Raw genomic sequence first — 61,409 nt, forward strand, 5'->3', positions numbered from 1 at the left:
CCTTGCAGGTCCCTTCCATCTCCGGATATTTGATGATGGGCCAGAGGTGCGCGCGTGTTCCCGAGCCGCGGGAGGTGCTCGGGAGGCTCCATCCGACGGGTCCCATTTTCCCGGCTGCGGCTTGTTTCTGAACTGTGAACTCCCCCAGCTGGCCATAGCTCGATATCGCCACCAGCCACTGCAGCCCGCCCGAGATGTCCCTGCGAGGGTTCCCCCAAAGCCGCGGAGCCGGGGATGAGCGCTCGGCCGGGCCGGGGCAAGGGGCTGGGCCAGGGGCTGCCCCGTGGGGCTGCTGCGGCCATCGGAGGGGAACAGGTGCAGGCTGCAGGTGGCTCGGACCACTGCCAGCACAAGGTATCCAAGAGCAGGAAGCAGAGAGGTGGGAATGGCCTCGCATCAGCAAAGAAAAAGATGCAGGTGAGCATGTCCCCAAGGTATGGGAATAAATGGTGAGATGCTGCACGTTTCAGTGAGCACAAAGAAGGGGAAAGGCTGGAGCACCTGGTGACCCCCAAGAGGGAGGAAGCAGAGAGAAACAGGCATGTATGTTCACCCATGGGAGGTGGATGATGAGCTGGGAGATGGGTAGACACCTTTGGGTAGACCATGAGGTGTCTCACTGGGATACTCAAGACCATGCCCAACTGACCAGTGCTTCTTGTGGTGCTGTAGCAAGCAGAGGTGTGCTTACTACACCACATGGGGGTGGGTGACAGATGCCAGCAGCAGAGCCACCCCCTGTCTGTGCCAACTGTGGGTCCTTGCTGGCTCCTTCACCCACCCTCAGGGAGCCCTAGCTGCCTCCCCACCCTTCACCGACCCCACAAAAAGGCCAGGCCCAGGCAATTGTGTACAAAACCTGAAATAGTTTTACTTTGCTTTCTTTTTTTTTTTTTTCCTTTTTTTTCTTTTTTTTAAACTTTGCTCTAGGTTTACTTAAGATTTTGTGAAGTTGATACAAGAGCATTTGATATGAATCGGTAAATAAAACACCGTCATAGATAGAGATAGCCACGATAAACTTTGTTAGAAATGTACATGTCGCGAAAAAATAATAATACTACTAATAATAATCATAATCATAATAAAAAAAGCCGGCGCAACGCCCGGGCCGGCGCGGCACTGTTGGCCCTGGTGGTGGCCCCGGTGGTGGCCCTGGTGGCCCTGGCACACGGCGGCAGGTGGCTCTGGTTCCCCACAGGCGCCGCGCCCCAGTAATGTGTGTATATAAACAAAGCCCATAAGAAATGTACAAATATAAAAAGCTACAAACATTAATAAATTACATCGTCACAAAACACGGAACACTCCACAAGGTGCTAGTAAAATAACTGTCTCCCTCCTCGTACAAGAAGTTACGCAAAGAGCTGGTACCGGCGGGCAGCGCCCGGAGAGACCCTCCCCGTATAAAAACCCGGCGGTGGTTATTCCAAAAGCTATGTACAAGCTACATTCTAGGAAAAGGGGCCTGGCATGCGGCAGCGTGGAGCAGCAGCGGTGCCTGAGAAACGCGCCCGCCACCTCCTCGCCCGACGCCTTGAGTCCTGCAGTCCCCTCCCGCCACGTGGCCTTGTCCCGCTCCGGCACTGCCGCCACAGCGGCTCGGCCACCCGCCCTGCGCGCTCGCCGGGCGATGAGGGGCCCAAGGCCGGAGCCGGCGCCGCAGCCAGGGGCCCGGTGCGCTCCTCCGTGGCCAAGATTAGGATTAACTTTTTGCGGCTAGTCGCTCTCAGCACTCTGAGAAAAGACATCTATATTAAAAAATATTTATAGCAGGATTCTGTACAGTCTGACCGCTGAAAGTTAAAGGGATTATCGTAGTAGTGGCCCAGAACTGGGTGGCAGTGTCCCTGAGGCCACTAGAGCAGTAGCTTCCCATTCCGGTGGATCTTCAGGATCTTGCCGAGCCGCTGCTTGGCCGTGGCCATCCCCTTCTTCGTACGCTTCCCTGGAAGGACAGCAGGTGTGGGGTGAGGACCCACGCCCACCCCACACCACCCCACAGACAGACCCTCCAGCTGCCTCCTGCCTCCACGGCCCTGCTGCCAGACCTGCCCAGCACCTTCAAGGACCCCCACCGGCACCCCTCAGGAATGGGGCTGCTCGCCACAGGACAGGGCTTGGCTGGAAGCACTGCCCCTGGAGAGCCAGCCCTGCTGAGCTGGGGCACAGTGCACACCCACTCTCGTGGACACATCCACACCTGCTCCAGGGAGGTGCAGCTCTGTTGAGCACCCTCCTGCCCCCACACCTCTCCTGGGCACCCTCCTGACCCCACTGCTCTGCCAGGCACCCTTCTGCCCCTGCAGTGCCAGCCCTGCTGCCCTGTGCCCTCACCTGCCCTGGCTCACTGCTGTTTTCCCACAGGATGACAATCAAACCCAGCCCCACAATTGCCATTCTGCTCCTCAGGGAGAGGCTGCACACACACAGAGACACAGACACAGACACAGGCACAGGCCCTATAGCTTTTCGCAGCTCCAGGCTCCTGGGCACCTCTCTGTCTTGGACCTGTTTCCCACCATTTCACCACAAAAGCACAATTCCAGGCAAATACATTCTTTCTACTCCAGCTCTGCAGAGAGTCACAGGTACCACCAGCTTCTGGCAGTACCCCAGCCCCTACCACAGGCTACACACATCCTGCCCTATGGTCATCCAAGCTGCCAGGGTACTGTGCACTACCTCTAATCTGCTCCACTCAAATACACGGAATTCGGAAACATCTGCCACATTGCCTCACTTGTTACTGGGGCCTTTCCCAGTGGGATCACACACAATTTTCATGCTAATGCAGTGTCTGTCCCACACACCTGCCTCAGTTACACTTCCTGAGCCAAGTTTGAGTGGAGAGTAGGAGGTCCCAGTCCAGACTCTGGCCCAGCCTCAGCTTTCTCACGCTTTCCCTACAATAGACAGCAGGCAATATCTTCTTCTCTCCTGCCTTTGGTTGTAGTTCTGTTATTTCCAAGGTGAGATATTCCTCTGCTCCCTTGTGGCAACCCTACAGAGAGATCTGCGGTGTGCCCTACTCTACATGTCCTGGGAGGACTGTCCTCAGTTACAGTCAGCACAGAGCTGGCATACAGCCACCACCAACACCACAGTGTCTGCCCCAGCCCTGGGCAGAACAGCCTTCATGGATGCATCCTCCCCTGGCCAAGGCTCCACCGGCCAGGCTGTCTGGGATGTGACCCTGTGGGTGCTCCTCCCGAGCTGGGGCTGGGTTGGGCAGCGCTCCTGCCAGCGACACCTCGCACCCTGCAACCACTAGTCCAGCAGAAAAACACCTACTTGGCCCCACAGTGCCAGGACAGTCAAGGCCACAGGCCCTATCCCTGACCAGATCTGAATTGCATCCACACGCCTGCACCTATGCATGCCCACACCACACACTGCAGTGGAGGCCCTGCGGAAGGCTCGGGTTCCGTGGCCCTTCACCCTTCCCCACTCCTGCACCACAAGCCAGGCGTTTCCTGGTACCTTTGGCGAAGGCATTGTTCTGCGAGGATGATGAGGGTCTCCTCTGTGTGAGGAAAACACCGGGTGCCATCGGCTGCGATCCCCTGTTAGGCTGGGTGACCCCAAAGGTGCTGGCCCCTGCGGTGTACTCGTGATCTGTGAGGCTGCTGGCCTGTGACTCCAGCTTCGGCTCGGGGGAGCTGCCTTCCTGAGCCGCTTTGCTTGCGTTGGGGGCTGACAGCTTCTTTTTGGTATTTTTTTTCTTCTTGCCTTTTTGTTCCTCCTTTAAAATGACAAAGATGAAGCTCAGATTAATCCCCAGAAGACCTTTAGCTAGGGCAAGGGCCAGCGGCGTTGCTTAGGGTCCTGATACAATGGCACGCCAGGAGTTGGCCATGGACAAGCGCTCGGGGGCTGCTCCAACACGTCTGGCTCACAGCTGCACACACACGTTTGCCTCTCGTGCCTCTACATCCTTGCTCTGTGCAGGGCCTCCTCGTTCCTTACCACTGTGGAGAGCAGGAGCCAGCCGGGGCCGCACCGACACCGCCCTGGCACAGCAGCGTGGGCAAATCTTTCCATCTTCCATAAAAACTGGCACCTCCTATCTTCGGGGATCTTCACACCCTTGCACAACAGCATGAAGGATATTAAACATCCCACTGATTCAGCCTCTGCTTCCTGCTAGGACACACACATCATCCCCTGACCTGTAACTGCACTTGGACATGCACACTGGGATGGCAGGTCTGCTACTGTTCTGTGTCCCTTGTCTACTTTCAGCTCCTTCTTCTTCAAATATTGCCACCATCCTTAAAGCTCTTCTACTCAATAGTCCACATCGCAGAAGCCCAAGGCCACCATAACCTGCATCTCCACCAGCTTGCTGAGGCGCCTCACCAACCTCGTTCCAGCAGACCTTGTCACCATAGCATCTCACCATGTCACCTTTATGGGGCTTCTCTGACCCCTTCAGAGACCAGAAACTTACCAAACATCCAAACTGCCCCAGTTCCTTTCCTAAACTGACTCTTTGCTCACAGCCCACCAATCCTTTGGAAGCAAACCCTGACACTTCCCAGCAGCCAATCTGCACAGACAGGCAATCACACCAGTCAGGTTCTCAAGTACACATCAAATACATTCCCTTGAGGCAGCCTTCTCCTGTTCTACCCCAGTAGCTATTCTCACCCCCTCATTCTTCCCTGTGCTTTTCTCTGTCCCTTGCTATCCTGTGACGTGCTCAGGTGTGTTGTGACACCACTGGGCTTAGATCCCATTTATTTCCCTGAGACTGCAGAGCCTCATGTCACTGGCAGGACCAAACACTATGCAGGACTGGCACAGCACTAGGCTTGGGCACAGCTCTGCTGCTGAGGACAGGGCTCTCCTTTCCTGACAGCTCCTACTCTCCAGGCAGCCTCTCACCTGCTGTGACAGCTTGGCAGCGGCAGCGGCGAGTCCAGTTTCGATGGAGGCGACTCTCGTGCCTTCTCGCACCGGTCTGTCCTGCCGGGGCACCGAGGGACCAACTCGTGCTGCAAGGAGAGCAGAGGCAGGTGAGGGGCAGGAATGTGCTTGTGGGAGCAGCACAGCCACCACAGTGCAGCATGCTCTGCCCTGCTCAGCCAGGAGAGATGGAGACAACCTCTGTCCTTCCCTTGCCCAGGTACGAGTGAAGGCACAAGAGCCAACAGCCTCTGGGCACAGCGGCATGGGCAGAAGCTGCCGATAGAGATGTCATAGAGCTGAGCAGCTCCACAGCACCTGAAGCCAAAGCCATGCGGGTTTGTGCCCACATCCTGGATTATGAGTGTTATTTCCAAAGTGACAATGCTCACCTGCAGCCGGGGGAGGACATGCAGGGCCACAAGATTATGAGGTCATGCATGGGCTGCTTGTCACACACAGAGGGTGCCCTGCTCATGGGCTACAGGGCTCAAAGGAGTCCAGGGGTCCTCTTGCCTGTCACTGCCCCCAGTGAGCTCCAACAGACCCAGGGCAGACCAAACCCTTCCAGATCATGAGCTTCAGCTGAGCCTGAAGGAGACTATTCCTGCTCTCTCTCACTATTCCCACAGTCAATTCCCATAGTCAACACCTGAAATCCACAGCAACTCAGCTGTCCAGAGCTTGATTCACTGTTACACCACTGCTAAGGTGGCAACCAAATGATCTATTACTAAGACTGTGAGGAAAAATAAACCAGCCAAGGAATTGCTTTCTCCTGCCAGCTGATTGCAGGAGGAAGGCTAAAACTTCTTGGCAGGAATCCCAGTACCTGGATCACCTCCCACTGCCCTGGAAAGAGTTAATCCTTCATGTGATAAAGGAATCACTAATTGTGTGTTGCAGTTGCCACAATCCTTGAAAAATTTAGAGATTTGCATGAATTAGCCTGAGTCTGGGTAGGACAGACCACATCGACTTACCCGTGGGACTGTAAGGGGCATCATCTGAACTTTTCCTTTTCTTTGATCGGGACTTGAATACTGGATTATCTTCGTCTGATTCGAGGGAAGGGTAAACTACAGTAGGAAACAAAGGCAAGAGTTTCAGTTTAGGAAACAGCTCTACCCTGCACAGAGGACCCTTGCTCTGTCCAGGTGCAGTGACCACAAGCATCACAGCTGGATGATCCCCAAAGTGCCACTGAGCACTTCTGTCACAGCTGTGACATTCAGAGGACTTTCCTCTGTTCTCATCCATACATTACCATTGGGAGCTGCTGTCTTTAAACTGTGACTGGCTCTCTGTATTCCTCTTTAATCACAGAATATCCTGAGCTGCAAGGGAGCCACAAGAATCATCGAGCATGACTTGGTTGCCCAGTAAAGCTGTGGCTGCTCCATCTCTGCAAGTGTCCAAGGCCAAGCTGGACAGGGCTTGGAGCAACTTGATCTAGTGAATGTGTCCCTGCCCATGGCAGAGGATGGAACTAGATGGCCCTTGAAGGTCCCTTCCAACCTAAACCACTCTCTGATTCCATGACCATTATGGCAGAACTGATGTAACTGCTGTAAACTATCTTTGTGCACATTTCTGCTGCAAATGCCTGCCTTCTCTGCCAAAACTCAAAACAGCATTAGATCCCTTTTCCATGTACAAGTTCAACTTCTCACTCCTCTCAGCTGGAGGTTTAATTGCTACTGTGCAGACAAGGACATTTCTGTCACAAGTAGCAGTACCTGACCCACATTTCTAGGACAGTCCCCCGTTTCTGGGTTGACTGCTGCAGTTTTGGGGGTCTCCATGTTTCTAGAGAGTTTCTCTCAAAAAACAGTTTCTGCTTCTCATAAAAGAAGTTTTGTGCCACGCCTCAAATCCAGCCTGCCTGGATGGCTGTGTGACCGTGGGCCCTGCAGCCAGTCTGCTGTCACATGTCTTTGCTCCCTTTGGTGTGCAGGTCCCTGTTCCATGCACTGCTCCTGCGCACGCCCAGCCGATCCCAGGGTGACAGAGCAGGCAGAAGCAGCCACAAGCAAAGGGACATTCACCAGCAGGCACACATGCGTCCATGCAGCCTCAGGCACACCCTCACTCTGCTTCCCTCCTACTTACCATAATCCGAGTCCTTAAAACAGGCATCCAAGTGGTCCTGGTCCTCATCATAGTCCTCGATGTCGATGCTGTTCTTTGTGCTCTTCTTCAGCAGCCGTTTCCCAGCATTTTTGTTGCCACCACCACCAGTTTTCTTCAAGTTTTGTGTGGAGAAGGAGTTGTTCTTCGCCTGATTGGTGCCCCACGACGTCTGCAGGCAGGACTCTGAGGCCTGGAGGTTTGCCATGGAGAGCATGCCCTGGATGGCTTCCTGTGTGCTGGGGGAGGCAGGTGGCTGGCTGTGGGGCACAGGGAGAGATGCCAGAGCACTTAGTGATTCCAGAAACACCAACCCCTCACAGGCAGCTCGCTCCTGCCAGGCAGCTGTGCTAGGAGAGACCCCCTAATTCCTCTGAGCAGCTGCACATACCAATAGGGCCAGTGCGGAATTTTATGGGACAGGAATGCCACAAAGAGCACCTCAGATGTGGGGGTGATGGTCCAGGAGCCAGGGAGATGTGGGCAGGTCCCTGGGGCTGTCAGCATTCTGGGCACAGCTCAGAAAACTTCCCAAACCCCACAGCAGAATCCCTGACACAGCAGTGTCTCTATACCAACTATTATCATCATCCTCCTCCGCCTTCTCTCATCATCATCTTTAAATATCTATCTATCTATCTATCTATCTATCTATCTATCTATCTATCTATCATAATGTTGTTTTCCTGTACTACCAAATCATCCTCCTCATCATCATCATATTTCAATATTATTATTTATAATTTACACTATCAGCTCCTGTAAAAGGAGAGCTTATGGATCAGCACTGGTGGGGGATGTTGCGCAGCGCTCTGCTCAAAACTGCCTGGAAGTTTTTGGTCCCAATTCACATCATGGGCTGTCACCACTCCAGGAGCTGCTGGAAATTAATTCTGAGACTGGCAGAACACATCAGTCAGTATTTCCAGAAGGTTGAAGTTTGGGCAAGTAGTGAAATGCAAAATAAACCTTGTGGCAATAATACTTATTACACTTGTTATGCATTTGTTGTGCAATAGAAGCCACAAACATACAAGAAATTAACAGCACCGTGTCACTTTCTCCTACTTGAGCTTAATCTGGGCTCTAAACAGAGTAAGGTACAAGACCATAAAAGAAGTTTCTGGTCACTAATGGCATTTAGTCATAATCCCGAAAGTGAGTTAAGACTAATTCAGAATTTAACAAACAGAAGAACATCAAAAAACTTATTTAGGAATGAGCCATTTAAATCCCTCCAATATCATGCCTTCTCCTCTGCCTTCTCCCCAGCAAAGAAATATTTTGCATCATCTACAAGGAATTACCATATTTTCTTCCAGCCTTTTCCCCTGAATTGTTTTTCCAAACACTGGACTCTCAAAACACTGCAAACAGACCATCAAATACTGACCACTAAATGGGCAAATCAGAAAGGAACTGCCTTAAGCAACACAAACTTCAACAAATAAATGGTAGGATATGATCAAAACCAGTGGTTCTGAGGCTCAAACACCAACCTGAAGAGGGGGAAATATCTCAGAGTTGCACATGGAGCAGAGTGTTTCTCATTAGGGCATGTGCCTGGTGTGTTTCCATCAGGAGTATTTCAGCTTTCTAATCCAAAAAAAAATTCAAGAAGACTCAGGAAGCAATTTTGAAGCTCTGTAAGAGCCATATCCCCTTTCTGTAGCTTCAGCAATGATTTAAAAAAAAAAACATTTATGAAAGCAAACTATCAGTGAGTTACAATTACGGCTAATAAAATCATTTTTTTAAAAGAGTATTGGAGCAGGAACAAAGCAGCCAAAGTGCTTCTGCCCCTGCTGTGTCCCCACAGCCATCTCCAGACACACTGGAGGTGGCACTGGGGGATAGCTCAGACCTGCCTCCAGCCCAGCAGCCTTGTTGTCCTGTCCTGGGGTAAGAGCTGCTGCTGTGGCTGCACAGGGAGGGGGACACTCTAACAGATACACTGGCAGTGCTTTGTGCCTTCACCTTGCTTGTGGCAGCCCTGGTGTGGCAGCAGGCCCAGTGCACTGCCCGTCCCCCGTGCTGGCACTGCTGCAGCCCGACCTGGAATCCTGTGGTCAGTTTTGGGTTCCTCATGACAAGATGGACATTGAGGGGCTGGGGCATGTCCAGAGAAGGGAGCAGGCCTGGAGAAGGGGCTGGAGCTCCAGGAGCGGATAAGGACATGGGAAAGGGGCTCAGTCTGGGAAAAGGAGGCTCAGGGGGACTGTGGTACCCAGGTTTGCCATTCTGTTCCTGGCATGTCCCAGGACAGGTGGAGCAGGCAAACAGCTGTGCTGGGGACAGGACCAAGCATTGATGGACTCAGGTTTTACCTCCTCAGTGAGCAGGGCACAGGAATGATCCCAGCACCCTCCATAGTGCAGGATATTGTGTAGGGAGCCGGTGCCTTGCTCTTCACCACCAACTCTACAACTGTCATCCCTCTCACCCTCTCTAGGCATATCATCTCCTTCCTTCCATCAGGAATTACTGAGTCTCCTACCTATATCTTCATATTTAGAAACTGAATTTATAATATTCCAGCAGAGTGAAATATTGATTTCACTTACTTACTGACATTTCACCTACTGATTGGGCAGTGGCTCTGGAGAACTCAGAGTTGTATAAAACTAAAGAACTCCAACAATTTAAAGTACAAACCCAGTGTTTTCTTCCATTTTTGAGTCAGACCTGGTCACAAGTAATTTTGCTCCTTTCAAAATCAGGTGATAACCAGCCCTCCAAGCTTTTTGCATATTTCATTTCAGTTCTTTCAGCCTGTTCCCCCACTCACAGCAGCCTTTCTGCAGGAGCTCTGTCCTTCCCTCTCTCCCTGTCTTGCTGATACACACAGTTGAGCTGCAGCTCTCTAGTGCACTCTAGGTAGTGCCATCAGGGCCTCTGGGGTGACCAGCTGCTAGTGACAGCTCAGTATTTTACAGAATAAGGCTTGCCATGGTTCGGATTCAGCCACTATCACAAAAAGCCCTGACCTGCTTCCCAGTGACTGGGAATCCAGCACTGGTCTGACAGGGATGCAGGCACTGACTGCTTGTGTGGGAGGAGATCCATAGGGCTGCTCCACAGCATCCACAATATACACATACAGAGCTATAAATACACACATTCTCTACTCTTCATCTGCCCTGCAAGCAGAGAAAGGTGGGAATTGTTCCTGAGAGTCAGACATGAACATACTGGCCTCATGCTGTGACACAGTGTGTGTTTGCATATCATGTTTCTTCTGATTTATTTTCAAAAAGACCACGTTATGGCCCTTTGAAAAGCCAAGTGTAATTATGATATGAAACACAGTAATTACATTTACCAGGGGCTTTTTCCAATCAAGATGCAGCATACACTGCCAAAACCCCGTGTTTATCCCAGACCCAGCATTGATATGACACATTCCCACTAAACCACCCCACACAGAGCAGTAACTCAGCCGAGTCTGGGGTGGGACTTTGATTTCAGAAACTACAGAGCCTTTAAACACCCTGGGTACAGCACCCAGGCTGAGGGGGAAAAGGCCTGAGTTTAAACTCTGTTCTGGTTTAACCCCTTGCCAGACAGCAAAACACACCCCGAGCAAGGCAGACAATTGTCAAGGACCATTTCAAAGCATGCAGTGAGCAGTGTTATCCACAGAATGGCCAGCAGTGTCCACAGGACCAAGGAGGATTTCTTTAAGTTCTTATAATAGTTGATAATTTTTCTTTTTTTATACCAAACTTCCAGCATGGAAGTTTTATTAACCCAGCAACTTTGTTACAGTGTCAGACACAGCTAACTACTTTTTGATCCGTCTAATCACCTGCCAAAATATAACTGTAACATCAACATAAACACTCATCCTATTACGGACCATAATGCAGAATGGAAAAGGAATTCACAGGGATGGCCAAGCAGACAAGTATTAATGTGATTATTTCTTTCCACCACTCACTGTTTGGATTGTTGAAGGACCTGGTGCTGTACCTTACTGGCCATAGGGCAAAACATCCAAAACTTTCCACGTTTCACATAAGACACCACTAAGCCCAGGCAGACATTTCCATTTCAGGTACAGAAGTGCCCATGAAAGAGTGTGCTTTTTTTCCCCAAGCCTTATTTTATGGTGGGAAGAAGAGTGATAACCACAGATGGGAGGTAGAGAGGGTGGGTGGGGCAGGGAGAGCAGTTTCCTATATCATTCTTTCAAGCACTTGGCATTTGTGACACCTTAGAGTTCCTTATGGGAGAAATGCTGGCTGTTTAGATAACTTTATTACAATCTCATTACATTAAAAACCTTAATTCCCACCCTCAAGCTGCAGTCACTGAACTCTCTCCTTCTTTTGAATTATTCATCTATCTATGACAGCATTATTGCTAAAACTGATCTTCAGCATCTACAGATGTGAAGTACTCTATTTGTTCAAATTACCAAAATCTTTCCTCCCTCTCCCTCCAGATCACAGGATAAAGGAAAATTTTGCTTACTGGAGAAAAAGCAGTTACCAAGCTGCAAAATTCCTTCTCACTCACACACAACCACAAAAATGCAATTTTGTTCACAGGTAAGAGGGAAAAGCATCCCCTGGTGCATACCTGTTGGTGTTATACTCTAAACCCCCAACTTCCTTGCTTGCCTGCAAAAGATCAAGAATTCCTGCTGCACTTCCACTCTCTTTCTTTACTTTGGAATTGCGTCCTGGCTTTGCCTCTGTGTCAATGTGAAGCAAATCTTCATCTGACGAGTCCTCGCTCTGCGAAAACAAGGAAAGGGCTAAAAAAGATGGAAACTCACTGAGCTGGTCCCCAAGAACAGCACAGTGATTTCTGCAGCCTGCTGCTCCTCCAAAGACTGAGGACTAGCCTTTGGAATTTGCTCTTAAAAAAACCCAAAAAAGCCACCAAAACCAAAAACAAAACCAAGTACATAGTAAAAATCCATTTCCTTGTAGCCTGGAGGATGGTAAGTTTTTCTTTTCCCATCCAAAGCTTTGAGATGTGATCCTGTTCATGGGATCAATTCCCTTTAACAGTGGTGTTTCCATCCCCACAGCAGTAGACTGGGAGGATCAGGCAGAGGAATGGGACAGACATGTACAACAGTGTCATGTGAGACTCTGGAAGGGAGCTGCCTACATTTGGCCCTCTCTCTGGGGCTGAGATTTCTAGACACTGTAGTCAGGTGCCTAAGAAAACAAGTTCTTCCCCTTTCCTGCCCTGCTTTCAGGCTGCTACAGCACCAGTCGTTATTGCTTGGGGTGCCAGTCTGGTGTCCAGGGACTCCCTCCTCCCTGCTCTTGCACAGGGAGACACCTCAGACCTCATGTACTGGCTCAGACAGAGGTCTGTACTTCCTCCTGAATGTCCCAGACACAAACCAGGGTGAAAAGATCTCCTTAGTACTGAAGGCGAAACACTCTGGTCATCTTTGGTTCTGTCTTAGCAAACTATTTTACCATTTCTGACTTATTCTAATAATAATTTGTAATTTGATTTCCAGCACTGAGCTTCAGACACAGGGCACACTCACACCTGGGCTGTCCCATCCTGCAGGTGAGTTCCACCCAGGCTCCCTGACACTGCAGGGGCTAGGCTGGGTTCACCTGAGTTACAAGTATTCTAGATCTCAGCCCATAATGGGCAGGGAGGCTCTGCCAAGTGGCACAAAACAAACCTTTGAGTTACTACATCACAGGAAGAGAAACACAGAATGGTTTGGGTTGGAAAGGTCCTTAAAGAACCTCATGGTCTAGGAGTGTCTCCTTGTGAAGGTACAATAACCTCATACCTTGTATGGTACCGACTCCACCTTTGGCTTCTTAACAGGAGTGTGATGCAGGGCTTCCTTTTTATCTGATAAAACTGTATAAATAAAAAGAAACAAAAAGTCATGGTTTCTTTCCCTTCGAAAACCAGCCATCCTATTCTACTCACATTTGACTGACAGGTAGGACATGGCTTTCTTTATTCTAAATCACATAGATTTTAAAGATTATATTGATTGTTTTGGACAATCACCACCTAAGACTTTGTTGAGCAGATAAAGATAAACCAGGCAATATCCTTACATGGCAGTTCTCTTTTTGCAGTGTTTTTCTTTCTTCTGATTGGAAACTCATCAATTTTTAGTTCACCATCATCTGACACATATTCATATTCATCCCGTACAGGTTTGGCTTTTTCCTCTTTAAAATTCTGCAGTGACCCAAACACACTGGTATTCAGATGAGTTTTGACTCCCTTTGAACTGAAAAAAAATATATTTACAAATCAGTAACAACACTCTGAGTAGAAAACAGCTTGTGACTTGACAGACAATTAGTATCTATCTCTATGCAGAAATACCAGTCAAACTGAATTCCTTCAGGGGTGCCAAAGTAACTAGAATAATTTTACAAATACATTTTTGAACCTACGATTTATATCTCAAAATAGGACTCTGCCTAGAGCACTAGAAGAAGTTTTAATGATAGGGTATTTTCTACATTGACCAGAAAGGCAGGTTTTCATCATCTTGTATAAAAAATATAAATAATGACCTTTCAATTTACTTTTTTAGTTGATGTACGTTGTCATATTTTTACTTACCCAAGCAACTTCTTATTAGAGAAAGAGAATGTGAATTTGCTGTCTTTATTTCCTGATAAAGGCATCTTTTCTGATTTGTGTTCCTCTTCCATTTTTAGAAGTGAATCAGGTTTACTGTTCTGAAAGGCAAAAGACCAAAACAAAATAAATAAATCATTCAAATGAGTCCTTTATGTTTTAGCTTCCCAGGTACCCTCAGAATCTAAGTCTGTTAAATTTTCCCTTATTAAAAATCCTATCAAATTTTCTCTGCAGACAAAATGTTCTATTCTATTTCACTCACCCTGCATTAGCCGTCAAGAAGGACAAGCTTTTAATCCCTAGGGCATAATTCAGATTTCATTAACTCTAATTTTATGCCATTTAAAGATTAGTTATTGATTATTAGCTATTAGTTAGTTGTTGATTTATCATTAGTTATTGATTTCAGACTTAAACTACTAGGACTCTGTCAGAGCAAGGATCACAAAAGGGAACAACACTGAACCACCTCACTGATGTCTGGTGAAAAGGCACATGCTTTTGAAGAATCCATCCACCCCCTCTTCCTTTATCAGGGATTGATTGTTTCCTGCTTTATTTTCTTTTCTTTGGGAACGGAAAATTGGTGCCTCGTTCTCTCCACTTAGGCAGAGCCACAAAAAAATCCCCTACCCTTGGCTTATCATTATGTGGCAGAATCTAGCAGGAAACATCACCTTGTATTTCCATTTGGCTTCTGTTTTGCTTTTACTTTGCTCTCGAACTTCAAATTTCTCCACCTCATTCTGCTTGCTCACAGATTCCTTATTGGGAACACTTAAAACATTCTTTGCAGCCTGGGAAAAAAGTCAGGATAAAGTTCTCTGAATGAAGATGGAGTGTTGGCATGTCAGAAACACAGGCTTTATCTGGGAAATAACATGACATATTTTTGAAAACTCTCATTTATTCTTTTTGAATCCCAAATTGAGGTTTAATCAAATATTGCTCCTTCAGAGCATGCAGAACAGCAGCTGCACTTTTCCTTGATACACCAATACTCTCCTCTCCCTGTCTGTCACCCCATGACAGGTTTCACAAACTGCACACAAACTCTTAGAACTTCAGAAACATTTTAGGAAAGATTTATGGATATTTCTTCACAAACAGTGTACAACCATTCTTCTATCAGTGCCTTGATGGATCCTGGTACCCACTGAAATCAGTAGCAAAATTCATGCTGAATTACAAGACACCAGAATTAAAGGACATCAAAAAGAAACTTGACAAGTTTCTACGTGGGTAAAAGTGGAAGAAAACTACTGTTATGTTTTCAGTCAGTCATTCTAGAGTAACATTTCGAGCAAACGAGATACTTTAGAAAAACAAGTTCTTTCATCACTGACACCTTTTGATATCAGTGGGTTTCTGGGAGGCTCCACATAAATGAATAACCAGCAAAGAGTCAAATCAAACCCACCAGCTGGGTAAGAGAAGGGCAATGAGCAATTATAAACCATTCCTTTGCTTCTGCAGAGCCAGGCTTTCACAATGTGCTGCACATATTACTTTTTGCATGAAACCTACAGAGGGATTTTATCTCTCTGAGGGTGGGAGAAGAGGGAGAGGTTAAAACAGAACCCACCTTCCCCTTCTTTGGCGTCTCGATCTTGGTCAGAGCCTCCTTCGTGTGTGCCTCCAGCAGGTCGAGGTTGGGGATGGCTGGTGGTGGGCTCTCCTTCACCTTCTTTCCTTTCTTTTTGCCTTCTCCTTTCACTTTCGGTGTTTTAGGAGGTTTGGAGGGTTTGGGAGTCTTCGGGGTTTTGGATGGCTTGAGTTGTTTGGCAGTTTTCACAGTTTTGGGAGTCTTTTTTTTAGGAAGCTTTTCTAGAGGTGGGGGCAGAGGGGTGACTTGGACAGGTGATGGAGCCTCCTCCTTCTCCACAGGACAGATCTCCTCGGCTGTGGGGTTGGCACTCGTGTCTGCTTTGCTGGCCTTTGAAGCGTTCTATGGTTTGGCACAAAGCACAAGGTGTTCAGACACGCCTGTCCTGCTTTTGATATTCCCTCCGTTAGATGGGGAAACAACCCCAAAGATGCCCAAAGATGTGGTACAGGGGATCTGTAGCATAGGTCAGTCTGACCGAGGAATGAAGATCCCACCAAGGCCACAATAACGCTCTGCTCATCAATCCTCACCCCCAGTTCCCACCCCCACATTCCTCAAGCCTGGCCTGCAGTAACTCCAGAGGCTTGGTAGGGAATGTAACCCTCACTGGGTTGTACCATCACACAGCCTGTCCACAGAGGATAGATAAAATGAACAGCCTTCTGCTAAAAATGCTGATCAGCTCGAGCAAAAACCCTTTCCATTTAATTCTGATGTGATAAATATAGCAGAATCACATTTCATACCCTCGGGAAAAATTAGCAGTAAAATAGCTACCCAATTAAAATTAACACCGACTAATTAAAAAGAAATTATTTTCTGCTTAACTTGCTGTTCTGACAATCAGAAAACTTAAATACTGAATCAAAGAGGATCAAACGAATGACTGGTTTCAGTTTTGAGGTCTCTGGATGTAGTTAGGAACAGGGTGGAATGCAGCACAATGTGGTGCTGAAGCACAATGAAGGAGCTGAGCCAGCTGTGGTCACCTTTTGCTGTCACGCGTGTCCACCCAGCAGGATTTGGTACCACACTCAATGGGTGATACCTCCATGCATTTTATAGCCTGGACTCCCAATACAGTAAATATAATAAAAACAGCACAAACCTCACTTAATCTTATTTCTTTGGCAAGGTCCTTGATAAGTTGTGCTGGTTTGAAGTTTTCTGGTAGCTCATCTTCATGCTCTGCTAAAGCCTAAAACACAACAAAGCCAAATTGCTGTTTCTGTGCATATTTTCTTAAAAAATAAATAAAAAAAAAAAACTCTTGAAGTGACTTGTCTGTATTTTTTCCTATGTATTTAAATCAATCTTGACTGCATCTTTTTTCAGATATTATTTCATTTTCTCAACTGCAACATCACTTTGCTCACCCCCCATTCTCCCAATTCTTTCTCTTTCACATCTTAGAATTGGATGTTTTGAAATGGAGATGTTCTTTGTTCCAGAATTTCCTCTCTGCTCCAGCAACTGACAAACGCATAATATTCATTCAGGCTGCCTCTCCTACCTGTTTTTTAGTCCATGACCTGAAAGCACCATTGAGAATCTTTGCTCCCTGAAGGAGATGAGCAGGAGGTTGTTGTCCAGCTTTATGCAAACCTAACCAGAGAAAAAAAAGAGTGTCATTCGACCACTGACAGCTACAGTTGTTTACAGAAAGCATTTAATTTGAAAATTGTAACTGGGAAAGCTGAAGTTAACTCTTTGAGAGTTGATACCCACAAATGAATCCCTACTACAACTTGATGGTAATAAGCAGTGCTTTTACGGTGTCCCAAATCCAGCTGAGCCTTCCCACCCTGTGCCCCTGTCAGTCATGGCTGCAGAAATTCAGGGTAACTGTCCTCAGATCCCAAAGCTGAGCCATCAGGGTGGGCGAGGAAATGCAGTTTTACCTTTGAATTTCTCTAGCAGATGCTTCCCCATATACCAACATGCCGTTTCAAAGTTGGGAAACTGGGTCAGACTGACAATTTTCAATCTCCTTTCTACTTCATATGCCCTGCAAGACAAAGCCACAGGAAACTCAGCATGACAGAGCACGAGTGTGTCACAGAAGTGCCAGAGTCACTTTGCAGTGGGTCTCTTCTCTGTCCTGCTGCTACGCAGGCTGGCCTCACGCCAAAAGCAAAACATGACAGCATTACTGAAATACTGAGATACAGATGTATGATGGTTTTATTGCACTATTTGCCCAGAATCAGTAAAGAACTCATTGCATTGTCTTACACTGGGCAAAGAGCCCAGCTGAGCAGGTGGGGGCTGATCCATCAGCGTGTAGCAGGTGCCAGGGTAAAACTCCAGGCAGTGTGTAACCTTTCTGCCTTCAGGATGTGGCCACATCAATCCAGGCATCTCAGGCATCCTCTCGTGCATTATCAACAGGTGTAAGGACAGCTCAGGATAAGTCAGCACGAGGGAATGTGGTCAGAGGGGACAAAGGTGGGTGCACCAGCCAAAACTGCCCAAGAGTCACACCAGCAATACTGTCAGTGATCCATTATTACTCATTTATTTAAAAATGAGCTCTACATAACATTAGATTTTAAAGACAGATTACCTCATCTGCATTTCCACGCTTAGACTGTGTAGAAAATGTCCTGCAAAGGCCAGGCAGTCTACTGGTGTTAGAGTTGCATAAATCCAGCCTAAAAGAGAGAGGAGAGTCCTCAAGACAAGAACTCGAAGGCCATTAGCACAGACTTTAATCCCAAATGATGTCTACACTTCACTGAGCACCTTGCTCCACAGGTACCCACACAGCCCAGCCCCAGAACTACAAATACTTTTAACAAAGCTGCCTCTCGTCCCTTCTTTGTTTTGCTGCATAATGGCAGCTGCTTTCCTGTCTCCGCAAAGACCTGAAACAGACCCTGACATGCTTTGTCACAGTGTCAGAATCAGGTGTTATCCAAACATATATTTTCATACAAAAATCTACGCAAGTTAGTGAATCTCTATAAATTGCTCTGTGTTTGTTCCACCATCTGCTCCACAGATAGTCATAAGAGAAACACCTACTTTCCACTGCTTATACCCAAGGTAAAATTCAAGTGTGTAAACCTTTGGTGCAAGAATCTACTCACACACAGAGATCTGTAGTTCCTGAGTGTCACAGGGGATTAATGTCTGTGACAAGGATTTGGGGGTGTCATGGTCAGAATGCATGGTCAAATTCACTCAATGCAAATTGTTTGTTAGATGTCAGAAAGCACCAGTGACATGGTGGATACAGAAAGAGAACCCACGAGTTACTACAACCCAGCTAGCCCACGAGTGGAACACTCTCCCTACTAGTGTAACTTTTAAAAGGCTGCTAAAATATTAATAGAAAGGAGTAAAAGCTCTGATTTGTTTTGTTTGTAAGCACATGAAATAAAACTTCTACTGAGAATTAGACTCCATAGTTTGCCAGAGAGAGTTGTCAAATCCCACTCCTCTGGCATTTTGGATGTGCTGCTACTCTAAAGCATGAGGAAAGCTTTCCTCCCCCACCTGCTCACCTGATGGGATGAAGAGTGTCTGGCCTTGTTTAACGGTGCATTTGTAACATTTATCTACTTGGTCTGCAAAAAACATCTCACTGTGATTTGCTGCTGACTGCCAGCGTTCATACAGAGAAATATTTGCAGAGGCTGGTTTGATGAGATAAAAGATCTTTTCTCCCTGAATTAGAAATATAAAATTAGCAATGAGCAGCCAAATCAAACAACACTGCACTGGTGCACACACACAAAGACACACACACACACACACAGAGAGTTATCTAAATATACATGTATGTGTATTTTGGCAGTATTTAAATAAAATTAATTAGTCAACTTCTTACAGAAGGGCTGAAATAATTAAATCACACCCAAACACATCTGCTCAGATTTGTGGGAGTGATGGTACAAAAAGGTTTACAGTGCCAAGTTCCATCACACTGCAAAAATAGAGCATGATATCTTTAAGGCCTACAGTGATGTATGTGCAGAAGGCACTAAACAAATATTAAAATCCTAACAGAGAGAAAATACACAGAGGGCTTCCATGCTCCAAGTACTTTCTCACTCAGGAGACCCTGGCATCTCTGGGAGGGCACTCAAAGCAGCTAAAGCCCAGATACAGCAGGACAATGACAAAAAAACCTGAGAGCTGAATTTTGGAGAGAATTCTATCATGGTCTTTGTGGATAAAATTGAGTTTGTTACTAGATACACCCAAAAGCCAGGCTCCCTCACCTTCAGCACGTGGTACCAGGCAGAAGCCCCCCCAGAGTCTATGTGGAAGTCAGTGTAGCTGTCCTTCACGCAGATCAGGCAGTACTTGGTCACTTTGGGTTTAGCCAGCAGAGCATCGTCAGGCCAATAATTTTCCACCCAGGACAGCTTCTTAACAATATCAGGAGGCTCTACAAAGCTGGACATCCTTACAGAGAGAGTGGAGAACAGACAGGCAGCTTTTAAAACAGAGCACCAGGACCCTGGTACAGCAAGAAGCAAGTATGAGAAATACTTGCATGGCAAACTGGAGCAGCTCCTCTTGTGGCAGTGGAACTGCTCTTCATTCAGAAAATTAGGGATAACTGTTTACAGACAGAGATATAAGGTTTTTTAAGTGTGATGACTTAACAACAATCCTTTGCCTTCTTTCAGCAGTATCATCTATGATCAAATATGTGCTGGTTGTAGTTTTCCAGCCCCTGCTACGCAGGCTCAGGGACCAACCTTGCTGTGATCACCGTCACCTTCCCAGCCCCTCCAGAACAGAAATTGAAATGTGTGCATTTGGACAGAAATCCACTGGTTAGCAAGTCAAGCTTAATATTAATAATCCAAATAACAACATCAATGCTCATGGATAAATAACTCCTGATCTGATGGTGAGAATCGGCAATCTTATTTAGATTGAGTAAATAACATTAAAAGCTCAAAAGAAGGAAGAAGTCTATTTTGGGTTGACAATGTGAATATAATTAAAATATAAGATATATAATACATATTTCTATAATTTATATGAATTAATATATATGTACATTAAGAACATAATCTTGCAGGATATGTATCTAAATCTATACAAAATATTATCTTCACTCACACTGAACATATGTTCCCATTGATTTATTTATATCATTCATGTATTATGTTTTTGTCAAATACATAACATATACTATAATCACAGTTAAGACAATGCATGGCATGACAACCAGATCTTAAATGTTTCATCCTAGAATGTGCTAATTTTTTTATTCAGATAGTCCAACATTTGGGCTGATAGTGCAGGAGGTGAAGACTCACTGCTAGGCACTCTAAAATACCACATCAGTAAGAATATCTGCACTTCAAGCCAGTATTATATGCTCCCACATATCATTGTGCTCAGTGTCAAGCCCTGATGACAATAACTCCATTTCCATGGCAGGGAAGATGGAGTTGTGCATTCAATTAAACTGTCACTGTCTATGCTAAGAAATAAAATATTTGCTACTTATGTCTCGATTAGTGAAGTATGAACGACAGCTGCAGCAGTCCTTCAGGAAAAAAGACATCCCATTATTTGGGGATAATGGCAGAAAGCTGAAAAAATCTCTGCTGAGAATCCCGGTGGTCTCAAACCTGCAGTGAGCAGAGCTGCTCTCTGCAGTGATGGGGGTGAGCCACTAAATCCCAGCCACAGGGATTAGGGGAATGCCTGGGAAAAATGAGCTTGTCATTATCCACCAGTCTTCTTTTTTCAGCCTTTGTGCTGAAGCAGAATGTTTTCCAAAACAACCATTCTTTGTTTTTCTGCTGACATTCATTATCATCTGTGTAGTGTTGTTTGTGTGTAAAAGGATCTTCTCCTTTTCCTGGTGCTTCCCTTCTGGAAGCATCAGCTACCCCAAAGGATCCAGGGCTTGTGAAAATAACCTGCACAGCTTTTGGTGTTCAGTATCTCAGAGATGCCCCTGCCCACTGCTGGAAGGAAAGCCCTGCTCAGTTATGGCAGCACAGCTCCAGAGAGCACCAGGCAATGCCCTCAGCATTTGCGTCAGCTAATCATGGAATCACAGAGTGGTTTGGGCTGGAAGGGACTTTAAAAACTATCTCATTCCCATCTAGTCCTGGGCAGGGACACTTTTCACTGTCCCAGGCTGCTCCAGGCCCCAGTGTCCAGCTCGGCTGTGGACCCTTCCAGAGATCCAGGAGCAGCCACAGCTTCTCTGAACACGCTGTGCCACGGCCTACCCACCCTCCCAGGGAGGAATTTCTTCCCAGTATCTGATCCCTCTGATCTGCACCATCACCTCCAGCCTGCCACTGGGAAGTCAGCATGACCCTGACCCTGAGCTGCTGTCAGACAGATCACAGGTTACCTGGCACAAGCACTGAAACCAGAACTAGAACACATGCTGTAGGATTAAAGAATTATAACAAAATTACAAAGGTACTCTCCTCAAAGCACACCCAGTGACATGTTACCCTACACCTAAAGTCAGAGCATCCAGAAGCTGCTAAACAACTATCCCTAAGGAGGAAAAGCACCGTGGAAGGCAGAGGCTGAACCCAGCCACGTATCCCAGACACAGTGTGAGAATCAGTAATTTAAAATTACAATGTGTATATCATTCTATGTAAGAAATATTAATATAATTCAAAAATAAACACATAGGGTAGTACAGGATAGTACACAGATATGATATATAGAAATATGTTATATACAAAATAACAAATAAAAATTAGAAATCAAAATAAATCTGTAGTAATTACTGTGCAGCAGGCTGGACCCTTACCTGGTGTCAGAGAACTCCAGATTTGTGACATTTAAGACCCTTTTCCTGTTTGTGCTGTAGTAGTAATCCACAAATTCCTTGAGCTTCATCTTGCAATCTTTCTGCTTGGTGACATCAGTGACATCAACACTCCGCTCCGGACCTGCACATGAATTCAGTGGAGAGCACAGGTTGATGGACAGCCTGGCTTGCCCCCTTTTCTATGCTTGAGGGTGAGTTAACCTGTCCAGAAACATCTCGATCTTCTGATTTTCTGACCTTTTCAGCCCTTGGATCCTCCCTGTTGCTTATGTATGTACCCACACAGACACACATGCATAAAAGACCTGCATATACATAAATACCCATCAAATGGTGCTTTTGCAGTCATGTCCTGGGAAAACCATTCCTTGATATTACTTTGGCTGTTACTGCTTATGCAGAGCTCTGGAGAGCAGTGCAGGCTGACTCAGCCTCACTGCCAAGCTGCCACACAAAACAAGAATGACTTAACTGCTAACTACAACCTCCCACTACATAAAAAGCACTGAGACCAGCACAGCTCACAGCACAGACAATATTTTAGAATGCATTTTACAATTTTCCATACAACTAATTATTTCTATGAAGCAGCTGAGCTCCAAGCACTGCAATGCCAGGTACCCACCAACGTAGTTCTCGACGTCGCTGACGTAGAAGGTGGGGGCAGGCACAGCCAGGCCCAGCCCATCCTTCTTGGGGACCAGGATGGGCTCTGCAAAGCCCTTCTCTTCCAAATACTCTGCTGTCAGCTGGCTGCCTGGCACTTTCACCACTATGTCTTCAGCACTGCAAAAGCAAAAACAGATTCAGTGGTGAGGAGCTCCACGCTGAGTTTGGAATGTTCTGCATTTCACTGCTGAAAGGAAGACACCGTGTAAAATGAATTACAGGCAAATTAGGTACATGAGCCAAAACCCCATTTATTGCAAAGCACGAAGGGCACAAAAAAGTCATGCAACATCAATCGCTTGAGCCTCATGTTCCAGGAGACTGGGAAGTCCTAAAATAACAGCTTATAGCAAAAGACCATTTTCCTCAGCTGTAGGATCAGTCGAGCTACCAGTGATCAATGTTAAAGAATTAATGTTAAATGTTTCACTCTAAAGAAGATGAGGTTAAAAATGTTACCCAATCTCAAATAAATGGTCCTAGAGATGCTTTGCAAATCATTTTAAAGCAGTCGAATAATGTACTCAGGAAATATTCTGCAGATCATTTTGAAGTGGCAGGGACACCTTCCACCATCCCAGGGTGCTCCAAGCCCTGTCCAGCCTGGCCTTGTAACCTTCCAGGGATCCAGGGGCAGCCAGAGCTGCTCTGGGCACCCTGTGCCAGGGCCTGCCCACCCTCACAGGGAATAATCAATGTAATTGTTATCACTGCTACTCTTGCTACTCCAGCACTATTTTGGTATTAAACATTTTAGAACAGGATTACATGAATAATTTTTTTTGTCTTTTTGCTCCATTCAGTGTTCCTTTTGACCTGAGACCCTCCCAAGCACTCGCTGGGGGTTGTCACTCCCTGCCCCGTGCTGGGAGTCACCAGTGATGCTCCTGGTCTGACCTCCCTGTCCCACCCAGCAGCCTCTGGCTGCCGAGTGCTGGGGCCTGGTCTGTTCCATCTGCACATCCCGTTCATTTGCTTTGGAGGTGAAAATTCCTCCACAACACTTTGTGTCCGAGTCCCGGATCTTGCAGACATTTCTTTGTACTAGAGACCCTCCTCCTGTCTCAGGAGATTTCATTTGGCAGCAGGATTTTCTTATGCACATATTAATGAGTAACAAAGATCAAAAATGGGGGGCTGTATTATTTATAACAATTTTGGAGTGACTCAGAGATACTGTATGTGTGACTGTAGTCTCAGAGGCCACCCGAGGTGACTGAAATCAGTCTGACTGAGCCATAAATCTTTCTTAAAATGAGCTGTGCAACCTGTCAAATTACAAATTGAAAAAAAAAAAAAAAAAAAAAAGGAGACAAAGATAAAAAATCTTGCAGGCCCCAATGGAAATAGCCAGGCAAGTAAAAATACTGGATCCTGAGCTCAGCAAAACACATCTGTAAAAGCTGCAAAACACTTTACAGGATTGTTTTCAGTTTTTTCTTTAAGCAGCCTAAGACTAGTATCTTAAATAAAGTGTGAAATTAAATTCTCCATAAAAAGGAAGAAGTTCTGTGTTTATTTTTCCAGTCTCCAAGGATTCTTCTAAAATAGTTATTAATAATTAAGGATTTATTTGGCTACAGCCTACATTAAAGAGCCAAAAGAAAATGATCACTCTCACAAATGGCTGTGGAGCAGCCTAATAACATGTGGGACATGTCACCTAACAATTAGCACCATTCATTACCCCAGTGAGAGAGCCTTTGTCATCCAGTGACTGAGCATGTCATTGTTCTGTCCAAGATGGGGACAGACTTCAGCAAAGTCATTAGAATTTTAAAAACTGGAGAATTCTATGCAATAAGTGGGTTAGTATCTTATGTAAGTGGATATTCTAGGGGCCAAACACACTTTGGTTCAGCCTGGAGAAGAGAAGGCTCTGGGGAGATCTTAGAGCCACTTTCAATGCCTAAAGGGAACTTCTAAAGAACAGCGCGAGTGAGTTTCTCCAGAGGCAGATAGTCATACGACAAGGGAGAAGAGTTTTAAACTAGGAGAGATTTAGATTGAACATTTGGAAGGAATTGTTCCCTGTGAGGGTGGGCAGGCCCTGGCACAGGTGCCCAGAGCAGCTGTGGCTGCCCCTGGATCCCTGGCAGTGCCCAAGGCCAGGCTGGACACTGGGGCTGGGAGCAGCCTGGGACAGTGGAAGGTGTCCCTGCCATGGCAGGGGTGGACCAAGATGGACTTTAAGGTCCCTTCCCACCCAAACCATTCTCCAATTCCATGACCCTTGCCTTCCCAAATCCCAGCATTTATGGAAATCCACAGGCACTGGGTTCAGCTGAGAGGAGATCTGAATACACTTGCACAAATGTGAAAAAGGGAAGAGCCTGAGACATCTGCAATCAAACAGCACTGATTTAATCACCAGTTTTCTGCAATGTTTCCAGCACAGATCATCCCCAGTCTCACAGGACCCCAGCACTGCCCCTGTACCCCACCAACACCGAAACCCACCTTGGAAATGTCCGACTTCGCAGCTCTTTTATAAACACTTGGCTCCCATTCTGCACAGGCTTGACCTCTGTTGTCTGGCTGGTATCATGCTTATGCCAATTTCTTTTCTTTTTCACTGAAAAAAATGAATTGGACAGCTATGTTAAGTTGAAGATAATTATTAAGACATTGGCAGGAAGAATGAATCTTCATTTAATTTCTCACACAAGCAAAGTAGAGGCAACCCCCACCATGCTGCCCTGCAGATTTTAATATTGCTCTCAGCGCCCCATTTGATAATAGTAGTGCAGCTGAACATCCATTACATGGTGAGCAGTGAGCATTTTGGAGCAGAGGGCAGCAGTTGGGTAATTGCTGAGCTGCAGTGCCTGCAGCCTCACACAAGCACCGGTTCTGGACACCCTGGGCTCTCACACTGCCCCTCATCCTCACCAGGAAACTCCCTGAAAGCCCCTTGGCACAACCTGAAGGACAGATCTGTGAGTGCATTCATCAGGAATTACCTCAGAATAAAGCTCTGTCCAGTAGTGCTGCATTTGACACCAAGTTTGAAGGGATTTTAGTGTGCCCTATGCACAGTAAGGACAGGAAGGGGAGGAAAAGGAAAAGGAAAAGGAAAAGGAAAAGGAAAAGGAAAAGGAAAAGGAAAAGGAAAAGGAAAAGGAAAAGGAAAAGGAAAAGGAAAAGGAAAAGGAAAAGGAAAAGGATTAGTTGCTAGAAGTGCAGGGAATAGAACTTATTATGGCTCAGCACTGCAGCTGATTGAGGCCCCTTGACTGTGCTCCCAGTGAGGGATGGACACACAGGACAGTCCATCAGGAATAAAGGGCCAGCAGGAATGAGCACACATGAGCCACTCAGGTTTCAGTGTGGTTTTGCCCTGCCTCTGATAGTCAGATAACACAAAGCACGAAAAACTGGTCCTGCTTTTTCCCTGAGTCAGCACTATCTCCCTCAGCTGTTCCTGCTTCCACAGAGAGCCTAGGGAAACTCACTTTGGTAGGAAACAGGGTTTTTCCTCATTTGCATCATTCAAAGCCTCTGTTAATAGAATTTTCATATGTCACATTTTCCACATATGTCCATTTTCCACCCTTGTTTTACAGCATGAAATTCATTTCACCCCAAGTCCAGACCTCTTATCAAAACAGTAAGGGAAGGCAGCAGACTTCTCACAGATGGCATCCACTCCTCACTCTTTGCACATACACAGATGCATACCCTTTTCCATTAGTAAAGGAATCTGGAGCTAGAGATACAGTACATGAGATTCGGAAAGAGCAAATTTTGCTTTCCCAGCCACAGCCCTGGAATAACCCAAGGAAAGACATCTCCCAGTGAGTCCATCCCAGGTTTTGCACAAAGCATGTTGGGTTTATTAGTTCCATGCAGGCTCCAGCCTAGCTGGAGATATTCATTAAAGCTGCTAGTTCTTTATCTTAATGACTCTCAGGCTTAGTGTATTAATTCAATGCTCGTGGTAACAAAGAAACAAGCCTGGTTTGAATGCCAAACCTTCCTCCTCTCCCTCCCTTCCCAACCTCCACATCTGAATCCACGCTACGAGTGTGCTGATTGCACTTGCACTCTGAGTGCAAGACCCAGGGAAAGAGGTGTCACTTGCCACAGGAAAATTAAAGAGCTTAAGCACGTTCCTTTATTACACTCCAGATATCACAGAACGTTGGGAAAGGAAGGCGACAGGTCAGTGCTGGGTTAACAAATTCCCTGCAACGCTCCCAAAATCTCTGGGGAGCTCTCTGCCTCAGCACCAAGAGCTGGCAGGCATCCACCTTTCCCATGAACCTCCCATCCAGCTCTCCCATCCAGCTCTCCAGCAGAGGCAGCCTGGATTCCTCACCCCAGAGCATTCCCCAGAAGGGGCTGTCTCCTGGATGGCAGCTGGAGTCCATTACACTGCAAACACTTGACCCTTGGCCATTTTCACCCACACTTTCTATAGTTTATCTTTGCCTTGAACATCACAGTAAGCACTAAAGGCTTATTCTCATGTGCAATAGATCCCAGCTTGGGCCAGAAAAGCTACTTTTTTGTAATTTATCACAGACTTCTTTTTCTGCAGATCTTTCTGATCCAAATTTAACCTTTGGGAAGTCAAACATTGGAAAAAAGGAATAATTTTTTGCAAAAACTGTATCTCAAAATGAGTAATTCACAGGTATGCATATATTATTTCAAACCTATTTGTGCAGAAGGGATCACCAACTTGAATTCTCAGGAAGAATTAAAGGGTGGTCAAGCAGGGGACAGGGCTGCCCAGGGAGGGGTGGAGTCCACATCCCTGGAAGTGCTCATGGAACTGCTGGACATGGCAATCAGTGCTCTGGTCTTAACAAGCTGGTGATCAGTCACAGGTTGGACTAGGTGATCTTGGAGCTTTTCCCAACCTAAATGACTGTTTGACTTTAAAGCCCATCTTCTTCCAGCCATGACCAGGGTGCTTCCCTAGAGCAGGGATACCTAGGAGCACACTGTGAGCTCTCTACTGATCAACACCAAAGGTTGTAAGTACTTAAAGCCAGCCACAGCCTTTGGCTCACTCACAGCTGTGTAACTCCACTGAATCCAAAGGATTTCTCCTGATTTTCACTGTGGCAAAAGAGGCAGCAATCAAACCCAGCATTTCAGACTGTGAAAATGAGCCAAGCCTGCCCAAACGAAGCCCTTACATTTTACTGAAATTTTGTCAGAAAATGTCGGATGAATATAGATGGTTTTTCCCAAAGAGAAGTCCCTACACATTTCATTAAGCAGGAATGGCTTAAAATGCCATGTGACAGGAAGCAATCTTCTGAGAGCAGCCACTCACCACAGTGGTAATATGGAAAAATATAAGGAGAGGAAAATCATTTTTAAATTTGACATCTGGAAAACATATCTGGTAGAAGGTGAGCTCCATAAATACATGTATATTTTTAAATCCAGACAAGTTGCATAACAGACAATTGGTGTCTGTGTTTCCCTTTGCTAATCTCACAATTAAATCCTACCAGTGAACTATGGCGCTGGAACAACTCCTACTCCTTTATTGCAGAGCTGATAGTGCTGGGTAACGGATCTGAAGAGATTCCGGAGCAGTTAATAAGCAAAGGAAGCAATCTCCCAGCAGTGCCCAGGCCCTGCAACAGGACATTCTCCATGCAAATTCCAGCAGATGCAATTCACCAGCCAAGCTGCTCCCTCCTTCACTTCTTCCAGCTTTTAACTCCCCTGGCCGGATGTACTCTGCAAAGATGGGCTAGAGTAGAAGAGCCTCCTTTTTCCACAGAATCCATGATTCTATACATTAGCAGGGAAAATTACTATGCAGCTTGTGTCCTTGTCACCAAAACTCAAGGTAAGGACAGCAATGATTTATATATAAATAAAATTTTTGCACTTCACTTCTTTGATGATTGGTGTTGCATCTCAATAAATTGCCTGTGCTGTATTCAAAGGGAGAAAAGGAAGTGCCCTTGCTGTCCTACAGAATGGATGTTGGTCTGTATTCCCTCCATGCTGCATCCCCAGAGGGAAGAGGGTCAAGGAACACCTTCTGAGACCCCAGCTGCAGAGCTGCCCTAGATCTGCAGGCTGTAACATCAGAAGGACATGGAGCTGCTGGAGAGATCCAGAGGAGGCCCTGGAGCTGCTTCGAGGGTTGGAGTTCCTCTGCTCTGGAGCCAGGCTGGCAGAGCTGGGGGTGCTGCCCTGGAGAGGAGAAGCTCCAGGGAGAGCTCAGAGCCCTGCCAGGGCCCAAAGGGGCTCCAGGAGAGCTGGAGAGGGACTGGGGACAAGGGATGGAGGGACAGGACACAGGGAATGGCTCCCACTGCCAGAGGGCAGGGATGGATGGGATATGGGGAAGGAATTGTTCCCTGGCAGGGTGGGCAGGCCCTGGCACAGGTGCCCAGAGCAGCTGTGGCTGCCCCTGGATCCCTGCAGTGTTTAAGGACAGATTGGATGGGGCTTGGAGCAGCCTGGGACAGTGGGAGGTGTCCCTGCCCATGGCAGGGGTTGGAACTTTGCTCCAGTAGCATTTTCTGCTGGTCTGAATGCTCTGGGACACATCAGTGGATTTTTATTTGGTTGAAAATAACTGAATAGACAGAAACCTTTTAAAAAGCATCAGAATATTCTTGTCAATTCAGTTATCCTTATCATAACTGGTATATTAAACTTGCAATCTTTTTATCAAAACTGCCACATCTTATATTCTAGGCTGACGTGCCCTGGTTTTTATAGAACTGATATTCAATTCCTGATTATAGGCTTTTGCTTCTTCTGACTGGGTTTTTCCCCTTGCCCTGAAAAGCAGGTGTCTTTCATAATTTTTTTTTTTTTATGTGAAAGAAATAAACGTATCAGACCCATCTCGATGTTATGCACTGACAGACTCAGAGGGTGGAGATCCTGTGCTGCTGCTTCCCTCCTGGGTTAGGAACAGTTTGGGAGTGCCTGTAATCACCCCACCTCCAATCCCAAATCATTCACTTCAAAATTATTTGTGGTTATTTGTGTAACCAGGAAAACAAAACACTAGAAAGGCTGATCCTTTCAAACCACAACATTTTGTAGGGACATACCGATTTTGTTAAGTCTTTCAGAACCAACATCCCCAACGGGGATTTTGCCAGTTTCTCAGTTGGATCCTCTGGGAGACAGGAGCAGCTGCAGGTCATTCAGGTTTACAGTTCACATTTGATTTTTAAAAAATCACAGTGAAAATACAATTCTATTTTTTGCCCACAAAACAAACACTTCGGACTCTAACCCATTCCCACTAGAAATTTCTTAAACTTTAACAATTAAGGAAATACAGAAATAATTGATTGGGTTAAAAATTCTGAATTTTGACACAACAGGAGTCACTTTCCAGTCATCCCTTATTTCACATTAAATAAAAGCTCATCAGGATTCCCTCAACTCCAGCAGATGAGCATGGTGCTCTTCCTCTGCAGGATGCCCTCAGGTTGCAGAGCAGCAGGATCCTCCCTGGCACTGTTGTTTATTTATAATTACTGGTTTTCAAGCAAAGTATTTCATCTTTCACAGGGACTGGTTTCTTTTTTTTTTCTCCATTGTATAATAGAAAGAATTTGTGAATTAATCTGACCAAAGCAAACACATCCCACAATTCCTTCCCAGACAAAACTCCCACTGAGATCAACTGTCACTTTTGCTCAGGAGAATCCTTTTCCTGTGAAAGAACTGCAAGAATTGGCACCCTCAGTGTAACCTACAATTTTGAGTGACACTGAAATTGCTGCAATTCTATATCCAGGCTAAGCACAACAAACTGCTTCTTACTCTTCTCATCTGCAGACAGAAAACTCCATGGTAGGTTCCAAAACTCCCTCTATTAGCACTTAGCTGCCGCCATAGGGTTTTTCTAGCCTGCATTACTGAGTGTGGGCACAATTCAACCAAGGAAGGACACTCAGTTTTTTGGGGCCGGGGACTGCAGTTTTCCAGGTAAGTGCCTGCATGAGCTCACACACGTGCCTAAGGCTGCAGCTAAAGCTCCATGATCCAACCTGCAGCTTCCTCCCACTAACATCTTTCTTTACCTTCTGGTTTGAACTCCAACATTAATGGCATGATACTGAGGCATGCCTTTTGTAATGACCAAAACAAAAAGCTCCTGTTGTTCAAACACCCCCACCCTGCTCCGTGTCGGGGACTGGCTGCACAGGGGTACTTACAGGTTGACTTTCCGTGGGTTTTCTCACAATTTGGACAATGATATATGTCAATATCTGGTGCCTCTTCTTCTTCCACACCAACACAGCTGGAACACAAGAAGGTAAATCTGACATTAGCCCACCAATGCCCAAGCAAACCATTAATGATGACAGCTCCATGTGCTTGCCATGCAGCTGCACTGACCAGCAGCACGCTGCCCAAACCAGCTTTGGGGCCGTGTACACTGGTACAGACTGGGTTTTTGTAGCCTACATTCCTGAGGGCTTGCTCCAAAAGCTGCCAGCCAGAAGCCCACCCAATAGCCCACTGTGGAACTGCATGAAAATGTGACAGAGAGATCCACAGAATTTTTTTTTTTTTTTTAAGGAGACTATTTTGCACCGACACAGAGTTTGCCCAGTACCATCCCACATAAACCTGATTAACAAAACACACCTTCACAAAATATGTGTGGGCAGGTGTGAAGTACCAGAGGGATCTTGGCAAGGGATACCATGTGCACAACTTCCATAGGTCTCACCTCTGCTGCAATGTAGGAAGATGAGGAGGTGAAGCAGACACCCAGCTCAGCACTCCTGGCTGTGCCAGAATGCCACAGAGGTGGGTTTGGATGGGACACACCAGCAGCAGCCCTGGGCACACCCATGGACAATCCTGTGGGAGCACAGGGCTGGGGAGGAGCCAAGCACACAGCTAAGCATTGAAGCACCCAAGAAAAGAAGTCTGCACAGTCCAAGTGCCAAGCAGCCAGCCAAAGAATCCAGGTCCAGCACGGCACTGTCCTGTCCACAGAGGAAAGGCAAATGGGCCTCTGCTCCTGCTGCCTGTGTCAGGAGCAGCCCTGGCTGTGAGACACCACAAGGGAAAAGAGCTCAGTGGAGTGCTGCGGGATTCATCCCTGGTGCCTTGGCTCCGTGAGAGCTTAGCTAGGCAAGATCACCCACCAGAGACATCAGAGGCACCTTGAGCTCCAGCACAAGAAAGGCTGGATCACACTGGGCCAAGAGCTCTCCTGGGCTTTCTGAGCTTCATCTCCTGAAATGCCTCCCCAGTGCTCTGCAGGGAGCAGGGAACAGCTGCCAGTGCTCTGAATCAGCAGAAAGCACCTCAGCGCTCCTCAGCTGGCAGAGAACACCAACACTGCTTTTCTGCCAGGAAAAAGATATGGTCAGGGGTCATGCAGAGCCACCTCCATGCACAAGACCACATTCTGCCTCCTGGCATTCCACAGCAGGGCTGAGCACTGACAAGTGCAGGAGTTCAGAGTTTATAACTCCTGTTTCTGCCCAAAGGAAGCAGAGCAGAGGATGACTGCTCCACCCCAAAAGCCAGGCAGCAGTTCTACCAAGCACTTCACAGAACCTCTCAGATCATTCTCACTCCATTCAAGCTCTTCAGGACACCAATGTTTCCAAAAACTGGTTCAGCAATGGGAGGAATTCATACAGGGTGCCAGAATGCCACCGAGGTGGGTTTGGATGGGACACACCAGCAGCACCTGGTGTTGGTCCAGAAGCAGGAAGGCCATGACCTGGGTGCTGATAAAAGAGGATAACCCACAATCCTGTGCCCACCCCTCCCATGAGAGTCCCTGGACCCGCTCCCTGAGGGCTCTGGGTGCCCTTGGCAGGGTGCAGGTGTCCAAGAACCAACACAAACACACTGGAGCAGGGGAGCAGCTGTTAAAATGCACCGTGAGCCCCATTGCCAGAGGTGGTTTTGAACCCCCTGGTGACCCCAAGGCACACAGTGGGGCACGTCACCATCGCAAACCACAGACACACCTGCTGCTGGAGAACAGCAACAACAAAACCAAGGCTGCAACAATGCTGGGAAAGGCCAAACTAGCTAAGAGACAGCAACACATCCTTTTTCTTATCATTGTAACTGTTGTGTCAAAATAAGATCCTGCCAGAAATCCTGGTGGGTACGGTGCTCCTGCTGCAGCTGTCAATGTGGGACCTAGCTCCCTTCAAAACAAAGAGCCCAGGGTGACAGAAGCTCTGCAACTAAAGCCAGAGACACTCTCATCTCCGTGAAGCCAGACTGGGAACAGAAATCATTACTTTGGAATTGTGTCAAAGCAACTGCAGATTTGGCTGATTTTTTTCATTAAACAGTTACTTGAAAAAATACTAAATTATTGTGTGTCCCTGGGAAGCCAGCAAAGAAAACTGAAGTTTGCCAACAGGAAAAATCACCATCACAATAATCCAGTACTGAGAATCCTGTACATATATAGAGAAGAATATCAGATTGGTAGAAGACACCAGAAAAAAATAGTAGAAAAATACCAGATTAATCAGTAGAAAAGTTAAATCTTGGTAGATCAGAGCCAGTGTAAGAGAATGTAGAAGAGTCCTCCACCCACGAAGCTGTGTCAGCTGCTTATGCCACTGGATTCAGCTGGCTAAACTCAGTAAAGGTATAGATTAGGCTCTCTACAAGTGCTTGAAAACACCATATTTAGCTAAAGTAAGGAGATGAGACCCTTGGCATGGGATGGGAGGAGGTTTGAGCAGCTGTGGCACAGGGCAGTAGCTGCCCTGGGAGCCATTGTTCTAAGAGTCAAGCATCTGAGAGAACAACACAGAGAAGTAAAAATAACTGACCTCAAACTCCAGTGGGCCCCTACAAGACACAGTCAACTTTTCCAACTACAGCATGGCTTTGGAATAAGGTTTGGCCACTCACAGCTGCTCACAGGGAGGGAGAAGCTGCTGCCCTCTGTGTGGGAAACTGGGAGTGTGATGTGTCCAAGGGATCCCCCAGCTGAACTGCCTCAGGAGATCAGGAACCAAACAGCAACCCACTCCAGGCTGTGCTGCTCCTCTCACCCAGCAGAGATGGGCTCTGCAGGCACTGCAACCAGCAGGACTGTTGATGGCTCCCACACAGATATAGGCACAGAAAACCAAATTCCCACCAAAAGTTAAAGCCAGACTGCCAGACAACCCCAAGCAACCATTCCTGCCAGCAGAGGAACAAGGTTTTCCTGCTGCCTGTGCTGGGTTTACAGAGCAAGATTTGGGTAGCAAGGGGCTGTGACTGACCCTTGGGTCGTGCTGAGCATTTCCACCTGGGAATAAAAAGCAGAAGGGAACTGCCAGCTGTGGTAAAAGCCAGGGTCCAGTTCTGAAGCATCTCCTACTCAATTTACTGTTTTTTCTCAGGGTGGTTAATTACCAACAATATAGAATCAAAGCATTTCTCCAGCTGAAGGAAACCAAGTCATCTACAGTGACTGAACAGTGGTGTTCTCCCCCTCAGCCCCTGAACTGCAGCACAAATGGAACTCTGTGGTTTGTGTCTATTGGTTTTTCCCATGAGAACATTCACTTTGGTCCCTCCAGATTTTTTTCTCAGCCCCATCTGCCCAAGAGAAACAAACATCAAAAAGACTCAAACCAAGCATTTCAAAATTATCAGATGGGTCTAAGGCAGTTGGCAAGGGGTCACAGCCAGTGCTTGATCACAGATGATGTGCCTGGAATCCGGGCAGTGTGTTTGGGATCCAGGCAGCGTGCTCAGGATCCAGGCAGCTTGCTCAGGATCCAGGCAGCTTGCTCAGGAGCAGGATCTCACAGTGTCAAGTGTGGGACCTGGGTGCATTACCATTGTCAGGGAAGAACTGGGAAAAGCTCCCAGTTGCACTGTTGTTAGAAGGAAAAAATTTTTGCTTGGTGAAGGACAGAATCACAGAGCCATAGAATTGTTTAGATTGCAAAAGCCCTCAAAGACCATTAAGCCCAACCATTCCCCAGCACTGCCAAGGCCACTACTAACCCATATCCCTGATGGCCACATCCACAGGGCTATTAAATCCCTCCAGGGATGGGGACTCCAGCACTGCCCTGGGCAGCTGTGCCAAGACTGGACAATTCTCTTGTTAGAGAAAACCCTCCCTAGACACCCCACAAATCCCCTCACTTGCTGTGCCATGGCCACTAATGCCTGAGGGGCTGCAACCATGCCAGCAGGAACTGGGGGTGCACCTGCTGCGCAGGGCAGGGATGTGGGATGCTGGAGCAGCAGCCAACAACACCTTGCACAGCTCAAAAAACTTTTCTGCCCAAACACAGCAAAGATGGTCTAAGAGACTGATTGATTGTCCTGCATCCAGGAATCTTGTTGGAACAATTTTGACCAACCTAATGGTTGATTTTTAAATGGTCATTAAGTGATTTAACTCATGTTGAGGCAGTGTACAACTAATTTGATAATGAGATAAAAGGGAAATACTGAAAATGTATTAGAATTTCACCAAAACTGTTGTAGGGGAAAAAAAGAATAATGAGAAGCAAAGGCTTTGATATTGCAGCTGTTGAAGCTGATATCTCACCCACATTACATGGATTTAAAGAAGAATTAGCACATTATAAGCTTTTGCAGTCAGAGGCTACAAATTACACTTTTATTAGTAACTCTGCCACTTTAAAATTAAATGGCTTCTGTGTTGTCAGTGAAGAGATGTTCATGTTTCAGTATTCTGATAAAGTTAATAATGATTCTTTTGTTATGCTGGCAACACTAATAAAAGGTGAGTAAACTAAACTGGTTTTATAGCATAAATTATTCTGGAAACCATGGGTTGTCATCTGCAGGGAGGTGACATTTTAAGTAGCTTCAGGAGCAAAATTAACCCACATGGTATCTGTTCTATCAAAACCATATCACCTCCATTATCAACCAGAAAAACATATAGAAAAATATGAACAAATAAAATAAACAAGAAAAATACTCTTAGATGGGGAAGAAAATCAAATCTAGGAAAACAGAAATAGAGCCAAAGATAAAAACAGTCTAACTTCCCTTCCCTTCCCTTCCCTTCCCTTCCCTTCCCTTCCCTTCCCTTCCCTTCCCTTCCCTTCCCTTCCCTTCCCCAGCTCATGAAGACAAATCATCAAAGCTCCATGAAGTGCAGAACTCACAGCATTTTAACAGGTCACAATTAGTGATTACCCTGAGCTCATCCCTATCCCTTAACAACTGGTACTCCTCGGTGTGTCACCAATCACATGTTGCACAACAATGCTCTTCCTTAACAAGCTGTAATTTCATTTACTTCTGTAATTTGTACAGAAGACAGCTGTCCAGTTCCAGGAGCCTCTACCACTTGGACAAAGCCATAGGTGCTGCAGAAAAGCAGCACTGCCCAGCAGTGGAGACTCACAATTCATATTTTGATGCTGGGCTAGTGTTAATTGTGCACCCCAGCATCCAGAAATGCACTGTGAGCACAAGAGAAGTTAATAAAAGACAGAAAAGGGGAAAGAGGGAGGCCATTTTGAGAGCAAGAAAATGAGCTGTTCCATGGGTTCATGTCTTCTGGGTTGTTTTCCTGGTGGCTTTACAGGGTGAACCCTGACCAGAGTTCTCTCCTGTGTGCTATCCAATGTCTCCAGAGCAAACAAACAAGCCTTTTCTTAAGCAGAAGGATTTGTCTCATCTAATCAGTCACATGTTTCCATGAAACAGAGATTTTGGAGAGCTGAAGCCTGCTGTCAGCTAGGGTTAAAGCAAAGCAGTGAGCTCAGGAGTCATTCAGGAGAACAGGGACATATGTTGCTGTCACTTCAGCAGGAGATCCAAGACCAAGGACAGCAGAAGGAACCCACATGCTGGTGTGGACACAGGGGTGAGGGTCCCCTGCATGGACATCTTTAATTAAGGCCTAAATGCAAGAGAGCCCGAGTTCTACTGGACAACCAGGATTTCACATCATCTCTCACTTGCTCACAGAAACACAAATGTGGAGAGAAAAGGATGGGAAAAGGGAAAAGGGAAAAGGGAAAAGGGAAAAGGGAAAAAAAAGGGAAAAGGGAAAAGGGAAAAGGGAAAAGGGAAAAGGGAAAAGGGAAAAGGGAAAAGGGAAAAGGGAAAAGGGAAAAGGGAAAAGGGAAAAGGCCTCCTCTTGCAAACTGAACAGCGTCTGCGCAGTCCCTGCAAGGAGCCCAGCAGCTTCAGCAACACCTGAATGCATCCACCACAACATTCCAGATCCACCAAGACAACGGTGATACCTTCCTTCTATCCTTATTTCTGGACCTTGGTGAACCACTATGGTTATTTCTGGGGCTGATGAGAGGAAGTCTGGTCTTCAATCAGAAACTGAGACCAAAAAAAAACCAAGGTCCACTTGCAAGACAAGACAGGAGCCTTGGACTGGGGGCTCCTCAAGGGAAGCTGTGCCCCAGCTGGAGCGATGCCCACAGCAGCAGGGCACTGTCCTTTCCAAACCACATCTGCTGCAGGCCCCTGAGCCAGATACACAAAGGTATGGCTGGTGACTCTGTGCTTTGCCTTGCTATAAATAATAAGGTTTCACTTCCTTCACAGAGCTTTTGATTTGTTTCCTTTGGGAGACTCACAGGTTACAATGGCATTAATTCCTATTTGCCAGCCTTGTCCTTATAAATGAGGATCTTCATTAAATGAATGTTAAGCGATGAGCACTATAATTAGGACAGATTTAAAATGCAGTGTGCCTAAATCAGAGACTGCTCAAGATGTTATCTTTTTTATTAAGATATAATTTGAAGGAGAATCACTGCTTAGTTTAGAATGAAATACATTTTCCAACAACCTCTTCTCACTGAGAGCAAGCAAGGAAATACACCCTGCTTCAGAAGTGAAGCCCAGCTATCCTGATCCCTACTGCTGGCAGATCACTCTCTTATGAAACACACGTGGCTGAGAAGTGCTGGATGAGACTCTTTTCCCCCTAATTATTTTATGTCAACTCAAAATTCTATTCAATCTTGCTGTCATATAATTTAAAATAATTGAAGACTTAGAGACTTACCCCAACAATCAATCACACAATTCCAGCTGACTGCACTGCCTGTCATCCCAATGACCTCAGAGGCAACAACTTGAAGAGGTGAACACCTTAACCACTGGCTAGGGAGAATGTCTCATGCCATTTTTTGCAACATATCTCTTGCCCTACCCCCTGGCAGTGCCAGCCCCATCCTCTGCCATGTGAAAGACCTGACCTGGGCACAGAACATCTGTGGACCCACTACTGTGCCAAGGTGCTGCTGCTGGTCAAAACTGAGCTCAGCCTGTTCAGCAGAGAAGCTGCTTAGCCCTGTGTGACTACAGATGCCCTGATGTTTTTTCTCCTCCTTCTCATCACTGGGTTTCCCAAAAGCAGATGAGAAATAAGCCAAGAGGTAGGGAACCAGAGAAAGAGTGGCAAAAAGCAGGAATAAATCAAAATTGAAGGAAAAAAATTGCCAAGCCCAAATTCAAGGTCTCAAATTCTTGACCCAAAAGGTCAAGAAGTCCATTAAACAAACTGAACAAAAATAACTGTCCTCTCAAAATCATTCTGTTAGTTTTTGTTTATTCCTTGTGTAACTTCACTGAAAGAAGGGGCACTGGTCCACAAAGGAATCTGGCCACATCCAAAACTTTTTCAGGCTGGGTGGCCATACTGCAACTGCAGGGAGCAAGAAGGGCTCATCCCAGCCTGGAAGCAGGGGAGGTGACAAAGCAGACAACACCATTATGCAGGCCCTCCACAGCACCCCCGTGCATCCCAGACCAGCCCCAAAGGGTGCTGCGAGGATGATGGAGCTCCCACCTCAAGGGCTGAGTCAACAGGCTGCAGGTGTGAAAAGTCAACTGGTCTGCACATGTCTTGTCTCTGCTATTTTCTTCCTCTCCCCTCCTCCTTTCACCAATCACCTTCTGTTCTCTGGGTATGGCTTCTATTTTATCTTCAACTGACATGCAGGTGTCAGCCCAAACCAGAGCCAGCAGAGCTGCGACACCCATCCCACTCGGCGTGGCACCATCCACACAGCTCTGCTCTGCTGCCACACAGCTTCAAACAGATACACCTGAGCAGACACACAGCACTGGACAGAATTCAGAAACAAAGCCAGTGAGCAGGCAGCACGTGTCCCCACTGCCCTGCACAGCCACAGCCAGGTGCAGTGCAGGGGCCCTTCTCACAGCTCATCTCCCCAGTCTGTGGCACTCAGTCCTGTGACCAACACAGCAGCTCCTCCACCCATGACCCACACTGGACTCTTGGCCCAGCAGAATGACAGAATCACAGAATCACTTACATTGGAAAAGAATCTGAAGGACATGGAGTCCAACCATTTCCCAGCATTGCCAATGCCACCAGGTGTCTTAATTAATTTCCCCAGGTGCCTCAAACCCTTTCTGCTCCATCCTACGGAAAGCAGCAGCTCCACACCCTGATGGAGTCCATAGCACCGGGGGCTGTTGCCAGTTTGCTCCAGGGACTAGCCTAACACTCACTTTACAGGCTCCATGTCCTCTGATCTGTCATCCTCACAGGACACTCCTAGCCAGTGTCTCTGTCAGCAGAATAACCTCTCACATGGAGCTTCCCCATGGCTGAGATCTACACACAAATGGGGTGGACACCAAGGTTATCCTGCTGAGGTCACTGAGAGCTTTACAGAGTAAAGGGCACTTGCAAGAGGAGTCCTGCCCTGGGGCTCTGCCTCAGTGTAAATGCTGCGTCAGGTTTGTGGCCACACACCGGAAAGTGGACTCATGCATAAAATTGCCCTTTACCTTTCCTTCCTCTGGCTCCCAGCTCATCTCAGTCTGCATAGGCAACTCTCCAGACCCCTAAAAACCTCCTCTTCTATCTTCAAATTTCCTGCAATACTTCTCTATGGAATTAGTGCTGGGCTGATCAAATAAATTCTTGTATATCTTCTGCACATAACTGAAGGATGGAGTGATGGAGTGCATTCTCTCACATGCACTGAGGCAAGCACAGGAGGAAAAAAAAGATCCCAGGAATGGATTGATTTTCATGAGCATTTTAGAAACTATAGGCTGTATTCTGCCCAGTGCAGAAAGGAGTAGGAAGGAGAATTGTCTCAGGGAAAATAATCCTTCAATTATTGTATGACCAACAAAATTCTGTGATATTAGTGTCTCAGCATTTCTTCCTCACACAATGTGTCACCTCAGCTGTTGACCACTGCTCCATGAAGAGCTCCGGGAGGCAGCCCCTGGGAACAGCCCACTGTCATACCAGCCTTGTACAAACCCAGCACAAATTGTCCTCCACAGAGAAGTGCTGGAATCCAGCCTTTTTGTGTTTTCACTCACAGGGCACCTTCTGCCCAAGCACAGGTCAAACTACCTTACAAAAATATCTACTGTTAGCATGTGCCTTTTGTTCCTCAGCAAAAACCAACTGGTGACACTGTGTAATAGAAATATTACCCACCATGGAAAAAAGAAATCAACCAAACAGAAAGTTTCTAGATTGTAGCAACCTGCACCTACTGCACAGCCCAAGCCTTTGCCAGCATCACACTGTTATGTGGCCTAACTAGAACCTGTGCATGTCAGCAACAAATCTGTTATTCAAAGCTGGAAGTCAGAACCCCCAGAATCAGCCAGGGCTCATTGCTTAGTTCCTTGAGACTTACAGAACAAGGTCTCAGTTTCAAGGTTCAGTACAAAACATCACACATCCACAAGGGATGAGGAGTGGACACTGCCAACTCTCTAACCAAGATGTATCCAAACCCTACAGACTAACAGAGCCAACTCCCATGGCAGACTGGTCCGAGTGTGCCCTGATAGCCCAGTGTGGCAGCAAGCAGCATTGCAAATGAGACTGGATTTAACCTCAGCCTTTCTTTGCTGGCCCAAGGATCTCGAGAGTATAAGCATCTCTATCAGGAGTGGCACCCCACAAGTGGCCAGGCAGGTAGGCCACCTTTCTGGGAGAGCCCCACAGCAGAAGGAATCCCAAAAGCTGGGCTAAATCTAAGCCCTGAGGAGCAGCCACCAGGATCAGCTGTGCTGCAATACAGACCTGTGTTTACCAAGCACTGCTCAGTAAAATATATCCGTTAGGTTTTGCCCTCTGCAATTCTAGGAATTACCTTTCGTCGTGGTTAGCACCTGGAGTCCTGACATGGCCCATCTCTTGGCAGAGCCACATCCTTTTACTTGTAAATCAGTTTTTAATATACACTCAGTCTCGCCTGCAAGGCGATGGGAACTAATACAAACAGGCATAATCTAACAAGTATCTAATATTACACATTTCATACAAGGAATGGCGCGAATTATATTTACTACACATAACAGTTTGACATGGAAAAAGAATTTTTTCATAAGGAAGAGGTCAATCCAGTCAGGGGTCAGGTTTGGATACTGACACTTGGGGTGGCCAATTGAGGGTGGACACGCCTCTGAGAACACAGAGGGGTTAAAAGCAGAACTCCCAGGAGAACTCGCTCTCTTTGGCTCCGGTCATTGGAGAGTGCAAACCTCCCCTGCCCAGTGGTGAGCTGGGTGGGGAAGGGGAAGCCATGTGGCCTGCAGAGGTAGGCCAGGGGGTGAAGGGTCTGGAACCGAGCTGGGCCAGTTCCTGTGGACGGAAGGATGGAGAAAACCTGAGATTTCTTTGTTTCCCACTCCCCCCTGTCCCCCAATCTAGAGGGAAAAGAGATAGAGAGCCTGCAGACACCTGGAAGTTTGCCGGCAGAGGAGAAGGAGAAAGGGGGGAAAGATGCCCAGAGTGGGAGACAGGAGACGGAGTCCTGGGCTGAGATTTCAGCCGTCCGGGGAGTCTGGGACGTTTAACCCTTTTCTGTGAAATGAAGGCTTTGTGAAATATTACTCCTCCTCAGTTTGAAGGAAAGAGAGACAGCCTGGGACCTCAGATGTTAGGGAAAGAAGGTTGGGGGGAGATGATGGAGTGGCTTTTGGCTGGACTCTTTTTGTCAGCCATTGACTGAACCAATCCTTCCTCCAAGAGAGACTACATTTTAGGGGGATGCAATGGTGAGCCAAGAAACTCCTTCAGCAACTACCAGTTCAGGAAGGAACAGAGAAAAGCAGAGGAGGGTGTGAGGATGCCCTCCGTCTTCAGAGAAGAAGAGAAGGCAATCTCTGTTCTTGGACCCTTGGCCCCAGGGAAAAATGGGGGGGACTGTAGTTCCAAAATGAGACACTGGACTGTTGTCCCTGTTGGTCCTTGGCAAAGAACCCTTGAAGGGGCCCTATAAGCAGTCTCTGTCCATGCACAGTGGTGAGAGCACTGTGACATGGAGAGGAGAGTGGCACACTAGCAGATTTTCTCCGGGCGGTGCCACGTGTGACATGGAAACACAAGAGGTGGCAGCCTTGTTTCCTGGGGGTCTATGGTGCAAGGGAGACTCCTCTCTCCCCTGATGGACTCAGGATTGAATATGTGAAAGGGTGAAGACTTAATTAAGGATCCAAATGTGTCTCGCTGTGGTTTGTTGGAGTTGGGTGGTGGGAGGAGGAATGTTTTGAAAGGTTTTCATTTTGAATTTTGTGTGTGTTTTTTTTCTTTCTTTTTTTCTTTTATAGTAGTATAGTAGTAGTAGCTTAATAAAGGTTTTTTTTTCCTTGTTATTAAGCTTGGGCCTGCTTTGCTCTGTTCTCAATCGCATTTCACAGCATTCAATTGAGAGGTTGCATTTTCATGGGGGTGCTGGCATTGTGCCAGTGTCAAACCATGACACCTTTAAAAATTAGCACATACACTCCAGGAAATAAGTAATTGTAAACCCTTACAAACTGACTTGCCCTAATCCTGTTGTTCCGTTTCTCCCTCCAACAGAAGCATTACTGCAAGTACATATCTCTGCTGTAACATTGTCTGTGCAAGACCCACGACTCACCAAACTCTTGTAACACTGATCTGTTATAAACTTACACCTGCAACCAATGATCCCTCTGGAATTTCTGATTTTGCCACCTGTCCTCCAAAAGTCACGACACTGAGCAACACCACTCCTTTGTGTTTCCTGTTTCTTCTCTCTCTTCTTCATTACACTGAGGATCTGCATGCCCTGCATGTCACATCCACAGACACACGTATGGCAGGAGCAGGCTGGAGATGGGCAGTGTACGTGCGTGACTAAATGACAGATAAATGCAAATAAACTAAATACCAGCAAAGCCCCAGACATCATTAACTTTGCACAGCAACAACTACCTGTACTTGTGTATTTATACATCCATGTATGTATTTATACACATTAATACAAATCTGACTACTGTGTGTATTTGATTTGCTTTAATTGTGACACCCATTTATATAACTTACTTTTAAATCTGAGGTAACTGTAATTTGCATAAGCATGCTCAAATCTTGCTAAAAATACTGATCAATGGTTGGTTCTCCTTTTCAGTCACAGGACCATTTTCATGTATTCTTTATATATACATATAAATATATAAACACATGGCAATCCTGATAGTACTTCAATGTTATCTTTTAATGCTCTGTTTTGCATGGCAAACACTCTGAACCAACTGCGACACTCACAGGGGAAGCTCCAAAATGAGCCGACAGTACAAGGAGGGAGAAGGAACAGAAATTATTTTCACTGTCATATTTACAAAGAATTTACTATATTAAACCAAACAACCACACAATTAAAGAATGATAAATTATTAACTGAACCTTCAAACCACTCTTGACTGTTCCTGCTGTTGAGATGCATAACCTGCTCTTGTACCTCAATTTAATTTCAGCACTTCAAATACATTTTCAAAAGATTAACATCAAATTTCAAATGACCCAATTATAGCTTTATCGCATTTTATTCCTATTTCAAGATGCAAACTGGCTTTATACATCTCCATGTTCTTCCCATGCCATTTTCCAGCTGGCTCACCTCCACCATCACTAATCCAGGTGACAGGAAAGGGTCTCCTGCCTATGGCGTGCTCAGCACCACCCCACTGTGAAGACAGCCATGGTGGAGACGGTCCATCATGCGTGTTAGAGCATATGGCATGTGTGTGTGAGAATGATGGATAACATCCTTGATAGAGGGAAACAAAGAGAACCTGCGTGTTCAGAAAGAAAACCATGGTAGCAACAGCCATAAATCACAGGAGTGTCCTTGGATCAGGCATTCAGACTGGGCATGGGCTGGTATGAAGTGTCCATGGACTTGTAAGGATTTGCTCCACCTGGTAACTGACAGGGAAACCGCAACATATTTCTTAATCATCCGTTATTTTGAACTGTGGAGGACCAGTAACACTCAAAACAAAATACCCAGTGACACCCAGTGCCACTAGCAGTAAGTCAGCAGTGGAGATTGCTCATTGTAGCACTGATGTAAAGTGCTCTTTTCTTCAGCTGATTCAGACATCTGCACATCCATGCACGTTGGCAGGAAGCAGGAACAAGGTGAGGCTTAAGGTCCCTCCCAAGGCAAATGTTTCTGGGATTCTATGGGAAGTCATAAATTTCCTCTTTTTCTCCAGATACTTTTCCTGCCTTTTTACAAACACAACATGAAGTGGCAATATTCTTTCACTGCTTGTGATTTATCAACACAAAATTAGAGCTCTGCCTTGCTCTTCTCAAAGGGAAAACCTTACCTGACTGAGCCCTTCCAGTCTATGCAGGATGTGCTCCACAAGACACTCCTTTAAAAGTGCTCCACAAGTCAGTCTTCCTTAAAAAATTATTGTGACATTTTCTGTGACATTTCCATCCCATAGAAGCCCTGTGGCATAAGCAGGACCTGGAATGCCAGCAGGCCAGTGCCACTGAGCCTCCCCATCAGCATGGTTTGCACTTAAAGCAATCAGTTCTGCTCAGAGAGCGATTTCAGAGTTCCACAATTGCAAAGAAACACAAAATTCAGAAGGAACAATGAAAAGGCAGCAGCAGCAGGTTGAGGCTGTGACTGCAGGCAGCCAGATGGGCTCTGCTCCCACTCATTGTAAGATTCCAGGTAAGTGCTCTTCAGAAACACCTCCTTAACACACATTTTCCTTCCTCAAACCATTTGCCAACTCTCACACCACAAAAAAGCAGAAATAATTCTTCTGAAGAACATTTGTGATTTGTATCTGGAAAACTTCCTTGGACCAAAGCATAAAACAGTTTTGCTTGTTCTAAATAAAAAGTCCCAAGCAACCAAAAAAACCCTAACTAAACAACAAAACCTACCCACCCTCCCTGCAGAAATCCTCCCGGGAAAAAGCTTAGGTCTGAGAACTTAAAAACATTAAGGCTTGGGTCATCATTGAACACTACAGGCAGCAGCAGTTCTGACTTCAAGTGACATGTTGAATAGATCATTTCCTACAGCCCCTTGCTTTGGAAGCATGAGGGAACAACCCCAGATCCAGCTCATCCCAGACCTTTGGGTATTTTTCAAGTAGGACTGTAACTGAATTCCAACAACTACTTCAGTTCAGATTTTTTTTACATGGAAAAAATTAGCAGTATGGTAAAAAGGGACATAATTGTACATGGGACTTAGGCAGCAGCCCACACTAGTTCAGGGCAGCCCCAGATGGTAACTGGGAGCAGAATGCTCTGCCCAGTGCCACTCTCAGTGCAGGACTGCTCTTCACACCATCTCCTCCCTGCAGTGTCACTCACAGCACCCATTTCCTTACCTGCTTCCCTCTCCATGCAGTCTGCACAAGTGAATCTGAAACGTGAACTCCCACTTTTCAGTAACACTCACAGCATCCCACAGGAGCAGTGGGTTGTGTTCTGCCTGCAAAGCAAAGGAATATCACCACATTCCCCCTGAACTGCTCATGGGGAGCAGTGAACCTGCAGGAGGAGCACACAGCTGATCACACCCAAACCTTGGAGGTAGCTGAGATATTAAGGTGTTCCTCTACAGGGCTGAGCAGGAACTCAACTTCAGCACTCTGCCTTTTACAGGTGTTTGGGCAAAATTATCCTGTTCTCTGTCAGTCTGGTGCAATGTCAAAAAGAGGGTAAAACTTGATAAAACTGGAAAATGCTGCGGGTGCTGACAGTGCTGCAGGAGAACGGTCCTGCAAAGCCTGGCAGGGCCCAGGGAGCAGGGCTGGGGTGTCTCTGAAATCATTTGCTCAGTTCCTAACAGTTCTGTGCAACTCTGTGTGCAAAGAATGAAGGAAAATAATGTGTCCAAGTCCTTGTGAGCCTTCTCCATCCATTCCGAGCAAAGTGTCCTGACACACTGTGCCTTTGCCTCGCACTGACTGTCTCCTCCAGTCTGTGACTTACAAGCAGCATCAGGAATAGTAATAGTTTTTCACCTATAGATGCATTTCACCCTGGTATTGCTCATAGTCCCCTGCAGTTTTGCTCGCACATGTTCCAGCAATCCTTGACTTCTAAGGACTTTGCTGCATCCATGGACAGACAGCCATTCCTTCCACAGCACCTGGGGCTGGGGTTGTGGGGTGCAGCAGTGCCAGCTGAGCAGAGGGGTGAGCGGCTGCGCTGGTGAAGCGAGCAGCAAGGGCTCAGGGAATGATGTGCTGCTGCCTGGGGTGAGTGTGAGGCTGCTCCCTTGAGTGCTGGAAGGATAGCACTGTGGGCAGGCATCTCTCAGCAGGAGCTGGTGTGCAGCCACCACAGCGCCTTGTGATTCCACCAGGCTGAACCTTGTCACAGGCCCATGTAATAGTCTAAAAATTTATTTTGAGGGACTGTTACATGCTTCTATACGCTTTCCTTGGTCCTTCAGCACTTCAACTTATCAGTGCTAGTTCAGCAGATTGGAGAGGTTTTTCTTGCTCCAACTCTGAACAAGGTTGAGGCTTTCTGCTGTTATTCATGAATCAATTCCAAAGGTAGAAACCCAATTTCAAAACCAGACTTCTTAAAAAGTAGCTAGTACAGCCATATCTGGCTCCTTTACCAGTCAAATGCAGATAACCAACATTTGTCTGATAAGTTACTGCAAATATAAACAAAGAATAAGGGAAATCTGAATGTGGAGTAGAAGAGATGGGAAAAACAATCACCTCAACATGGTCAAAAGTTAAAAGGTATCAGTATAAAACTAGATAATGAAGAGTATTTCTCAGACTGTAGAAGAAGTGTTCTACTATTTTAGCCAAACCCAGATGAACAATTTTATCACCTCACAAGTAAAGAAGATGACTTGAGCAGAAGCACATCAAAACATACCTCAGTGAGAAAGAAGTTCTTCACTAATGCAATAATACAGCACTTGGAAACTGAAAATAAGCAAACTTGGATTGGAAATACACATGATTTTTTCCAATAATGAACTAATAAATATTGGGACAAGTCATTAGTGGATATATTGACTTTCCCTCAAGAACAGCTGTGCTTTCATTTGGCCAATGTGTTTGTCCTGATGCAAAAGAGTTGGTGGATAAGTTCTAGATACTGCCAAGAACCACTTTGGTAGTAAAAGCTGTGAATTCATAGGAGCTTCTCAGAACACATCTGAGTATTTTAAGAACTCCTCAGCCATCTCAACAAGAGCAAATCCACCCCTTTTAGAACAAGCCCCATGTTTACCTGTAAGGAAATGGCATCCTCACCTTTTCCAACCCTCTTTAACATGCTCTACCCACCTTTTCACCTTTCAGTGGAAGTTTCATTGAAAGGCAAAGCCAGAGCAGGAATTAGTCAAGTCTTTGGAATGATGAATCCCTTATCAGCAACCAGCTGCAGAGTAGCACCTCCAGAGTTCCATAGGAAGGAGCAGGGATGAGAGAGAAGAGGCTGTCCAGAAGCAGCCCCTGGACTCTCTGGGGGTCTTGTGGCTTCTGATGGCACCTCTGAGACTCGGATTTCTGAAGTGATCATGGAACAAAAGACTTGGCAGTCCCACTGATCATGGAAAAAAAGACTTAGCAGCCCCACCTGTTTACCATTCTTTGCTCAATGACTCCTCATTCAGGTATCCGAGAGGACTGCTTAGTGACAGGTTTTTTTTTATTATTTTCTTTTTTTTTCTTTAATTTCCTGGGAAACATTTCTGGGATGTGAAGGAGCTCATAGGCTGTTCATATGCTATCCCCATGGCCTGTAAGAAACTAGGAGTTCCTGTGGTACTCCTCCTGGGCAATAAACTGCTCATTTTGGCTAAATAAATTAAGAGTACACTAGATACCCTCCACCTTCCTTAGTAACTGCTGCAATCTATTTCAGGGTATTTAGTGATCATGAATGGAGAGGAAATCCCAAGTGGATAGTATGGTGATCCAGGAGACACTGTCCCTGTTAACACATAAACCCAGCAGCAACAGCACTGCAAGTCCTTTTGCTTCCCCCACCTGCCCCAGCCCAGAACTTTGCTGAGATGCTCAATAAAGGCATTAAATCTCACTTACAACCTGGCTGTGGGGACTGTGCTCCTGCACAATGATCCTTGGCTGTTCTGTGTGCTGCTGACACAAGGGACATGGCACATATTGTACAGGAACAGCATTCCAGCCAATTTTCACGTTTCCATTCCCTTCCATTGAGATGCTAACAGAAAAAATGGAGGTTTAATAAAAAATCACAGCTGCTGATACCTAGCAGAAATATTTCACTTCTTTTTTGACTTGTTACATCCTTCCAGTCTGCCAGATGAGGCGAAATGCTGTTTCTGAGAGTAAATGTATTGTGTATTTTTCTAAAAGAGGAAAACACAATGAAATCCATGAGCAATTCCATAAAAACAATAAGGCAGCTCTCACATAGTTCCAGATTACTGAGTTGACAATTGCAAACAGGAAATTTAAAAATATCTTTGTTTCTGCAATTCTGGTTTATTTTTTCCTGTCAAAATATACAATTGCTTAACTTTCTGCTTGTCTTGACTACTTGCTAAAATAATGGATGAAACACTAAAAATTGCTGAATATCCCATGTCCAAGTTTTTAAAAAAAAAAACGTTTTCCAATTCCCATCTGAGTAGGAGTTGCCTTGGGGCAGTTTTCCTTATCTGTTGTTAATGGCCCCATCAATGCCTGAGAGATAACACCTTCCAGGAGGAGGAGGTGATTAAGGACACACCTTGTGACTCATAATGACCCATTGTGAGATGCTCTGCCCAAGGGGAGGAGCTAGGCATTCCCACCTGGATAAAACTGGAGATTTCTACACAGAGGGGAGCCTTTCCACAGGTTCTCTGAGAAGACACAGCAACTACATCTGCCATCCCAAGAGGACTGCAGCTGCTCCAATTTGGACTGCTACCAGCACACTGGCCAGGTTGTATTCTGACTTTGTCAGTAGCCTTTCCCTTTGTATTATTGCATGTATTTTTGTCCTTTTCCCCTTTTCCCAATAAATTGTATTTCTGACTTGGAGTCTCTCACTGGTTTTGCTTTCAAACCAGGACATCCCAGGAGAAGTCTATCCTGGTTACCTGGATAAGCACAATTATACCCAGGGAAACTCAGCGTCCTCACTCCTGCTCTGCCTGTAAGCACAGGACTAAGCCCTGGCCTCACCTGGAGAGGCAGCAGCCGTCAGTTTTTGGGGACATGCCTGAGAGGAAAAGAAGGAACTCCTCCATGGATGGCTGGCTGGGAGCCCTGCACATGTTGTCAGCCTCTTCCAAACGCCCAGGAGAGTGCAACAAGGAGGGATTTGCACTCTCCAAGACCGGGAGAAAATATTCATCCCTGGGTGTTCAGGGCTGTGGTCCCAGTGCTGAAGAGCACCAAGCACCAAAACAAAGCAGGAGTTCATGGAATCATGGAATTGTCTGGATTGGAAAAGACCCTAATATCATCAGGTCCAGCCATCCCCCCAGCATGGCCACGTTTACCACTAACCACGTCCCCAGTCTACACCTCTCTTAAATCCATCCAGGGATGGTGACTCCAGCACTGCCCTGGACAGTCTGTGCCAGGAATGACAACCCTTTTGATGCAGAATTTTCCCCCAGTATCCAATTTGAAGCTTTCCCTGGCACATCTTGAAGCCATTTGCCTCAAGATGTTGCAGCCTGATCACACCACACTGCTGAAGACTACAGCCCCCAGGACACCCCTGTCCACTGACAGTGCCCTTTGTGGGGAGCAGAAGATGCTCAGCCATCACACAGGGTGGGAGACCAACACCCCAGGAAAAGTCTACACAAGAGATCTGGTGAGATTTGCCAAACATGTTGTTATTGCCATTATATTGTATACCAGAGGTACTTGGATGCAACAGCCAAGTAACATCAAAAAATAGCCACGCATAAAGTCATGAAACAGACTGTGAAAAGGCTCTTTTTTTTTTCAGATAAAACTCTGGAAAGGAATTACTATTGGTATAAGTCAGCCAGTGTAAGATTTGATAATGTACACCCATGGTACAGAGTTATCAGTCACTGATAAGATGCATGACATGGTCATTAAGAAAACCCCACATGATTCCAGAACATCAGCTCACCTGTAGCACAAACAAACCTCCAGCACTGCTTCAGGGTACCTTTATAAGATAATCTTAATGCCATAAACCATGTTTTTATAAAATATTTTGAGAACTGTAGACGTACAGGCTGCCATACAAGAGAGGGCTATCTGGGCAAGGAGAACACACTCATTCTTCAGTGTAAATATACTACACTGCTACTACAAAATTTATATTGGTCAGAAATAAGAAAATACATTGAGGTAATATTAAAGACGATGACCTCTGAGTTTTGGAAAGCCTTAGAGTGACTGTATAATACTTTTTCTCTTCACTGGTATCTCCCCATATGTAGTTACATTCCTGATAATTTTTGTCAATACATCTTTCCCATTTCCTTTATTATGGAGCTATTCAGCACTAAGGAGAAAGTTCACCTTTGCTTGCAGATCTCATTTCTTTGTTGTGACATGGCTGGTAAGGCTGCCATCCCACTAGTGCTGAGCTCAATAGGTACCTAGGTGCCCACAGGGCTGCTCACAAAACAGTGCAGCTGAAGGCTTGGAGAGTACTCATTAAACCACAGTATTTTTGTCTTTTTAAAATTGAACATTAATTGTGTTTAATATTTCTAAGATTTTATCTTTTCAGAGGTAAAATCTGGTAAAATCTTCTAGAATTAGAAGAATCTTTATATACAAAAATCTTCTGTGATCTATACTGGTTCTCAGGTACCAGGAGGTTCACGTAGGACATGAACCTACACTACTCTTGGTAGTGTGGAATTAAATGAAATTCTTGTCCACTCTTGGTATTACTTAGACTTGGATTTTCAAAAACATTCTAGTTCAAGCATTAGCATGATACCTGTTGTGGGCAGGCTCCTGGAAAAACTGAGCCTGACATGTCAACTAACTCTTCAAGAAAAATTGAAATAACCTGAGATTTTTAGTTATTTGAAAAACTTACACTTTGGTCCTATCTGAACTCAGCACATGAAAGGAAGTCATTCTGGTCACAGCACGATTAAACTCAGGGATTCCCTCTGCTGTGATAAAACCAAAGCAAATAGCACTCTAGTTTTAGGAATATCCTCATCTTCAAATTTTACCCAAATTTCCAAATTTGTCCATAGCTAGGGATAAGCCTGGATAAAAGAGTAGATCTAGATGCTGCCGTGTAAAATCAGACCTATTTTTGAAAGGGAAAATGCTGAATCCTCTGTTATGAGCATAAAATCTGCCCACACACAGGGTTTAGCTTTGCAGTGTAGCAGAGAAGTGCTTTTCTTTACCCAGCCGTGTTTACTCTGTGTGCCAGGGCATCCTGAGTAACTCCCATCATCACTTTAGGCTGCTCTGATAACTGCATGAGCTACTTTTAGGTAACTAAAGCTTTTACTAAGTTATTGACCACTGCTAGGCCTGGAGCAAGAAGGTTCAAAGTTTAAATATACACAAAGTAATAAAATCAACACTTGTTATTTCATTTAGTGAGCACAATCCCTACAGCAGCAGGTATGGGTTATAAGACAGGTAACAAAATACTGCAGAGAAAATTAATAATTTACCTCCCTTCACCTACAGCTGTAACAAGTAACCCCATACAGATTTCTAGTCGAACAAACTGGTACAAAAAGACTGGTCTTGGATACAAGGTTCTGTAATGTTTCCATTGCAGATGAGACAGTCAGAGAGTCAGAGACCTGTCATCATGTACCAATTTTCCCAGCCCCCAGCAACTTGCCAGCAAGCTGCTCCCAGGAAGGGAGAATGGAGGGTGTCCCTGCGGGACAGCACAGTGTCACCAGGAAAGGACAGCCAGCAGCATCACCTGCAACCTGAGAAGAAGGCAGAGCTCCTCACACCACACAGCTGAACCCCCTGTCCCACATCACCTGTGCCCAGGCAGCACCTGGCTGGCCCAGGGACCCTGGCCCACGGCCTGTGGCACAGCTGGCACAAATCTTCCCGTCCAGCCAGGCTTACCCCTGAGGCAGCAGAGTGACCCACAGCTTCTGTTGAGTCTCAGCTTCTTCGCACATCAAGACCACTCCCTCTTCTTCCTCCTTTCCTGGTCTTCTTCAAAGAGCCAGTTCCCATGCCAGCCAGTCCCCGGCCAGCCCTGCTGCCTGCAGACCTGCTACCAGGCAGAACAACACCAGGACTCCTCCTTAGGACAGGACCCAAGGGGAGAGGAGCCAGCACAGGCAATGGAGGGGCCAGGAAACCAGCAAGCACCAGGCTGGCTGCAGAGAAGAGCACTGAGGTGTGTGGGACTTCATCAGCCCAAAGAGCCACACCAGAGAACAGATGACATGGAGAGGACATAAACAGTCCTGTGCTCACTTTGCCATTAGTGTCCTTTGCCTCTAAGACCATCTCTGTCCTTTCCAGACAGCTGGAAGCTGCTTGTCTGGAGCAGCTCAGGCAAACAGAGAGGACAAGAATCATCAAACCTCAGTCTCATAAGGAGTCACGGGGTTCTGTGAACATACCAACAGCTCCACGGCTCAGCACACTTCAGCAGTGTCCAAGGGTCCCCAGTGCATTTGCCCCAGAAGTAGAGAGAGCTCCATTACCCTGTGTCCAACTTCTAAACTACATTACATAAGCTTACACACTTTAGATACTTTGAAAATATCAATTTGCCATCAGAACTGTTGAAGTTGCCACAGAGATGTTGCCCAGCCTTAGATGAAAGGAACACTGAGACTGCTGCAGGAATAAACCCATGAAAAATATTTCTTTTAGATATTTGTGAACCCCTGTCAGAGGGGAAACATGAAAACACCTGATCTCCTTCTACAAAACCAAACCAGAAATGCCACCTTTTTTTTTAATGAATTGCACACTGTACATCATGTTAAAAAGAAACAGAAGTATGATTAAAACACCAGGCAATCCTCCTGAGCACTGCGCAGTTCGGCACACTGGCTCATGTTTGGTTGCTGAACCAATGTAACATTGTATTTTTTGTTGCAGTTTTGTATAAACATTAACATCAGTGCTTTGAGTGCCCAGGAGAGACACAATTTTATACAACTCAATCCTGATATTTTTTCTATTTATTTACTTATATATTAGCAAAAAAAGCAAAGTGTCATAGATAAGCAGTTTGCTAATACTCCATTAACTTCTCTGATACAATTATCTCAGGCTTTGACACTGTGAGAAGTGTCCATCCTCAGTTTTCTTTCTCTAAAACAGGATGAAACAGAATTCATCTTCAGTTTTCTTTCTCTAAAATCAAACTCTGGGCACTACCATCAATTAAGGAAAAAGGGTACAAACTCCTCCCCCCAGCAGTGCTACAAATCAATTCCGTCCCTTACGCCAAAAATTAATCACCTTTCCTCCTGCTATTGACCCTGAGGTGCCCACAACATGATCATTTACTTGATCAGCTGCAAGCAACCTCTCTTGGTCAGTTTCAATGGAAAGTCACCATCCTGTGCAAGCAGCTTACCTCCTTTTGCTGTTTACTCTTCAGCAATTCACGCTGTTATTACTTTGCCTGAAAACCTAAATTTTTTCATGTCCTTAAACTGTCTAAGTTTCAAAGGCACATGCTTGAGGCTTCTCTCCAGCCTCACCTCACCATCTGTGCCCGACTCCTCAGTGGCACGGGCCAGCGCCATTCCTGCGAGCCTCCTGTCCCGGCCCGTACATGCGGAGCACCCTTCTGCCAGCACCAGCACTAGGACCGCCTGTTTCTGTATTTCCCTTCCTGTTGCGGATGCCCCAGTGCCCGCTCGAGCCTCCGTGAGCCGCACCAGGCAGAGCCTCTCGCCTCCGCCCCCTCTGACAGCTGTTTGGAGACTCTGCTGGGCGCTGGTCGCGATGAAAGAGCGCCAGCCTAACCTGACCGGACCTTCTCGTAAAAAGTGCTCATCCAGGTGATTTACCTGATTTTAACTGCACTTTTTACACTTCAGTCACTCCTGGGGAATTGCTGCGATGCCGCTGACGCTCCTCCGTCATATCCGAAGGGAGCGGGGGATCCTGCCGGGGGCTGTCCCCGCGTGTACCCCCTTCCGCGCAGTGACCCCTTTCGTCTGCACGGCTGCCCGGGTGGCGCGGTGGCTCTTGAGGCTCTCGGACCCCAGTCGCCGCCCTCGCCCCCATCACACCAGGCGCCGCCGAAGTTCCGTCGCCCGCCCCAGCTCCGCCGCGGCCGCCCATTGTCTGCGCGCTGGAAGGCACTTTGGGGGGAAACGAGCCGAAAAGCCGAGTCCTTCGCCCCGCCCGGCCTGCCCCGCCGCTCCCCTGCCCGCGGCCCCGCCGCGGCAGGCCCCGGCTTCGGGCAGGGCCGGGGCGCGCAGGGGTCCCCGGGGGCGGGGGCGCTGCCCGGCGGGGCCGCGGGGCGGGCGCTGCGCCAGCGAGGGCTCGCCCGCCCGCTCCCAGCGCCCCGCCCGGCCCGGCGCCGAGGGGCTCCGGGGCGGACGCTCCCCGCAGCCCCCGGCCCTCCCTGGCCATGTCCGCCCTGCCACCGGGGAACATCCCGCGGGCCCACTCCGCCGCCGCGGGGAGCCGCGGCGAAGGTGCCCGAGCCCTGCCCGAGCGGGAGGCCGAGGCGCGGGGGCCGAGCCCGCTGACAGCGCGGCCGAGCCCGGCAGCCGCCGCCGCGGCCCCTCGCTCCCCACCCCGGGCCCGGCCCCGGGAGGGACGCGGCGCGGAGCCGCGGACGGGCGGCGCAGGGCGGCCCCATCCCCTCCCCGGGCGCGCACAATGGCCCCCACCACCCGGAGCTCCGGTGTCACCGCGGGGGGAGCAGCTTTGTGTCGGGAATCCAGCACCAAACCCACAAAACACACAAAACCAGCGCGCGGGGAGCGCGGGAGCGGCGCCGGGAATCGCGGCTCCTCCTTCCCCCGCTCCGGGAAGGCCTGCGGGAGGGAGCGCGGCGGCGGGAGCACCGGGGGCGGCGGGGCCGGGGCCGGGGTCGGGGTGCCGGGCGCGGTGCGTTACCTGCCGTGGAACCAGTCCTTGCAGGCGTCGCACTCGATCATGAAGCGGGTCACGTCGTAGGGCAGCCGGCAGATGCAATAGACGGGCACCGTCGCCATGTTCGCGCCGACCGCGCCGATCCGCTCCGCTCGCGGCCGCCCGCCCGCCCGGCCGAGCGGAGCGGAGCGCGGCGGGGCCGAGGCGCCGAGGGGGGTGGCACGGGGGAGGAAGGGGAGAGCGGAAAAACAGAAATAATACAAAATAATAAAAAACGCTACAAAACCGCGATAGTGGATTTAGGGCTCCAGAGGGGCGGGCGAGCGGTGCCGGAGGACAGGGGAGGGCTGCCCGGAGCCGGGGGCCATGGCCAGGTCCCGCCGCCCGCCGGCGCCGCGGGCCGGGGCTCTCTGTTGTTGTTGTTGTTGTCCCTCCAGGATGGTGGTTCCCGGTGCTCGGCGATCGCGGCGGTGCCCCCTGGTGACAGCCCGGCGCGGCCTCCCCGGCGGGCCCGGCCTTGCGTCAGCCCGGAGGGAGCGGGGCCGAGCGGGGCCGGGCCGGGCGGAGCGGAGCGCGGCGGAGCGGGGCTCCCCGGTCGGGGCCGGGGCGCGGCGGGGGTTCAGCGGAAAACGCGTGTTTTTGTTAACCCCCGCCTGCCGGGAGGGAGCTGCCCCCAGCCCGAGCGCCCCCGCCCGCCTCGCCGGGGGGGCCTGGGGGGCGGTGCGGGGGCACCGGGAGCGGGGAGCGGCCGGGGGCTGTGGGAACGGGGGGACCCCGCTCGGGGCGCCCGGAGGTGTCTGGGACAGCGGGCAGAGCCCGGGAGAGGAGCGGGCGCCCGCGGGAGCGGGGGGCTCCGGGCCGCCCCAAGGGCGAGGAAGCGCGGAGAAGTGGCCGCAAGAGCGGTGCGACCCACGGGAACAACGGCTGGCTGGCTGTGCGGGTGGGAGGCAACCAGATACACACCGCGGCTGGTCCACACCTAAAGAACCCGAAAGAACGAGCTTCTTTCTATTCAGTAACATGATCTTAGTGGGTGTTTAACCACAGGGAGGGGTTTTACTGGGCAGTAAACGGTAAACTGGAACGAGATGGTCTTAAAGGTCTCCGGCTCAAAGCATCCTGTGATTCTCCATTTGTATAATTTCTGCTTATAAAGTCACCAGCTCTGCTCACAGCAGCCCTTTCCCTGCTGTGACACCAAGGGGATGGTAGTGAACACCTTGTGCCCACCAAGAATCAGATCGCAGCAGCATATGGGCTGTGTGGGGGGACACTGAGACCATGAACCCAAGTACTGCACAGCCCCACTGACCTCCTCCCACGCAGAGGCCAAAGAGGAACCATAGAGTGTGAGCCGGGGCTGAGGATGCAGAATCTTGCTGCCCTGCCATGCCAAGGCTCTGACAGGAGGTAAACAAACAGGCTGGGGGCTTTTGGAATGACCTCTATTCCCAGAGTGTTCAAAGGCCAGTGGCAATTTTCCCCTGAGGAGCGAGAGCTCCCAGGACCTCCCAACTAAGGTGGGATTTTAACTCTTCTACAACGGATTCAGCATTTTGAATCCATTACATTTGGTGGTGTGACAGGGAATTTAAGCAAAAAACTAAAACTGACATTTCTTAGACTTTCTTCATCTGTCTGCAAAAATCCTCAGATGTGGAGGAAAAGGGTGATTCATGAAGCCAAAAAACTTCAGTTTCAAGATTTTCTACAGAGAGGCAGCTGTTGAATGGCTGAAGAGGTGCTGTCACGATCATTCCCCTGGCCACTGCATGTATATGCCACAGGCAGGACTGTCACACACAGGGTTGTGTGTGACTGACAAACTTAGCCCCACCACAGGTGGCCTCTGACACAGCTGGAAGTGCAGTGACACAGTGTGAGGCCCCAGGCATGTGTCCTAAGCTGTCACTCAGTGCTTTTGTGAGTCTCAAAGTGTACCAGGGGACCTGTTTCCTTCATCACAATACACCATGCAAGAACCTGCCCCCTAAAACCAGCCCTTTTTAAGTTTAAATCTATTGGTCATGGCTTAAATTGTTCAGAGCTTCAGCCAGAAAGTAGAAGATCAAGTCCTGGGAGTACAGCCGGATGGGGCAGAATGGCTTGGGAGCCATCACAGAGCTTCACACACCTTTACACTGCTCCTCAATGCCAAGGACATCTCCCAGCACCACTCAGCTCAGGGTTTAAATGAGCCTCTAGAGACTGGCATGTCCTTTGGTACAGGATGGACTTTGTGCCTCCACACACCCTACAACCAGATGCTGCAACCTGAAGGGCCTCCCTCCCTTCCTGAAACCAGTGTTGTCATGTTACAGAGCATGGAAGCACAGGGTAGATCCATGATCTTGGAGGCCTTTTCCAAACAAAATGACTGTTCCCTGAAGCAGTTAATCCACACCACTTTCTGTGCCCATGTTCCCTCTCCCACTTGTTTACGGCCTTTGCTCACCCAGCCCATATCAGCTGTGAAGAATTTTTCTCATCCCCTTTCCTTAGTCCCATGAGCATCTCCATGCAAACACCTTTATTTCCAAGGCACCACCCGAATTCCAGTATTGTGTCCCAGCTGCTGCAGTGGGTGAGCCAACCCTCTGAATGCCCTGGTGTGGGAACTCAAAATGTCTCTCAGACATTTTTAGAGGTTCCAAGCCTTAATCAAAAGCATTCTAGACCCTAGCAAACAGCTAAAAAACAGCTGTAATTTTAAGTTTGAACCATAAAATGAATTACCAACTTTAGAGGTAGAACAAGCAGTCACAAAAGGTTAAATAGTATAGTATAAGTAATTACAAAATAGAAAAGAAATTTTTTTAGTATTGTACAGGGGAGTTTTAACACATATACAAGGGGGTTTTCACTTTGTACATAGGGGTCAGAAGTTCTAAGATAGAAAAAAGTAAGCTAATCCTGTTCTTCCTCCTTCTTTTTCCTTACCTCCATGTTCCTAGTGATGTTAGCACTCACAGATTAGTTTAGAATAAAAAAACACTTAGCAACGTAAGTAGTAGGCATTGAGAAATAATTATAAACATATTATACATAATATATCTTATAAAAGATAGCAGCAGCCCTGGGCGGAGAGAGACGAAGAAGACAGCAGATAGAGAGGATGTCAGTGTGTGTGTGTGCCTCTACCCAGGCCGCTGATCAAATAGCTGCAGTCCAAGAACATAATCTGTTAGATAACTAGCAATAAACTGCCTTGAGACCGAACAGCTAAAGCCTGTGGAGTTTTTCTTTGGAAGCACAGGTTAGAGGAAGAATTTCACCACCACATGAGACCCCAGAGCAAGGCCGGGGTTCTCACACCCTTGGGGTTTGGTGCTCCCTACAGAGGACAGTAGGGCCATGCCTGAGTGCAGCCAGGTGCTCCGAGGGGCTGGAATCATGTCCAGCTCTCCATTGTCCATTGCTGACCCTCAGGTGATGCCATACCTAGCAGCAGAGTGGTGTGTGTGTAGTTTTACTCCTGTTTTTATAGTGTTCATGTTTTTATAAATACTGCCATGTGCCATAGTCACTTGGGCCATCTTTAATTGTGCTGGAGGATACTGGAGCTAACACTGCATGGAAATGTAGAAGCTCTGTTCTGACAGCTTAGACATTTTACTCATAATTTTTACAGGGATTATTAAATTAATAAACTTATGGGTGAGGTTGTCCCACTGTCCTGAGCTCTTCATGAACATTTCAACCCAAAAGGTACCTGGCTGCCCTTGGGAGGGGAGGGTGAGCAGTGGAGCTGCGCCCAGGTGCTTCAGCAAAATGCCATTTGATCACAGAGTTCACTGTTTGAAACCTTGAAATGAGTTTTAATATGTATTTTTAAACTGATTGGAAAAAAGTGGCACAGGCCCAAACAGAGGGCAGCGACCCTCACAGTGTTTCTGTGCAGGGCCATGAGCATTCTCTAGCCCAAAACTCCAAAGAAGAGGGACACACACAAGCCCATCAACCCTCAGGCTGATCTCCACTTATTTTGTCTCTCGCTAGGGATCAGGATACTTCCTGAGGCATCAGAACGTTCATTTTTCCCAAATTCAAAGCACCCAGGAATTTCCCAGATAAAAGAGATTTTCCAAGTGTTTAGAACCTTTTCTATTTGCTGAGAGCTGTTAAGAACCAGAAATTGGAGTAAGATAGCAGAGGAATCACTGTTAGAGCAGTCCTCTGCTCCCATCCCATCCCATCCCATCCCATCCCATCCCATCCCATCCCATCCCATCCCATCCCATCCCATCCCATCCCATCCCATCCCATCCCATCCCATCCCATCCCATGCAGTCCATTCTTTCTGATCTTTCTGAAAATGGGTCAGAGAGCTTCAAGGGACATGGGTGGTTTTGATCACCTCCTGCAGCCGATGCTCACTCCTCACCCTCATTCCTGTCATTGCACTGGACTGTGTTGCACTTATCTCCAGAGACTGGAACAAGGATGTTTGTCCCAGACAAGTGCTGCCCTCCCCCTGCATCACCCCTTCTCCAGCCACATCTTGTTCTTTTCTAATGGAGTGTTATTACCAACAATCCTTGGTTGGCTCCACAGCTAGTCCAGCTATCGGTGCTTGAGACACACACATTATTAACCCCTTATCTTCTGGGATCCTACACTGTCCCACTTCATCCCATCTCTGTCCAATGGGTGGGACCCACCTGGGCCGGATTCACTTTACAGGCTTTGGATGCGATCTAAAGGATCACACAGACTCTCACCAGCACCGGTACTGCCATCTGCCGTGGGGCTGGATCATTGTGGGGCTGGATAATTGCGGGGCTGGATAACGGTGCTCCCGGGCACCGGCAGCACTGAAAGACCCGCCACGGCGTCATCCTCATCTCGTTCCAGCGCAGGAGCGACGGCTGCACGCCCCGTGCCCCATTCCCCATTCCCCGTTTATTCCCCATTCGCCATTCCCCCTCCTGGCTGCACCAGGCGCTGCGGCTCCGTCCGGCGGACAGCAGAGCTGTTCACTGAGCGAGAGAACGGCCCAGCCGCGGGCAGGGCTTCCCAACCCCTGCAACGCATCCCTCCGGCAGCTCCAGCACGGACCGGGCACACCCCGAGCGGCAGCGGCGCTCCACGGCCCGGCCCCGCCTCCCCCGGCCGGCCCCGGGCAGGAAGGGGCGGAGCGGGGTGGCGGGGGCGGGGGCGGTGGCGATGGCGGGGGCAATGGCAATGGCAATGGCAATGGCAATGGCAATGGCAATGGCGGTGGCGATGGCGGGGGCAATGGCAATGGCAATGGCAATGGCGGGGGCAATGGCAATGGCAATGGCAATGGCAATGGCGGTGGCGGTGGCGGTGGCGGTGGCGATGGCGGTGGCGGGGGCAATGGCAATGGCAATGGCAATGGCAATGGCGGTGGCGGTGGCGGTGGCGGTGGCGATGGCGGTGGCGGGGGCAATGGCAATGGCAATGGCAATGGCAATGGCTGTGGCAGTGGCAGTGGCAATGGCAATGGCAATGGCAATGGCAGTGGTGGTGGCAATGGCAATGGCAGTGGTGGGGGCAATGGCAGTGGTGGTGGCAATGGCAATGGCGGTGGCAATGGTGGTGGTGGTGGCGGTGGCAATGGCAGGGGCAATGGCAATGGCAGTGGCAGTGGTGGTGGCAATGGCGGTGGTGGTGGCGGTGACGAGGCCTTCTTGCCCCGGGGCCGTCCCACTGCCCTCCCGGCTGCCCGGACACTGCCTCGCAGGCGGGAGCCGAGAACAAAAGCGGGCCGGGACGCTGCCCCAGGAGTCCCCGAGCCGAAGCCTTCCCCGCTGCCGCTGCCCAGCCCTGGCCTGGCGGGGACCCGGGGAAGCCTGAGGTACAGCGCATGCTGCCGGGGAGCGGCACGCGCCGAGCATCGCTGCTCGTTAACACACACAATGAGTGAGGGAAGAGCCCCGATGCTGCTGCTGATAGCACAGAACGGACAGCGGCCCCGCGTCCCACCCAAAGAGCGGATTATCCCAGTTTTACTCTTGTGTTGGAGCTGGCTAATGAGATGCTGGTCACACCCTGGCTTTCCTTACCGAGAGTGTGGTCAGACCCTGGATCAGGGTACTGGAGAGCGGGTCAGTGCCCCAAACTGTCAGTGTTCGAGGGGCGTTAGGATAATGTCCTTATTAATGAGCTTAAATTTTTGGTCAGCCTTGAAGGGATCATGCAGTTCAACTCAATGATCCTTGTGGATCACTTTCAACTGAAATATCCCATCCTAAGCTATATTCTGTCTTCTGTTCTATTCTATTCATAAATTCAGGTGTCAAAGATATTCTTCAGGAGCAAGCCCAGGCAGTAGCCACTCATTCCATAGGATCACTGATTCCAGAGTCAGTTTAACTCACTGTATGAGGACTGTGTCAGTGCTAAATGCATCTGTCATTCAGGAAGCTGCTTGGGACAGCAAGCAGGCGGCCCCGTGCTCATCCCGAGGGGTGCTGGGCTCTCACAGCCCATCCATCCCAGCTCATTCCCAGT

The 61,409-nt window shown here is 47.6% G+C and overlaps 1 protein-coding gene across 5 annotated transcripts; it reads right to left on the reverse strand.

Moving 5' to 3' along the window:
• Positions 1-1,002: 1,002 nt before the first annotated feature.
• On the reverse strand, positions 1,003-55,513 carry PHF2 (PHD finger protein 2). 5 transcript variants are annotated; one of them, XM_021539556.4, is made up of 22 exons: positions 54,957-55,513; positions 30,863-30,948; positions 25,158-25,272; positions 22,654-22,814; positions 22,008-22,149; positions 19,477-19,663; positions 18,757-18,919; positions 17,814-17,901; positions 17,149-17,255; positions 16,761-16,852; positions 16,356-16,445; positions 15,224-15,586; positions 14,316-14,435; positions 13,618-13,736; positions 13,098-13,276; positions 12,818-12,891; positions 11,626-11,783; positions 7,024-7,301; positions 5,895-5,990; positions 4,891-5,000; positions 3,484-3,745; positions 1,003-1,948 (listed from the first exon to the last, which is right to left on the reverse strand). In XM_021539556.4, exons 1-22 carry the CDS (start codon positions 55,052-55,054, stop codon positions 1,860-1,862), a joined length of 3,177 nt encoding a protein of 1,058 aa, XP_021395231.2. In that variant the 5' UTR covers positions 55,055-55,513; the 3' UTR covers positions 1,003-1,859. The 5 variants fall into 5 exon arrangements, with proteins under 5 accessions (XP_021395231.2, XP_085447016.1, XP_021395232.2 ...); XM_085590890.1 differs by lacking the exon at positions 54,957-55,513 and adding an exon at positions 53,894-54,231; XM_021539557.4 differs by lacking the exon at positions 5,895-5,990.
• Positions 55,514-61,409: the final 5,896 nt, after the last annotated feature.

The sequence above is a fragment of the Lonchura striata genome, chromosome 12 (genome assembly GCF_050655825.1).
Source record: "Lonchura striata isolate lonStrDom1 chromosome 12, ASM5065582v1, whole genome shotgun sequence".
Taxonomy (NCBI): Eukaryota; Metazoa; Chordata; class Aves; order Passeriformes; family Estrildidae; genus Lonchura; species Lonchura striata.

What these genes read in the sequence shown, in the direction of transcription:
- PHF2 (XM_021539556.4), bottom strand. Translation starts at nt 55,054, where the DNA reads ATGGCGACGGTGCCCGTCTATTGCATCTGCCGGCTGCCCTACGACGTG. An exon ending in AAGAAATAAGATTAAGTGAG is followed by an intron (nt 15,587 to 16,355) that starts GTTTGTGCTGTT and finishes GCCAAACCATAG; the next exon opens with AACGCTTCAAAGGCCAGCAA. An exon ending in AGACGCCAAAGAAGGGGAAG is followed by an intron (nt 14,436 to 15,223) that starts GTGGGTTCTGTT and finishes CTTTTTTCCCAG; the next exon opens with GCTGCAAAGAATGTTTTAAG.